The sequence below is a fragment of the Mobula birostris genome, chromosome 14 (genome assembly GCF_030028105.1).
Source record: "Mobula birostris isolate sMobBir1 chromosome 14, sMobBir1.hap1, whole genome shotgun sequence".
In the NCBI taxonomy this organism is placed as follows: Eukaryota; Metazoa; Chordata; class Chondrichthyes; order Myliobatiformes; family Myliobatidae; genus Mobula; species Mobula birostris.
Window position 1 is genome coordinate 83099168 of NC_092383.1, and position 72089 is coordinate 83171256.

Consider the following 72089-nt stretch of genomic DNA (forward strand, 5'->3'; position numbering starts at 1 on the left):
ATACTGCAGCACAGAGGAGACTGCTGTTATTAATAAAGACTGCAACACACAAAAGCTTGCAGCGCAGGGGAAACAGCACATCAGTTAAAGCAGCACAAAGAAAACTGCAGAACAGAGGAATGCTGCAGCGATAGGTAGACAACAGTGCAGGAAATGGCAGCAGAGAGGGAGGTGCAGTAAAGAAAAAACTGCAGCAGAACAAACTGCATTAAAAACTGCTGCATAATAAGAAACTGTAGCACAGGGACACTGTGCATTGGGAAATTGCAGCACTGGAAGAATGCAACACAAGGACAACAAACAGAAGGGATCCCAAAGCAGAGGTAAATCTGCAGCAGAGAAGAAAGCAATTCAGAAATCATCACTCATTTGGAGTTCATACCTACAGCAGCATAGTTCAAAGGGTTAGCAGTGGCTTAATATTAAATAAAATTTGCATACATAATTATCAGTGGTATAGACAGGTTTAATGCAAGCCAGCTTTTTCCACTGGGGCTGGATGAAACTGGAACTAGAGCTCATAGGTTCAAGATGAAAGGTGAAATATTTAAAAGGAACCTGAAGGGAACTTCTTCACTCAGCGGGTGGTGTGAACTATCAGTAGAAGTGGTTTGATTTCAACATTTAAGAGAAGAATGGATAGGTACATGCATGAAAGAGATATGGAAGGCTATGGTCCAGGTGCAGGTTGATGGGACTAAGCAGGATAAAAGTTTAGACTGGGCTAGATGGGCCAGAGGGCCTTTTTCTGTGCTGCAATGTTCTTTGACTTTGACTTTATTAAGGAAGCATTCAGTGCTCCATGGTTTCTGCGTAAATTCAAATTATCTTTAACTATATTCCCTGGAGCGTAGAAGAATGAGGGGAAATTTGATAGAGGTATATAAAATTATGATGGGTATAGATAGAGTGAATGCAAGCAGGCTTTTTCCACTGAGGATAGGGGAGAAAAAACCCAGAGGACATGGGTTAAGGGTGAAGTGGGAAAAGTTTAAAGGGAACATTGGGAGGGGGGGCTTCTTCACACAGCGAGTGGTGGGAGTGTGGAATGAGCGGCCAGATGAAGTGGTAAATGCGGGCTCACTTTCAACATCTAAGAAAAACTTGGACAGGTACATGGATGAGAGGTATATGGAGCGATATGTTCCAGGTGCATGTCAGTAGGATTAGGCAGAAAAATGGTTCGGCACAGCCAAGAAGGGCCAAAAGGCCTGTTTCTGTGCTGTAATGTTCTGTGGTTCTATTGATAAGAATGAGGGGAGATCTCATTGAAACCTATCAAATATTAAAAGCCTAGATAGAGTGGACAGGGGGAGGGTATTTCCTACAGTGGGGGAGCCTAGGATCAGAGGGCATAGCCTTAGAATATAAGAGCATCCCTTTAGAACAGAGATGTGGAGGGATTTCTTTAGAAAGAAAGGTAGTGAATCCATGGAATTTAATGTCATGTACTGCTGTGGAGACCAAGTCATTGGGTGTATTTAAAGCAGGGGTTCATAAACTCTTGATTAGTAAAGGTGTCAAAGGTTATGGGGTAGAGAGGGAAGATAAATCATCTGTGATGGAATGGTGGCATAGACTCAATGCGCTGAATGGCCCAATTCAGCTCTGTTGCCGTATGGCCTTATGGTCTTATGTCTATAGAGTCTATTGATATCACTGTGTTGCTAATGGGTTGAACTGATATGAGTCCCTTTGAAAAGCTTACTGAAACAAACAGTCCACAGAGTCCACTCACAAAGAATCCTTGTGAATGCCCAAGGTCAAAGCCTGGCACAGGCAGGATAGCTCTTCCTACAGTGAGCAGAGGTCAGATAAATAACGCACCTGAGATAAATCCGAGACAATTACAACAGTATGGCTCTCCTACATGATTGTTTTGAGAATTCTCCAATGATCTCCACTTAGCACAGAGGTTGTGGTGTCAATAAAGTGGTGTCCTATCTGGGGTAGTCCATAAATGTCAGATCTTGGCCGATCTTTAGTGATACATAGTCAGTCCAAAGATGGCAGGAACACTGAGCTACAATATCCACATAAAAGATGAACAACCAAGTTTGTGATATAATAAAACAATAAATGTTGCTGGAGCTTTTACGGAAGATTAACATATTTCATAACTGCTGTAAATTTATTGTCTGCATTCGGTATTGTACATTTACTGACTTAAAGTTAAGTAAATTTATCATGGCTGAAATCAGTCTAACAAAATTTATATTCAGCTACTTAGTGAAGAGATGAAGAATTATATTGGTGAGTCTCTAAATGGAATACAGTAGCAAGGGCTCTTCATTCAGATCTTAGGTCTTACTGCCTTTGCCAAGATATACATTAGGTAGAAGTTCTCTACTGTTCGAAGAGAAACTCGTCCAGGAAGGTTCATCAGCCCCAGTTCAGTTCTCTCCCTACTAACAAACATTTAAACACAGGAGATTCTGCAGATGCTGGAAATCTAGAGTAACACACACAAAATACTGGAGCAACTCAGCAGCGGAACAGGTCACCTCTATGCGGGGGAATAAGCAATCAATCTTTCAGGCCATGACCCTTCATTAGGAATGGAAAGGAAGGGGGAAGAAACTAGAATAACACCCCCTCACTTGGTTTCACCTATCACTTACAAATTTGTATTCCTTCCCCCATCTTCTTATCCTGGCTTCTTGCCTCTTCCTTTCAGGCCTGATGAAAGGTTTCAGCCCAAAACACCAACTGTCTATGTGCCGCCTATCCTGCTGAGTTCCTCCAGCATTCTGCGTGTGTTGTCTCTGTACTACCATTTCACATCTACTGCACTTTGCCCTACATTGTAGTTTCCCTGTGAAGCCAGAATAAGAAGCTGGAGGAGGGGAAGGACTACAAGCTGAAAGGTGAGGGGTGAAGCCACGTGAGGAGTAGGGAAGGAATGATGAAATCAGAAGTATGGAGATGATAGGTGGAAAAGTTAAAGGGCTGAAGCACATTTATTTACAAAGCTTTGTCCTAACAAACTGTTTATTTAATTCATCAATTAATGAAGGTTTTGTTCATTAAAAGGAAAGGTGGCAAATGTATTGAGATGTCAGCATTCTCCAGCCTGATTCACTCGTCTCAGTCTTGACCTCCACTACCATCATCCCCCTATCTCTCCTTCCATTTTCTTGTGTGGAAATACTTGCTCCCTAAATGCATTTTATGTGATCTTAGCACAATATACTTCACTGAACAGTTACCATAGGGAATGCTGCCTTCCGGTATAACAAATGGGTTCTCTAGAAACATAGCCCTTTGTTAACTGAAGGAGAGCTGCAGAGTCAACAGCAGTGGAGAAACAACACCAAGGCAATATTTGGAGCTGGTAACCTGTAACTCCCAAGAGCTAACATTCCTCATTGGTTTAGCTAGAAGGCCAGAAACGTCAGCTGTTCATTCCCCTCCATAGACGCTGCCTGACTTGCTAAGTTCCTGCGGCATTTTGCGTCTGTTGCTCTAAACCGTGAGTTTTTTCTCTCACCCACAGACATTGCTAAAATTCTTCATTTGTAATTTCATTTAATTCAATATAAGTACGTAAAGGTCTACTTCCGGTGATGTTGAGTGCAGGGGCTAGAAAGTCTCCTCAGTCTTTGCTGATTTAGTCTTATTGATTGCTATTGGCAGGTACAATTGACAATCAATGCCCTAGAGCTGAGATGGAGAAGAAAGTCTATCAGTTTTTCTAGCAGATAACCCATTATTCATAGCTGGAATAAGGAGATTGTATAATGTCAGATATTAACAACTGTGAGAAACACATTAATTCAGAGTCAATTAAATCTTTCTACAATTCTTTAACATTAGCATTGACAAGTCAGATGTGTGTTTGCTTAGGCCCCAGCCTTGGATTACTTTCACTAAACTTTAAAATGTCCTTTAAATCACTCCTTAAACCTACCTGGTTTGGCTGAATATCCTATTTATGTTTTTATCCAAGAAGTAACTTAGGAACTTTGGTTTTGTTTTGTTTAAGTTGTTGTAGTCTGTTGACCTCATGAAACAAGCCACGGATCTGGTGATGTTCACATGGTGTACAGATGCTCAGCTGGTTGGAGTGTGCTGTGAATGGAGGTGCATGCGTAAATGTGTTAAAACTGAAGTGAATGTGGCTTCAAATCATTCAAGTTACTTCCCCTTAAAAGAGAATATTAATCCAGTGCGGTTAGTACAACGTTACAACAGTGTCAGCCACCAGAAATCAAGTCCTGCTGCTCTCTGTAAGGAGTTTGAATGTTCTCCCTGTGACCATGTGGGTTTCCTCCAGGTGCTCCGGTGTCCTCCCACATTCCAAAAATCAAAGTTCGAAGTCAAATTTATTATCAGAGTACATAAACGTCACCACATAAAAACCCTGAGACTCATTTTCCTGCGGGCATACTCAGCAAATCTATAGATGAGTAACTATAACAGGATCAATGAAAGATCAAGTAGAGTGCAGAAGACAAGAACCTGTGCAAATATAAACAATTACCAATAAATGACGAGAACGCGATAACAAGATAAAGAGGCTTAAAGTGAGATCGTTGAGATGTGTGGTTAGTAGGTTAGCTGGTCACGTGGCTCTAAATGGGTGACATGGGCTCATTGGGCCAGAAGGGCTATTACTATGCTGTATCCCGAAAATCAAATCAAATCACTGGGACTACTGTGCACCCTTATTGTTTCTCTCCAGAGTTTCTTACTTTAGGTGGTCTAATGATGATTGGTGTGGTGATGTAATTTTTTATTACAATTAATTCAAGGTGTGTGGGCTTCATAGAATGATCCAGCCCATCCCAGTTCCTGTGGAGAAGGTGGTGGAGAACTGCCTTCTTGGACCATTGCAGTCACTGAGATATGAGTCAAGCCAGGTTTATTGTCATTTAAATACATATATACATGCACACCATCAAACGAGACAACATTTCTCCGCACCAGGCTATAAAGCACAGTGGTATACATAACACATAATAACTTATGAAAGTAAGGATGAAATCTACAGATGGATTACACATAAATTGTCACGTGATCGGCAACAATGAATATATCGAGTCAAGATTTATAAACAGACAAGCATTTATTAAACCCTGATAAACAATGAAAAAAACACGAAAACCCTAACCGGAAGTAAACAGCTATGCGGCCATTCAGTAAACTGCTACTCAGTACTAGTTCTTAAAGCCATAAATGCGAAACCAGTTCTTAAAGCGATAAATTCAAACACAGTTCCTCGAATGGTAAATTTTAAAGTCCAAGACATTTACATAGTCAATTAGGAGAGACTTTCATGAAGTAACGAATTCCTCGAAGACACGACGTCACTGCCACTCCCAGCTGGATCCTGCCTTGTCCACAGGATTCACGACGACAGAAATAAAACGGTTTTAAAGGCACTGACCTTCCTCCTCCATAGAATAGATCCTGCACAGCCTTTTCTACCACTTTTAGCAGAGGCTATCTCATGCAGATCACTCTTTCTCGAATAAATTATATAATGGTTGATCCTTTCCAAACCCGTCAAACGTCTCCTTCAGGGTCCCGTCTTCACTCTCCAATGTTACTGAAAAGATACATTAACAAACCTGGCAGCGATTGGTCAAACTGCCGGCTCAGACTTCTGTACCTTACATTAGAACATAAAACTCTGTTTAAAATCAAAACTGCGTCATAATGTAAATACGCAGCGGAGCGGGGTATCTCATGGATGTTCCAACTGAAACACTAACTGCGTCACCAAGGGTCTTGCCTTTTATAGCTGTGGTGAACATATCATCACGTGACCTCACATCGGCGGGAAAATTACATCAGGTGACCTCCAAAAGGTCATTACATCATTCTCACAAGAAAGTCACAAGATCTCCATGAGGTATGTAACATAAAGAAACTATATTAGATTTAACTTTATTGTCATTGTGCCGAGTACAGATACAGAGCCAATGAAATACATTTACCATCTGACCAGAAATGCAAAGAATAGTGTTATTTACAAAATAACTGCGAATAAAAAAAGTGCTACAGCACACAAATATAAAAGTACTGAGACAGTACAATACGGATGCAATACTACTTAGTGCTGTGATGAGAGGTTCAGCGGTGTCACAGCCCCAGGGAAAAAGCTCCTCCTGTGCCTGCTGGTGCGGGAGCGGAGGCTCCTGTAGCGCCTACCGGATGGGAGGAGAGTTAAAGGTCCATGGTTAGGGTGACCTAAAGTGCATACATTAAGTTCTGTAAGGTATAGGACAGATTAACCAGTGACACTTTGAATGTAATGCAGCAGGGAGTTCAGAAACCTAATGGTTTAAGGGCAGAAACTGTTTCCCATCTAGACCGTTCATCTTTTTATGCATTGGAGTCTCCTGCCTGGTGGTAGAAAGTCAAAGAGGATGCTGGATGAATAGGTGGGATCCCTAAAAATATTAAGGGTCCCGTGTATGCAGCGCTCTTGATAAGTGTCCCCAATGGATAGTATGGAGACCCCTGTGATCCTCTCAGCCCGTATACCTGCATAGACTCACTGTAGTCTTTGAGGTGTGAGTACACCACAATGCTGTTAGAGAGGAAGTTCCGGGGATTGACCAGGGATATATTTCCAAGTTGGGATGTTTGTGGCTTGGAGAACTTCCAGTTGGTGGTGTTTCTCAGTCTTTTGCTTCCCTTGTCCTTCCAGCTGGTAAGCGTGTTGGATTTGGAAAGTGGTGCCCAAGGAGTCTGGGTGAACTCCTGAAGTTGATCCTTTAGAAGAAGAATGCTGATAATGATTAGACTTTTATTCTGTCCTTTTGATTTGTGCTCAGAGTATGTTAGTCATGAATACCTCCTCCCTTAGCTCGAGTTAGATGTGGAATTAAAACGGTTGCTTAATGTGTATGCTCCAACATGTGAAAAAGGCAATGTATTTCAAACTGAGTAATCATCTGACTAAATCCCATTAAATGTGTCATCTCACTGTGTACTGTCACAACATCTCCTAGGAAGTTTGTGCAAACCACGGCTGGTTATGTTGACACAAAGAGGTAAACTACAATAAAACAATTACAAGCATCAGGAAGCCCAGAGCACAGGGAGGAAAAGGAAGTGTGTGTGCGTGTGTGTAGATTTGCAAGGTTAAAAACAAAAATGAATAAAATATCAGATTTTAAACCAAGTCCAACAGAGAACACTTAAAAGATGAGACAGAACATTAGAAATCTCAGTCAAATACCTGCCGTCTATATTTGAGTGAGGATAAGTTATTCAACCATGGAGCCAGCTTCTCCCTGAGCACACTTCCATTGAAACCACAATATAAGGACAGTTCGGTGTTGCATCGATTAATCCTGGAGACTCCCAGCTCTCTGTGTGGAGATTATATAACCCATCCACTACCACATGAGTGTCAGTCATCTGCATTATGGCTTGTACCTACATAGCAGGTTCCCACCTAGAACTGTGATCAGTTTTATCCTAAGGAGTTGTTTAAGGTTAACTGGCAGCAATACATTCAGTTGCCACTTTATTAGATACCTTCTATACCTAATGAAGTGTGCACTGAGTGTACGTTAATTGTCTTCTGCTGTTGAAGCCCATCCACTTCAAGGTGCATGATGTTGTGCATTCAAAGATGCCTTCCTGCACACAACTGTTGTAATTCGTGGTTATTAGAGTTACTGTCACCTTCCTGCCAGCTTGAACGACTCTGGCTTTTCTCCTCTGAGTTCTGTCATTAACAAGCCATTTTTGCCCACAGAACTGCCACTCACTGGATTTTTTTTTTTTTGGTTTTCACACCTTTCTGTGTAAGCTCTAGATGCACGTGCAAGAAAATCCCAGGAGATCAGCAGTTTCTGAGGTTTTCAAACCACCCCATCTGGCACCACCAATCATTTCATGGGCAATATCACTTAGATGACATTTCTTCCCCATTCTGATGTTTGGTCTGAACAACAACTGAACCTCTTGACTAAGTCTACATGCTTTTATGCATTGAGTTGCTGCCTCGTGATTGGCTGATTATATATTTGCATTAATGAGCAGGTGTACAGGTGTACCTAATAAAGTGGCTACTGAGTGTATATTGGCCCTTGATGCCTATAAATGGCAGAAGAATCATAGGGAATTTGAAGGGCATACAGAACACAGTACAATGCAGCGCAGGAACAGGCTCTTTAACCCACATGATGTCAAATTAAAGAAATCCCTTCTGCCTACACATGATCCATTTCCCTCCATTCTCTGAATATTCTTGTTCCTTTCCACATGCCTCTAAAACACCACTGTTGGATCTGCTTTCACCACCATCCCTATCAATGCTTTCCAGGCACCCACCACACCCTACATAAAAGAAAACTTACTCCACATATCACTTTTAAACTTTCTCCATCTCACTTTAAAGCTATGCCCTCTAGTACTTGACATTTCTCCTATCTGCCCCTCTCACAATGTTATAACCTTTTATAGCACTCCACTGCTCCAGTGAGGACATCCCAAGTGGAATTCTCCTTATAGCTAATACTCGCCAATCGAGGCAGCAAACTGGTGAACCTCTTTTTCATCTTCTCCAAAGCCTCCATGTCATTCCTGTAAAGGAATGCACAAAATACTGCAAGTGCAGCCTAAACAAATTTTTATAAGGTTGCAAGTGACTTACTGGACTGTCAGGTCAGCGGAAAAGGTCACTGGCTGCAGTTAACCATCACTGCAGGACCTGTAGGTGCCCAAGACAAAATAGCAGGCAGGAAAAATCATTGCGGCCACTACGGACCCTGCAAACCAGTTTTTCCAAACTGCTTTCCCTTACAGAAAGTGCTATAGAGCTATTAAAATGGAAAGTTCATGCCACCTTAGAAGTTTCTTCCCCCAAGCAGTTAATCTGATCAGCCATTCTATTTACCTCACACTCTCCTCCTCTATCTATTGCCTGAATCACCGCACTGCACTGTAAACACTTTAAGCCACATTTTATGTTTCTTACATTGTAAATACATGCTGGTATTTATGTATCTATGCACATTTTATTCCGTAACCATCCTTTAACCTCCAACTTTACTTTTATATAATTCTTTATTCTTTATAATTGTTGAATGTTGTTGTTTTTCTTGCATGTCATAGCAGCACACCATGGAAAGTCCCTAATATGTGTATCTCTCTCTCTCCTCGAAGCTGTCAGAGAATTGTGCCGGAGCTAGGTTTAATTGACGTGGTTTGTGGATTGGACTGTCGGTCACATTATGATGTGCTTTCTGGTTCATGCTCGCTCCTTTTCCTGTTGCTATTTTTGGGCGGCTTTAAATTGGGATGACCTGCAGATAATGAACACTGAGCTGAACTGAATGTGGACTCTTTCATTTTTGTATTTTCTCTCGTTCTTTTTTGTTGCGGGTTGCACAATTTGTTTGTTTGTGTATTGGGCTTTCTTTGTTTCATGGCTGAATGTGGAGAAATGAATCTTAGGGTTGTATGCTGCATACAGACTTTGATAATCAATGTATTTTGAATCCTTTGACATATATGGTGAATAAAGTTGATCCTTGATCCTTGATGACTCTTATAAGCTGCAGGACCACAAGGAATAAGAAGATGAGGGAATGCGAGCAATAAGATTGCTCTGTTATGAACTGGAAAAGTCCAGATGGGCCAAGAGGACTTTCTTTGTGTTGTGACGTGTAAGTCAGGAATACGAAACCTAATCTGATTTCAGGAAGTGCTCTGCCATTTAGTGCAGTGCTCTGATCCAAGTCCTGCTCCGCGTTATGGTTCAAGTTTGCCGATGACACCACAGAAGCTCAGATGGCAATGGCGCTTTCAATGTACAGCAACAAAAGAGGCTGCAGAGGGCCTCATGTTCGGCTGGCTCCACCATGGACGCAAGCTTTCCAGCTATCGAAGACATCTTCAAGAGGCAGTGGCTCAAGAAGGCAGCATCTATCTTTAAGGACACTCATCGTCCCGAACATACTCTCTTCTCATTTTGACCATCAAGGAGGAGGTAGAGGAACCTGAGGACGCACACTCAATGTTTCAGACTAAACTTCCTCCCTTCCATTATCAGATTACCGAACTGTCCATGAATCCATCTACACTACTTTGCTATTTCTCATCTGTGCTATTTTTTTCATAATTTACAGTAACGTTTTAAGGATTGCATTTCACTGCTGCTACAAAACAGAAAATTTCATGACATCTGTCAGTGATAATAAGCCTGATTCTAATTCTGAACCCAACCCAAACCTGTCCTGGCTACTATCAATTGAAACTTGCTGGAGCCTGAAGCCAACTCAGCCCAAACACAATTAACAGGGCCAGTGCGGTGACACAGCTAGTGAAGCTGCTGCCTCGTGGGGCCTGCATTGTGGATTCAGTCCTGATCTCCTGTATGTAGAGCTTCCATGTTATCCCTGTGGCTTTGATACTGAACCCAGGACTCGCCAATGACTCAAGGGTTCAAAGGTTCAATTTAATGTCAGAGAAATGTATACAATATACATCCTGAAATGATTTTTTTTTCCACAAACATCCACAAAAACAGAGAAGTGCCCCAAAGAATGAGCTACGGTTAAATGTGAGAACCTTGAAGTACCCCCCCAGCTCCCCCCTCCTGCACGTAAGCAGCAGCAAGCAACAATCCCCCCTCCCCAGCAAAAAAAAAAGCAAACATCGCACTCAAGCGTGAGCAAAACAATAGCAAAGACACAGATTTGCAGTTACCCCAAAGACTTCGCGTTTCACACCGGCATTCGACGTGCCACAGGCTCCCTCTCTCTCTAATAAGGGAGAGGGAGGTGCCTCCATTTTCCCAGCGAGTGGGGAGACATGACAAACAACTTGCTGATCTACGATGTTAAAAGTCCGTTATGTCGCTTTTTTCGAGCTCTGTGCCTGAAGATCGCAAAGATCTTGGGTATTCGGGCACACAGCAGAAGATTCTCCAACTCCCCCGACAACATACGGGTCTCCTGCCTTGACACCGACCCTCGATCTGCCCGTCACCAGAGCCACGAGATCTCAGGCTTCCAAGTACGAGCCAGACTCTCAGGCTAAACCCTTGGTGTGCCGAACAACGGCCAGTCCTGAAACCCCAAGAACGGGTCCCATTCCCGCAACAAACCAAAGTCAGCGTGTAACTCCAGGTCAGGTCTTCAAAGGAACCCTGAAAGGGAAAAATAAAGATATTGAAGATGGAAAAGAGCTGTTTCTGAAGATGCGAGCAAAGGAGTCGACGTTTTGTGCCATCTTAACCCCTCCTCTGCCTCCAGACTCCAGACTTGCCGTTGATGGCTCCTCACACTCCAGGCATACCTAGGGGAACACAGGCCCTGCCACACAGACCGCCAACCCTGAGACCTGCCAGCTGGGGGGGGGGGGGGGGGGCACTTGTTGACCTGGAGGTGGGGTGGAGCACAATCTCCTGTTCTTGCAGCTTTTCATCCACATCCATCCACTTCCTCTTCCATTTCTGTGTGCCGGAAACAGTCAAGAAGAAAGGCCGCAAATCAGGCAGCACCTTTGGATGGATAACTTCCTTATCCCGAGACTCCTGGGAATCCGGAACTCACTGCCACCTGGAATAGTTAAGGCATCAAATCTTCAAAGCATCAATAAAAAGTTAAATCAGCAAAAGGGGAATGGGAAAAGTACTAATGAGAAGTAGTAGATATTGTATGGATGATACTTGTGGCAACAATAACCCTTTCCCTCTTGCTGCTTTTCTGCTCTAGATAATGCTTCAATCAACAATCTCACAAGCTTTTTACATCAGTAGACACAAGGCCTTTAAATTTAGTATCTTTTTTGTACCAACTTTCACTATTAATAAGTGCTCAGTTTTACAAGATTCACTGGTCATGTAATCCACTCAGGAAAAGAAAATGATTCCCTCACATCTGTTCCTGTACAACCTCCGTGCTGCCTTGTCAATTCTTGTTCATTACGAGTGACAATCAGAGGAAGGCACTGGAAAGTCATTACATTTCCTGCAGCCGTCAGTTGCTATTGGATTCTGCTGCCAATAATTGCATTGTATTTTTGCTGAATTGTTGCGCTTTGCTGTCCTCCTACTTGGAATTTAAGCTATTGATCTTGCTCCACGATCATGAGTAGTCAGTTTAAATCCCAGAATGAATTAGCTCAGGAAAATATAAAGCTAACCCGATTGAAGTCTTTAAGATTAATATAATGTTTTGATCAGGGAAATTGAAAGCTTATACATTTGTTGGTCCAGGGTAGAGATTCACAAGCATTAGATTTTCCCGAATCCAAACAATTTCTAGCCATGTCGAAATACTTTTGCAATTGATGTCAGGCATGCAAGCAATGCATCTCACTCCCACGCCTGATGTAGAGTTTTGTCCCAAAACATTGACAATTCCTTTGCTCCCCTAGTTCCTCTAGCACAGGAGTTCCCAACCTTTTTTATGCCATGGACCAATACCATTAAGAAAGGGGTTCATGGACCCCCGGTTGGGAACCCCTGCTCTAGCAGATTATTTGACACTAACTATGTGGCTCATCCATGAGAACCACTCCCACTCCAACAAATATAATTGGACCATCAATGCGGGGAATCTTGGCACGGGAGATCGAACATAATTCATGCGCGTTCAACATGAGTTCCTTCACCAGGAGAATGTGAAAGCCCAATGAAATCAGCAAGGCCACAGCATCTTCTACTCCATGCACACACCTATCCCATCAAACATTTCCAGTCCCACGTGCAAAGAAAACTCTAAGTTTCCCTTTTCAGCCACCTCGGAATCCAAAGAAGCAGAGTGGGAACAAATTGTCACTAACCTGTGCTTAGCCACACGGTCATAAATGTAGAGCACAGAGCTAAGCACACAGCTTTGTGGTGCACTTGTGCAGATGGAAATGGTGGAGGAGATGTTGATACCAATCTGAACTGATGGGGGTCTAGAAGTGTGGAAATTGAGGATCCAATTGCACAAGGAGGTATTAATGCCAAATTCTTAAAGCTTATTGACTGGCTTTGAGGGTATGATGGTATTGAATGCCGAGCTGTAGTCAATAAGGAGAATCTTGATATATGCATTTTTGCTGTCCAGGTGTTCCAGATTTGAGTGAAGGGCCAATGTACATCTGCTGTGGAACTGTTGCTCCGGTAGGCAAATTGGGGTGGATCCAAGTCACTTCTCTTCACCAACCTCTCAAAGCACTTCATCACTGTGGATGTAAGTGCTACTGGATGATAGTCATTGAGGCAGCTCACCACAGTCTTCTTAGGCAACGATATAATTGCAGCCTGGTTGAAGCAGGGGGTGGGTACCTCACATTTCCGAAGCGAGAGCTTAAAGACCTCAGTAAACTCCAGCCAGTTGATCAGCGCAGGTCTTTGGTACTGGGCCAGGTACCTCGTCTGGGCCGGATATTTTTCGTGGGCTCACCCTCCTGCAGGCTGCTTGTATGCCAGCCTCAGAGACAGAAATCCCAGGATCATGGGGGCCTGTGGGAGTTTGTGATGGTTCCGCTGTGGCTTGATGGTCAAATTGAGCATAAAGGGCATTAAGATCATGTGGAAGTGAAGCAGGTAGCAAAGAAGACATTCACATGTTTACCTTCATCAGTCAGGATGATGAGTATAAGAGTAAGGAAGCCAAGTTGTAGCTGCGTGGAGTTTAAGGCATACAGATAAAGGGTCTCGGCCTGAAACGTCGACTGCACCTCTTCCTACAGATGCTGCCTGGCCTGCTGCGTTCACCAGCAACTTTGATGTGTGTTGCTTGAAATTCCAGCATCTGCAGAATTCCTGTTGTTTGTTGTTGAAGGCATACAGTGTATTTGGAATTTGTGTACAGTTCCGGTCATTCATTACAGGTTGGATCGAAACATAGGAGACGAACCTGAGGGGTTCAGCCCACTACTGCCTGGATTAGAGAATATAAATGATAAGGAGAAATCATACAATCTTAGATTTTTGTGTTTTAGGGTGTCAGGAGTTGAGGGGAGACTTGACAGGGGTTTATAACATTCAGAGAGGCAGAATCAGTCCTTATCCCAGAGTGGAAATGTCAAATACGAGAGAGCATAGGTTTGAGCTAGGAGAATGCACAGGGTAAGCTTGTTACAGACATGGTGGTAGATGCCTGGAATGTACTGCTAGTGATGGTGGTGGAAACAGACACAATAGTGGCATTTAAGAGGTCTTTCGACAGGCATATGCACTACAGAAAATCGACAGATATGGACTTTGTACAGGCAGATAGGATGAGTTTAACAGGTCGCCACAGACTTTGTGGGCCGAATGGCCTATTCCTTTGCTATGTTATCAATGCATAGCTGTTGTACAGGTCTGCCAAATGTTTCGCCTATCGTCATTGTAGTATCAGTGTAACTAGACGGAAAAAAGGGCATCACTTAGATGCATTTCTGTACTGAGGAATCAAACCTATTTCATATTGATTTTTCCAGCCATTGAAGGATCAGGCTCTGCACTTCCTTGAGCGTGTGTCAACCTTGCCAGTGTCGGCCAATGGCCAAGAATGAGAGGTGAAGGCAAAGCAGAAAGACAGATTACAAACCCATTACAGTGAACAGAGCTGGGTTTCTTTTTTCATTATTTTTACAGTCTGTCACACAGAAAGAGGTCATGAACATGTGTGACTTGATAGAACAGAAGACAATGACTGTGGAAAGACTGAAGGGAGGAAAATAATTCTGTCAAGAGCTCACTGAGATGACTCAGCTAACTGCAAGGATACTGCTCAGAGTTTAGTATTTCAACATTGCCTAATATCCTGTAATGCATTTGAATTAATTCTCTGGCCTTGCTGTCTTAATTAACATGCATCACACAGACACTTCCTGGCTATTTGACAAGGAGTCTGGTTTCTGTACATAGTCATACCTGATGAAAGACAATTTAAGGACAAAGAGAGAGAGAGGTTTTCCATCCAATGATGATTAATGGGAAGAGTCATTGGATGCTAAATGCTGCTTGAGCCAGGTTGTCTTGGCCAATCACAGGAGTAATTTCTACTACCATGGTAACCAGAGTGACAGGAGCATTTGAGCAACTGTGCTGTAGTTCTGATGAAGGAGGAATACCCGCCGTCCACACTCAGCATTCTGTGAAGTGCGTTTTTGTGAGTACCTTCATTAAGGCCTCACACATCAGCTGCTGAGCAAGGCCCAAAGCCTTAGCAGCTCTGAGGCATGAGGCCGAAACCATACAGCTTCTGCCAGATAATGTTAGTAAACTAAACTCTAAAACTATAGATAACCATGCACAAATAAGAACAACATTATTGATTGTTGTGTAATTTGGTGACTTGTACACTTCAGAAAAATATTCTTTCAGATAGAATCGTATATAAAATGATACCGAGAGACAGTATTCATGTTTGTAGGCACCCATCAGCTTCAAGGATCAGCCATAAAAAATTCAAAGATTCAAATACATTTATTATCAAAGTATGTATGCACATACTTTTTCCCCACAGTTAGCCCCAAAACAAAGAGAACCATGGAGCCCACTCAAAGAAAAATATCAATCACCCCCACACCCCACGCACAAAAAAAAATCACAAAAACTGCATTAAGTGACAGGTGAAAAATACAGAATAGATAAAACACGAAATTGAAAGAGTCCAGGCATATTCAGTTCACTTCAGCTCACTAGTGGGAATTTCTGCGAATTGGTGGGTGGGGGGAGGAACGGGGCTTCTCTTGCTGTTATTGTTTTTGTTGCTGTGGTTCTTTTGTCGTTGTTATTGTTAGTGGTGCTCTCCAAACATAGTGAACATGCTATGTTGCCGCTACAAGGCATGGTGGCACTTTCAGACTGTCCCAGCACATCCTTGGGTGAGATTGGTTGTTAACGCAAATGACACATTTCATTGTACGTTTCGATGTACACATGATATCCGAGTAAATGAATGATTTTCTACGGGAGACCGCCCCCCCCCCCCCAGGGAAATTCAACAACATTCTTCGCCCTCTACTGTTCCCATTCTTACCCAGTTGTAAGACAGTGCATCACATTACATGGTCAGAATTAGCCCCATCAACCTCAATTGAGCAAACACAAAAAACCATAGAAACCATAGAAACTACAGCACAGAAACAGGCCTTTTGGCCCTTCTTGGCTGTGCCGAACCATTTTCTGCCTAGTCCCACTGACCTGCACACGGACCATATCCCTCCATACACCTCCCATCCATGTATCTGTCCAATTTATTCTTAAATGTTAAAAAAGAACCCGCATTTACCACCTCATCTGGCAGCTCGTTCCATATTCCCACCACTCTCTGTGTGAAGAAGCCCCCCCCAATGTTCCCTTTAAACTTTTCCCCCCTCACCCTTAACCCATGTCCTCTTTTTTTTCTCCCCTTGTCTCAGTGGAAAAAGCCTGCTTGCATTCACTCTATCTATACCCATCATAATTTCATATACCTCTATCAAATCTCCCCTCATTCTTCTACACTCCAGGGAATAAAGTCCTAACCTTTTCAACCTTTCTCTGTAACTGAGTTTCTCAAGTCCAGGCAACATCCTTGTAAACCTCCTCTGCACTCTTTCAACCTTATTTATATCCTTCCTGTAATTTGGTGAACAAAACTGAACACAATACTCCAGATTCGGCCTCACCAATGCCTTATACAACCTCATCATAACATTCCAGCTCTTATACTCAATACTTCGATTAATAAAGGCCAATGTACCAAAAGCTCTCTTTACGACCTTATCTACCTGTGACGCCACTTTTAGGGAATTTTGTATCTGTATTCCCAGATCCCTCTGTTGCACTGCACTCCTCAGTGCCTTACCATTAACCCTATATGTTCTACCTTGGTTTGTCCTTCCAACGTGCAATACCTCACACTTGTCAGTATTAAACTCCATCTGCCATTTTTCAGCCCATTTTTCCAGCTGGTCCAAGTCCCTCTGCAGGCTCTGAAAACCTTCCTCACTGTCTATTACACTTCCAATCTTTGTATCATCAGCAAATTTGCAAATCCAACAAGATCGATCCTTTGCTCCTCCTCAGTCATTTCACAAAAAAAAATGTCTGACCATTCAGCAAAGGTTTCCCAACCCCTCCTTGGGTTTTCCAATGCCCCTTCATTCTCTGCATATTCATGCGCCTCTCTTAAATGCTTCTATCGTATTGGGCTCCACCACCACCCCTGGCTGCACATAAGAGAAACCCACCACTCTCCGTAAAAAAAACCTGCCTTCCTTTAAACTTAACTCCTCTCACATTAAATGCATGTTCTCTCGGATTACTGCAGGGAAAGAAAGATTTGCACTTTCATTCTGCCTTTCAAACCTTCATTCAGAATGTCCCCAAGTGCCCTAGGGTCAGAGAGGCATTTCTATATCAGTATGGAGGTCGTTTCTTGTATCCGACAATGTTGGAAACCCGTGCAGGAGAGTTTGTAAAGTGGACAAGCCATTGCACGAGGGTAGTTCCACTCCCTCAACCTTGGAAGTCCAGATCCAGTGGTACAAACACCTATAACAAACTGGGGTCTTCCTTGTTTGCAGTGGATGGCCATGATGCCTTCTGTACCTTGTCATGCCCTTCGCTCTCCACAGAACATTGCAAAACTGCCTTCCAGATAAAGGGTCTCGGCCCGAAACGTCGACTGTACTCTTTTCCACAGATGCTGCCTGGCCTGCTGAGTTCCTCCAGCATTTTGTGTGTGTTGGTATGAATTTCCAGCATCTGCTGATTTTCTTGTGTTTGCCTTCCTGGCTATTGGATATCCTCTGAGATCTTGTCTGCCCAGTCCACCAGAGCTGACTTTGCGTGCTAGGACAGACATGTCCCTGTCACACTGGGGTATGAGGCCACCCCCAGCTACCCTTCAACAGGTTTAGCCGGTGTCGAAGCAGTGTACCGGGGCGTGGCCGCTGTTGCATGCAAACAGCTGTTGGAACCACAGGTGAGAGCCACGTGTCCAGTGGGGCCCAAAGGTGAGTGAGCTGCCCAGAATGGACACAACAAGCCCCTTCACCAGAGTTGTTACCCCCGCCCCCCGGAAACTCCATTCACCCCTCTTGATCAGTAGTTTATATCAAGATATGGACAAAAAAGGCTGTCAATTTGCACACAGGAAGCACAAGAGACTCTGCAGGTGCTGGAAATCTGCAACAACACACAAGTGCTGGAGGACCTCAGCAGGTCAGGCAATATCAATAGAGGGAAATAAGCAGTCAACATTTTGGCCTAAGACCCTTCATCATTCCACAGATGCTTCAGTTTCCACGTCCCAAAGGCACGCTCATTGGTCATTCAGTTAGCAGGCAGCTTACTGTGTTGGTGGATATTTAAAATTTGTGGAAAATTAGGGATTGATATGAACATTGGGAGAAGGGATAACATGGAAATCAGTACAGGCATCCTCTACATTCAGAAATTCACGCTCACAGAATTCCACAAATCACTCTCCAAGAATCTGAGATGCAGAATAAAATTCACTCTCACAAAATTGATGTGAAGTAACACTCCATTTCAATTCATCTTGTAATTCTTGCCTTTGCCTTTAGAGAATAACAATATGACCTGTTTCCTTGGCACACCCCCACCCCCACCCCCCACCTTGTAGTCACCTGTAGGGGAAAGAGATTGCTTTGTGAACTGGCGTTGTCTAAACCTTATTCTTTACTCTGAGGAAGTACTATAGCTTTAGTCCAGAAGTGCCCAAGAGATAAATCTTCAATTCCCACTGACTTCAGGGTGATTCTAGAGGACTGGCAACATTAAGACAGAGCAGAATTAGAAGAAATATTGCCAGGCTTTTACTAATTATCTGACGGCTAAACCCAGTAGATGGACTGCAGTTCATTGTGTCAGAGAACGCCAATAATGTTGGCAAGAGTAGGAGTTACATGCCAGCATGTTATAAATCACTGTCTGGACTTCAGCTAGAACCGTGAGGCAAATTCTGGGCCCCACAGTGCATCAAGCTCTTGAACAGGAGATACATCCTTACTTGTTCATAAAGAATATAGTTGTCTTCCTTGTAACAGAAAAGATTAGTGTTTTTTTTTCAGTCTGTGGCTTAGGGATTACTGATTTGTTTAAAGCTATGTTTCAATTTTAAACATCTTCAGATTGCAGCCAGATGGAAAGTACTGGAGGCAGATAAAGTCAAGATGGTGCTTAGTTGCGATTCCTTTGCTTGCATCTTCGGAAACAGCTCTATTTCTACCTTTAATATCTGTTTTTTACCCTTTCAAGGGGTGGGGGTTCTTTTGACGACCCTGACCTGAAGTTACACTCTGACTTCAGTTCTTTGCAGGAACGCGACCCGCCCTCAGGGCCTCACGACCGTCCGCTTTTTGATATCCCATGTACACAGCCTGGAAGATGAGCGCGCATTCAGGGTTCTAGGATTTTGGCTCTGGGGACGTGTTGAGCTGGGGAGGGATGGGCTTTGAGGTTCTAATGTTTTAACTGTTATTCATTCTTTGGGGCACTCTGTTTCCATGGTTGTCTGAAAAGAAAAGAATTTTAGGATATACATTGTATACATTTCTCTGGCATTATATGTACCTATTGAACAAATTCGAACTTTGAACTTCAATTGAAGATAGCACTGTCAGTGATCATCAAATGATCATAGCTCTATACTCCTGTACCTCAACATTAGAGTGTAAGATAAGATAGATTTATAAATGTTGAGGCTTTATAAGGCTGCATCTAGCATATTGTAAGAAGATTTGAGCCCCATATCTGAAAAAGGATGTGCTGGCATTCGACAAAATCCAGAGAAGGTTCACAATAATCATCCTGAGAATGGAAGGGTTAATATATGAGGAGCATTTGATGGCTCTGGACCTGTACTCACTGGAGCTTAGAAGAATGAAGGGGGTTCTTCTTGAAACCTTATTAGCCCTCAACCCTCAGGCTCTTGAACCAATGGAGATAACTTCAGTCAGCTTCACTTGCCCCATCATTGAAATGTTCCTACAACCTATGGACTCACTTTCAAGGACTCTTCATCTCAAGTCCTCAATATTTAATGTTTATTTATTTATTATTATTATTTATATTTTACTTGCACAGTTTGTTGTCTTTTTCACACTGGTTGACAGCCCAAGTTGGAGCAGTCTTTCATTAAACAACACACATAAAAGTTGCTGGTGAACACAGCAGGCCAGGCAGCATCTCTAGGAAGAGGTGCTGCCTGGCCTGCTGCGTTCACCAGCAACTTTGGTGTGTGTTGCTTGAATTTCCAGCATCTGCAGAATTCCTGTTGTTTGCAGTCTTTCATTAATTCTGTTATGGTTAGAATTCTATGGAGTAATATTTCCATGTTCTTTCCTCAAGAACTGTTGAGTATGCCCACAAGAAAATGAATCTCAGGGTTATATATGGTGACATATTATGTACTTTGATATCAAATTTACTTTGAACTTTGAAACCCAGGAATATTGAAAGGCCTAGATATAGTGGATGGGGAAAGGATGTTTCCAGTCGTGTAAGAGTCTAGGACCAGAGGGCACAGCCTCAGAATGGAGATGAGGAGGAATTTCTTTCGCCAGATGGTGGTGAATCTGTAGAATTCTTTGCCACAGAAGGCTGTGGAGGCCAAGTCACTGGATATATTTATAGTGGAGGTTGATAAGTTCTTGTTTAGAAAGGGCCTCAAAAGTTACAAGGAGAAGGTACAAGAGTGGTATTGGGAGTGACGATAGATCAGTCCCGATGGATCAGTCCCGATGGATCAGTCCCGATGGAATGGTGTAGCAGGTTTGATCGGCTGAATAGCCTAATTTTGCTCCTATGTCTTATGGTTTTATGGAATGCACCGCCCAGGAGTGGTGGAAGAAGATATGATAGCAGTGTTTCAGAGGTGTGTAGGCAGGCACATGAACAGCCAGAGGATGGAGAGTTATGGATCAGATGCAGGCAGATGGGAACATCTTCATTTGGTGTCGAGGCCGGCTGAAGGGCCTGCCCCTGTGCTCTACTGTTCCATGATCTTGGATTTCCGGTGAATTTACAGAGCATAACACAATCAACCAGAACGAATGGGGAAAGAAATCTCCTGGACCTGGCACACATCCCACAGGGTGTCAAAGGTTACGGGGAGAAGGCAGCAGAATGATGTTGAGAGGGATAATAAATCAGCCATGATCAAATGGCAGAGAAGACCTGATGGGCTGAATGGCCTAATGCTACTCCTATGTCTTATGGTCTTATTACATTATCATCCAACTTGCTGATGGTAGATTCTTCAGACTGACAAAAAGGAGTAATATTTCCATGTTCTTTCCCCAAGAATATCCTGTAAAACAGGGTTCATCCACAATTCTGATCAGTATCCTACCTTATGCTAATTGATGGACAAAGGAAAGTTAGTAGTTGTTGCTTACTCTGATTTTCGAAAGGCCTAGTACATGAGGCTGCTAAACAAGGCAGGAGCCTATAGTATTATCAGGAAGATACTAGCATGGATTGGGTGGTGGGGGTGGAGATAAGTCTCTACCAAAGGAGGTGTAAGGCACTCCTTCTCTCTGCTAACCTACAGGTCACCCTTGAGCAAAATGTAGCCTCCTCCAACACCCCCCCCCCCACCAATCAGGATCACATGAAACCATGGGAGCAGGTGGTGGATGGTCATTCAAACAGCTGGTATATGTCGCAAATTCTGGTTATGCAACCACAGATGCCAGACAAACAGTCTCTGAAGAGTATTGACAATGACTGGGGTCACCAATCTTGTAAAGGCACTGTCCAGAAGAAGGAAATGCCAAGTCACTTTTGAAGAAAAATTTGCCAAGAACAATCATGGGAATAAGACCATGATCATCTACGTCATAGCACATAACAATAATGTCATACGACACCGCATATGATGATGATGTCATACAACATGGCCCATAATGATGATGTCATATGACATGACACATGATGATGATGATAATGATGATGATGATGACAACGACTAGCATGGATAGAAGATTGAGAAGCAAAGACTGAGAATAAAGAAGGCCTATTCTGGTTCAGCTGGTGACTAGTGGCAGTCGGTGTTAGGTCCGCTACTTTTCACACTACAGTATATGTTATGATCTGGCTGATAGAATTGATGGCTTTGCGACCAAGTTTATGGATAATACCAAAAAAGGTGGCTGGGCATGGAGTGTTGGAGCATAGAACAGTATAACAAAGTACAGGACCTTCAGCCTCCAATGTGATGCTGACTGTTTAGCCTCCTCCAAGGTTAATCTAACCCTTTCTTCTCACATAGACCTCCATTTCCACTCATCCATGTGACTATCTAAGAGTTTTTTAATTGTCTACCACCACACAGTATATGCATGCGCTTACCACTATTTGTATAAAATACCTACTTCTGACATCCCCCCAGTCACCTTAAATGCATGTGCTCTTGTATTAGCCATTGACGCCCTGGGGAAATGACTCTATGGTGAGTGTTGAGGAAGCAGAGAACCTACAGAAGGACTTGGATAGGTTGGGAATATGGCAATGTGGTGTACGGACTTGAAGACCTGAGGTACAGGGAACGATTGAATAGGTGAGGACTTTATTCTTTGGAGTGTAGGAGAAAAGGGGGAGATTTTATAGTGGTATACAAAATTAGTATTCTCGGAAGGTTAATTTGTAGGTTGAGTCATTCATGAGGAAGGCAAATGCAATCTTAGCATTCATTCTGAGAGGACTAGTATATAAAAACAAGGATGTAATGTTGAGGCTTTGTAAGGCACGTAAGGCCTCACTCGGAGTTTTGTGAGCAGCTTTGGGCCTCTTATCTAAGAACTGATGTGCGACATTGGAGAGGGTTCAGAGGAGATTCACATGAGTGATTCTGGGAATTACAGGGTTACTATATGAGGACTGATTGATGGCTCTGGGCTGGTATTTACTGGAATTCAGAAGAATGAGGGGGGATCTCATTGAAACCTTCCGAATGTTGAAAGGCCTCAAGAGAGTGGATGTGGAGAGGATGTTCACTATGGTGGAGGAGTCTAGGACCAGAGGGCACAGTCTCAGAATAGAGAGACGTCCATTTAGAATGGAGATGAAGAGGAATTTCTTTAGCCAGGTAGTGCTGAATCAGTGGAATTCATTGCCACAGCCAGCTGTGGAGGTCAAGTCATTGTGTATATTTAAGGCAGAGGTTGATTGGTTCTTGATTAGTCAGGACATGAAGGGATACAGGAAGATGGCAGGGAATCGGGGTTCAGGGCTGAGATTACACGAGTGGTTTTAAAGACATAGAGCACGCTGCCAGAGGAATTGGTTGAGGCAGGTACAATATTAACTTAGAAGTGCTAGGCAAGCACATGGATAATCCTGATGAAGGATCTCAGCCCGAAATGTCAACTGTTTATTCATTTCCATAGATGCTGCCTGACCTGCTGAGTTGCCCCAGCATTTTGTGTGTGTTGATCTGGAGAGGAAAGGTTTGTAAGTCTGTTGTGTGTTCAATATTTAAGTAACCTCATGTATATTTTGGTTGATGAGGCATTCTTGTTCGTTTACATAATTCATTATGAATTATATGCATAAATACATGAATTGCATACGTCTTCATGCTACCACATGATAAGTATGCACCGCATTAAAAGTAAACATGAAGTTAGACTCACATTTGGACTCCTGTGTCTTCCTTTGACTTAGTTTAATGTTTTGAAGTTACAAAACATACCAAAGACAATGGGCCAAATGCTGGCGAATGGGACTAGTCTGGATGGAGCAATTAGGCTGAAGGCCCTCTCACTATGCTATCTGACTCTATGACTCGATTAAGTGATGGAATCACAGTTCCAGACTTCCATGTCGCTTCAACTGTGCTAAAAACCAAGACTAACTCCATGTAAGTTCCCCACTGTTCGAGATAATTCATCATGAGAGTCCACATTCTGCAACAGCAAGAAGAAACAAGGGTGATAGTGTACAATTGATTCTTGCTTTTGTTCGGCCAGACAAGACATCAACACCACTCTGTTTCCTTTCATCTCTGCCTCTATCTTGGACAAGTCCAACCATGGTTCGTCTGCTGAATTTATTTTGACAAGGTATAGAAAAATAAATACTTCAGTGATCTCATTCATCCAATCGGCATTTTAACAAAGGTGATAAATGTTCCATGTTGTTCCAAATTTTAAGTTCCTCACCTTTTCAGATGATCAAATCCTAACATAACATTTTCTTTGCGTTTAACTATTATATCTAAATTACTAGCTGTCAGCCAAATAATCAGCAATCCCTAAGTTACTTTTCCTAATTTAATTGCCAAATCTATAGGAATTAAAGAAAACCATCTCTTTATTACCCGTGCCTCTCATCTCATTTATATCAAAGAGTGCGGCCACAAAATACTGCACAAAGACGTTTTCATTTTGGGCTGTCTTAAAGAGAAGGGATCATTTTGACCCTAGTTTTAGATCCAAGAAACACAGAACCTGAATACATTTTCAGGCACTTCAGAGAACTGGGTTATCTTTTAACTCCTGACAAATGCATAAGTACAGCACACGACATGGCTTGACAAGGTCAACAAAGGAATTTATTTTGAAGATACGGATTGAAATATGTTGACTGAATGAAAAAATTGGAAGCTTTGCATGCATGTACTCAGTGGCCATTTTATTGGGTACCTCCTGTACCTAATAAAGTGGCCACTTAGGTATGTCTGTGGTCTTCTACTGCTGTAGCCCATCCACATCAAGGTTCAATGCATTCAGAGAGGTTCTTCTGCACACTACTGTTGTAACACGGGGTTACTTGAGTTACTGTCACCGCTCTGTCAACTTGAACCAATCTGGCCATTCTCATTAACAAGGTGTTTTCACCCACTGCATTTCAGCTCAATGAGTGATATTTGTTTTACGCATCATTCTCTGTAAACTTTACAGACTGCTGTGCATGAAAATCCCAGCAGTTTCTGAGATACACAAAGCACCCCATCTGGTGCCAACAATTATTCCATGGTTGAAGTCACTTAGGTAACACTTCTTCCCCATTCTGATGTTTGGTCTGGACAACAACTGAACCTTGTGACTATGTCAGCATGCTTTCATGCATTGAGCTGCTGACACATGATTGACTGATTGGATATTTGTATCAATGAGCAGGTTCACAGTTGTAGCTAATAAAGTGGCCACTGAGTATATTTTAAATAGTTTACCCCATTGACAGGTAAGTTTCAGAATGAGACAGGATATTATCGCTTGAATTGTTAATGTATCCTGATGACTTTGGATCTGCCTGCTGAATTAATTGAAGTTTTAATGGAAATTGTACTTTATTTTAATGAATGAGGAACAATGTACTGTAGAGTTTATGTTTCTGAATTAGTAATACTCGAGGCCAAGATTAATAATTCAGTAGAATAAAAGTTCAAATCCCAGGCAAGCAGTTTGAGAATTTGAATTTAGCTTAGAGAACTCTGGAAGTGAAGAGCTTGGATCCATAAAAGTGACCACAAAACTGTTGGAATAACATAAAATAAAGCTCGTTGAATTCGTTCATATTCTCTTAGGGTCTTGGTGAATCCAATGAGCATTTTATGCCTTTCCAACAGATTCTTGTTCCTAGAGTCTTCATTAATCAACTATTCTAATTTCTTTACTCAGTGGTTGAGTGTCAGGGTGATTTATTTTGAGGCGGCTCGATTTCCTGTATTTTCTGCTTTCTTCAATACTAAACCACAGGCACTAAATGCAGCAAGGGGAAGATAGAGGAGTTCTGATGAGAAGTGATTGGCCTAAAATATTAGTTCTGTTCCTCTCCATTAGATGCTGCCTGCCCTGCTGAGTGTTTCCTAAACTCAAGGCAGAAAGACAGCGGCTATATTTCATTAGGAGTTTGAGGAGATTTGTTTTGTCACCTAAAATACTCGCAAATTTCTACATAAGTTTCTAAAAGGCTGCATCGCTGTCTCGTATGGGGTGAGAGCTATTGCCCAGGATTGAAGTAAGCTGCAGATAGTGGTAAAATTAGCCAGCTCCACTGTGGGCACTAGCCTCCGTGGTATCCAAAACATCTTCAAGGAGCAGTGCAAGAAGGAGGCATCTATCATTAAGGACCCCCACCACCCAGGACATGCTCTCTTCTCATTGTTACCATCAGGAAGGAGGTACAGAAGCCTGAAGGCACAGGCTCAACGATTCAGGAACAGCTTCTTCCACTCTGCCATCCAATTTCTGAATGGACATTGAACCCATGAACACTACCTCACTACTTCTTTTGTTTCTGTTTTTGCACTACTTAATTAATTTAACTATTTAATGTATACTGTATATACTAACTGTAATTCACAATCTTTCATTTTTCTATATTGTTATGTACTGCATTATACTGCTGTCACAATGTTAACAAATTTCATGACATATGCAGGTGATATTAAAGCTGATTCTGATTCCGAACTTTCTGATTTTATTTCAGATTTCCAGTGTCCACCTGTTTTGTTTTTCATAGGATCAAGAAGCTTACGAAATTAAGAAGATGGGTGAGTTTTGCGTGAGTATTCCAGAAGAGAACATCTGCACAGCCGACTTATGAAGCAAAGGGCAAGAAAATCTTCTGGAAGGATGGGCTGGGTGGAATCAGATTTGGGTAAAGACACGGAGAAGGCAGAATTGCATTATAACCAACATTCAGTTCAACCGAAATCATGTCATTAAAAGGGTTCTGAATGACAAAGGACACACCAGTCTTTTTAATCCTTTCATGCCTCCAATTTCTTCCCCACCCATTTACTGTTCTATTCCTGTCCTCGCTCATACTCTGTGTAGTTCAAGAAAATAAAGCTGCGATTACACAGAAAAGCATGTCAGGCTCTGCAGCTGTCTTTCAGAAGTCAATAAGAATTTATTTTCCTAGACTAAGAAGTGGTCACTTTAAATGTTACTATATTGGAAATAAAACCATTAGCTATATGAGCTGCCTGCTTGTAGCCTGCAGAGCTAACTCAGACAATGGCATTGTAATCACTCTCTTTTGCTTGAGACAGAAAACGCATTTTAATAATCTAAATTTCATTCATCTAAAATCTCTCTTCCAGATTAAAGGTTATGCAGGGTGCTCCCTGTGCCAGGCTCTCACAATCCTTTCTCTTCATACCTTTTTCCACTATTTCTTTGAGCTTTCACTTATTTCTGGTATGGATTTTGCCTCCTTTTGATTTCCTCTACCGATTCCCCTCTTCCGGCAGTAGGCGGATTCCTGTGGAGGCAGAGAGAAAAGGACAAAGAAATTCACTCACATGGCTTAGGTTTGTTTTATGCCCTTCAGTCGAAAGAAAAGATTAAAGATAAATATTAGCTTTTGAAAACCCCTTTTGCTGGGCGTCTATGGAAATGAGGCTCATTATCCCCTCACTAACAGCCACTGGATTCCATGGAGAGAACCCACTTTTCTCTGGCTTCGTACATCTAGGGAGTATATCATTTTGTTCCTGCCAAGTTCATAGGGTTGGGATGTCTCGCCTACCCAGAACCCGGATTGTGTGAATGCTGTGTGATTTACTGCCCTGCAATAGCCAGTCAGCATGACATAACAGATCGCACACTGCATACAATCGTAAAGTATATTTGTGAACATTAACTTAACCAAAGACTTAGCAAGGAAAAAACAGTCAAGTGTGCACGGGTTGGAGCTCAAGTCTTCCAAAAGTCATATTCACTGATCCTCGTCAGGCCTCCGCGCCTGGGCACCATCGAATCACGTTTCCCCACTGGATCGAAACCTACAACAGGTTCTCTCCAGCGTCTTCCCTGTTCATCCCTCCCCAAGCAAAGACAAAGACCCGCCACCACTGTCAGTCACAAAACTGCTCCCCCAGCCTTCTCTAGAACCTTCTCCCTGTTCCACTCTCCCGATTGGATGGCCCACATTCCTAGGTAACCCAAACGCTGCTTCCACAGACCGACCATTACATGAAATACCCTGCAAGGTTCGCAGTAAAACCTCTACCAGGGTGTTACATTGTATTTGCCACACTTGCTTCAAAACATCGAAACATACAGTGAAGGACGTCATTTTGCATCAACAGCCAACAAAATACAAAAATGTGCTGGGACAGCCCATGGAGTGTCAACACACTTCTGGTACTTACATAGCCCGGCCGCAACTCGCCAACCCTAACTGCATGTCTATGGAATGGTAGAGGTAACTGGAGCACTCTGAGCACTCACAGTCATGGGAAGGATGTTCAAACTCCTTACGGGCAGTGGCAGGAATCAAAATCCAATCAATGATCGGAGGCACTATAAAGCAATTGCATTAGCCGTTATGCTACTGTGCCCCCCTTGTACAAAATTAACCACGTTTACAGTATTATGCTTATGTATGAGAATGCGGAATTCACTCAGCAAATCCCATATGTGAAACGCATGTGCAAAGCATCCATTAATGTCAATTGTAGTACATTTTGGAAGCACAATGAGTATCTAGACCAGAAATCTATGGCACTTACCAACTGGGCAATGAACATAAGAACATAAGAAGTAGGAGCAGGACCAGTCCATCTGGCCCGTTGAGCCTGCTCCACCATTCAGTAAGATCTGACCATGGACTTATCTGCACCTGCCTGCCTTTTCCCCATAACCCTTAATTCCCCTACTATGCAAAAATCTATCCAACCTTGTCTTAAATACATTTACTGAGGTATCCTCCACTGTTTCATTGGGCAGAGAATTCCACAGATTCACCACTCTTTGGGAAAAGCAGATCCTCCTCATCTCCCTCCTAAACTTACTCCCCCAAATTTTGAGGCTACCTTATGTAGCTATGGCTACACAAATGGTAGTGAATGTCTCAGTTCTTACTACATCCGCTGTGGGTATTATTTTTTATATTTTTATTTAGAGATTCAGCATTGTAGCAGGCTCTCCTGTGCTACAAGCCTACATTGCCCTACTTACTTACCTGGCCATTGATAAACTCCCATCTCCTTTTTCCTCTGAAATTGATGGTATGGTTGGAGTTCATCAATGCTTCTGCAATCCATTGCATCCTCTGTACAGGGGATTGGCCTATACAGTTTCAAGAGAACCCTCTTGGCTGGAATTATCCATTTCCACTTCACACAACTGATGGACTTTGAGAAGCCCAATTATACCCATGTGACTAATAAGCTACTAACTCATACATCTTTGGCAAGTGGGAGGAAACCTGGGCACCTGGAGGAAACTGGCACGGTCATGGGGCATACGTACAAAATCCTTACAGACTGGGGCAGGAACTGAACCCCGGTCGCTGATGCTGTGATGGCATTATGCGAACCAGTACACTACCGTTTCACCACCCCCCATGCCGCTGTGCTGTCCCCCATACTACGATGCTCCCTCCGCCCCAATTTGCCAATGGACCAGAACTCCATGGCTTGTGCATATATTTCTACACTCTCTAGAAGTGGGCTCTAACCGAGTTTTGTGTGGGTTCACAAAGGAGTATCCAACCCTCTGCAACCCAGATGTAAAGATTGACCTAACTTTTCATTTGTAGAAGAAAATGTCCCAGATCCTCCTATTCAAAGTAATTTATGGTCACATCAATGCTCTGAAAAGCAATGTTGCAGACAATTCAACCGAAGACATTCTCTATACAATCTGCTTTGTTACAGGATTATTTTGTGACCTCTCTGGAGACTAAATGTTATGGCTCAGCTTGAGCAGTCTGATTGCAACTAGACCTGCACTTTAAAGCAGTTTAAATACTTCATTCAAATGAGAAAAGGTAACTTCAGGGATCCAGGTGACATCATCGATAGCGACACAGTCCAATATTGCAAGGATATGGAATTAATTATAGAAATAACTGCATGATTAAAGATCCAGTAACCAGTTCAGCAATAACTACTGTACTTTCGGCCAAGGGGCTGAGATTGAAGATAATCGACAAAAGGACTAAAGGGAAGAATGAGGTGTTGTGTTCAGGAATGCAATGTTTCTTGCACGTGTGCCTTATCTGAAAGGATGATGCATGTGGGTTCAAATGGGCATCAGAAAAATACCAGAAGGCAGAAAGTTTGCAAGGCTATGCAAAATGAGCAGAAGACATGGGCTGGTTAGATAACTCTTTCAAGTTAGCTGAACTTCTTCCTTCTTCATGGTTCCACCGTTCTATGGCACTGGTTGTTAGTCCCTGTTTTCAGTTTTCCTGTGCAATATTATCCACAAAAGTATTTTCTTGATCTCCCTTCACAATGTCTTCCCAGCTTACAAACACCCAATTTATGCACAGGGGTACACACAGCTGGGCATTTGGGAGATCAGTGGAATGGGGTTGCCATGTGGAAACTCGGTTCACAGCCACTGCAGAGAGTAGTGGACTTTGCCCAGTACGTCACATACACATCCCTCCCCATCGGGAAGTATCTAATGAAGCCTACAAAAATCCCCACCATGGCATCTTCTCACTGCCACCTTTGGGCAGGAGGGATAGAAGCCGAAGTCCCACACCACCACGATCAAGAACAGCCATTTGGTTGTTGAACCACCTGGCAAAATCCTCATCACTCTTATGGCCATTTTGATCACTCAGCACTACAATGAACTTTTTAAAAATCGTGTTCTTTCTTGGAAAACATTTTGTAATTCATGTCGAATTTATGTTGTCTTGTGAACACTACTTACACAATATAGTGCCATTTGCTCGTGAAGCTGCTGCAAGTGGATTTGATGTTACTCTGTGCAGCTGACAATAAAATCGACTTTGACTTTGTCTTGTGAACTGCTTGGATGACTGCTCTGGGGATGACCCATTTTATAAAGTGGCTTTTTAATGTTCTTCTCTGCTTTTCTGTCCTTGCTCGCTGTGGAGAAACACTCAGCTATTCAAGGGCACGTTAAAAATTTAAAAGCCTAAAAGATGTCCAAGTGGAACTTTGCTTTAATGCACAATTCCGTCCCAAGGCAAAATCTTTATATAAATATTGAGACGTAGCAAACTGCTGACGTCGCAACTTGGAGCGACAAACAATCTGCTGGAGGAGCTCAGTGGGCGGAGACGCAGCTGTGGTGGGGGGGGAACGAAAACGTTGATGTTTCAGTTTGAAAACGTGCATCGGAACTGGGAGTGGAAGATTATAAAGGAGGGGAGCGGTGTGACAGGAGACTGAGGGGGTTGATAGACTGAGGAGGGGTGGAGGTTGATGGCAAGCAGTGGAGGGGAAAGATGGACTGAAAAGAGGGAGGTGGAGGCCGAGAAGTAAACGGGGAGCATGGAGAGGAGGGGAGGATGAAGGTTGGAGACAGCTGTTGGAGGGAGATAAGAAAGAACACAAAGGCTTCCAGTGCTAAAATTTGTTAAGTAAAGGAGATGATAATAGAACTATTAAAGGAGGGGAGAGTGTTAGGTGTGCCTCGGCCTCCAGCTCCACCCTTCCTCTTCCCTATCTGACCTGACCAGCCCATCAGCCTTCACCCCTCGCGGGTCAACCAGTCTTCTCAGATTCCTGTCCCTCCAATCTTCCTCTCCTTTTTGCATTGCACATCTCTCTTCCCCACTCTCATCCCTGACCCAAAACATGGACAATTCCTTTCCTGACCACAAATGCTGCCCAACCCAATGAGTTCCTCCGGCAGATTGTTTGGTGTTTGCATGGTTATTCCATGATGGTGAAAGTGCCCAAGTTATTTATTCTGTCATGCTCTGCTGAACTCAGGCACAAATATTCCTACCAGCCTTAAGAGTAAGTTTCAATCATTGACAGAGGTAAAATCATAACAGACATCGAAACAGGCAGGGAATGGAAGGATATAGTCCATTTGCTCTTCAAGGTGGTAATGAGGTCATCACAGACAACCTGGTCCTAACCCTCCCTCGGGCTGCTTTATACTAGCAATCTTTCCTCTTCCTTGGCTGGTATGGCAAGGGAGCAGTGAGCATTATGTTACTACAGCACCAGCGATCAGTTATTGGGGTTCAAAGCGTCGTAGATGAGAGAGTCCCCCACAAAATCATTCAGCGTCTTCCACAGCCAGAAGTCCTGGGTGAACCATGAGACCCACAAACTGCTGAGGGCCAATTTAGAGGCATTCAAGTCTGCCGACCAAGAAAGTTACAAAAGGTCCAGGTACGATCTCCGGAAAGCAATATCACGGGCAGAGTGGGAATTCTGAATAAAACTTGAGTCAATGAAAGATGCCAGATAGCTGTGGCAGGATTTGAAGGCTGTCACCTCTTACAAAGGGAAACCAAGCGACACAGGTAACAACATGGCTTCACATCCAGGTGAGCTCAATGCCTTCTATGCTCACTTTGACCATCAGAATATGAAGGAATCATCATGAACTCCCACAGCCCCCGATAGTCCTGTGATTTCAGTCTCTGAGGCCGACACGTAAGCATCCTTTAGGAAGCTGAACCCACGGAAAACATCCAGCCCAGATGGAGTACCTGACCGAGTACTAAACACCTGTGCTGATCCGCTGTCTGGAATGCTCACTGAGATCTTAAACCTCTGGCTTTGGCAGTCTGAGGTACCACCTACTTCAAACAAGCTTCACTTATACCGGGGCCCAAGAAGAATGCGACAACCTGCATCAATGACTATGATCCAGTATCACTTACACCCACGGTGATGAAATGTTTTGAGAGGTTGGTGATGAAACATATAAACCCCTACCTGAGAAGTGACTTAGATCCACTCCAGTTTGCTTACCAGAGCAACAGGTCCTCAGCAGCTGCCATTTCGTTGGCTCTTCACTCAAATCTGCAACATCGGGACACCAAAGCTGGATACATTAGGATGACATTTACTGACCACAGTTCAGTTTCAATGTCACCATCCCCTCAAAAATAATCAATAAGCTTCAAGACCTTGGCCTCAATACCTCCTTGTACAATTGGATCTTCAATTTGCTCACTTGCAGGCCCCAATCAGTTCAGATTGGCAGCAACTTCTCCTCACAATCTCCATCAGCACAGGTGCACCACAAGGCTGTGTGCTTAGCCCCCTGCTCTACTCACTTTACAGTTACGACTGTGTGGCTAAGCACAATTCCAGTGCCATATTCAAGTTTGCTGATAGGCTGTCATAGGTTCAGCATATAGGAAGAAGACTGAAAATCTGGCTGAGTGGTGCCATAACAACAACTCTCACTCAATGTCAGCAAGCCCAAGGAGATGATTATTGACTTTAGGTGGAGGGAACTGAAAGTCCATGAACCAATCCTCATCAGAGGATCAGAGGTGGAGAAAGTCAGCAACTTTAAATTCCTTGGTGCTATCATTTCAGAGGATCTGTCGTGGACCAAAAACATACGTGCAATTATGAAGAAAGTATGGCAGCGTCTTTACTTCCTTAGGAGTTTACGAAGATTCGGCATGATATCTAAAATTTTGACAAACTGCTACAGTGGTGCGGTGGAGAGTATACTGACTGGTTGCATCACAGCCTGGTATGAAAACATCAGTGCCCTTGAATGGAAAATCCTACAAAATGTAGTGGATGTGGTCCAGTCCATCACAGGTAAAACCCCTCCCCACTATTCAACACATCCACACGAAGCATTGTCGCAGGAAAGTAGCATCCATCATCAGGGACCACCACCACTTATGTCATGCTCTCTTCTCCCTGTTGCCATCAGAAATAAGGCACAGGAGCCACAGGACTCACACCACCAAGTTCAGGAACAGTTATTGCCCCTCAGCCACCAGGCTCTTGAACCGAAAGGGATAACTTCACTCAACTTCACTTGCCCCATCACTGAACTGTTCCCACAACATATGAACTAATTTTCAAGGACTTTTCATCGCATGTTCTTATATCGCACTTGGAGTATTGTTAACAGATTTGGGCCTCATATCTCACAAAGGATGTGTTGTCATTGGAGAGAGTCCAGAGAAGGTTCACGAGGATGTTTCCAGGAACGAAGGGATTAACATATGAGGAGTGTTTGGCAGCTTTAGGCTTGTACTCACTGGATGCGGGGGGATCTCATTGAAACCTACTAAATGCTGAAAGGCCTAGATAGGGTGCATGTGGAGGGAATGTTTCCTATAGTGGGAGTATCCAGAACAAGAGGGCACAGCCTCAAAATTGAGAGGCGACCCTTTAGAACAGAGGTAAGTAAATCTGTGGAAGGCTCTGCCACAGACTTTGGTGGAGGTCAAGTCTGTGGGTATATTTAAGGCAGAAGTTGATAATTTCCTGTTCGGTAAGGGCATCAAAGGATATGGCGAGAAGGCAGGTGTATGGGGTTGAGAGGGATCCAGGATCAGACGTGATGGAATGACGGAGCAGACTTGATGGGTGGAATGGCCTAATTCTGCTCCTATGTCTTATGGTTTTATATTTATTGCTTATTTATTTATTTATGCTATTATTATTATCTCTTTTTTTTCTTTCTTTTTGTATTTGCACAGTTTGTTGTCTTTGACACATTGGTTGAATGCCATGCTGGGGCGGGCTTTCATTGATGCTATTATTGTTACTGAATATACCTGCAAGAAAATTAATCTCAGGGTTGTATACGGTAACATCTTTGTACTTTGATAATAAACGTTACTTTGAACTTTGATCTCCCACCGCTGTCTCAGGAATTTGCACTTTCTTCCTGTAGGCAGGTGATTTCCTCTGTGTGATCTGGTTTCCTCCCACATTCTAAAGACATACAGGTTAGGGTTAGTAATTTGTGGGCATGCTATCATAGCACTAGAAGCATGACGACATTTTTGGGCTGCCCCCAGCACGTATTCAGACTGTGTCGGTCATTGACGACCACATGCTTGGATGCCATGTGACAAATAACAAAAATCTTCAAATCTTTAAATCCTGATGCAGGGTCCTGAGCTGAAACTCAGACGCCTCTAGCACTGAGCTCTTCCAGCATTCTGTTTCTTTGTTATCTAATTGAGAACTATTGCAGTTCTGCTGTGGTCAGTTGTTATTTGCCGTTAATATTGAAGCAGAATAACATTAGCAACAATCTGACTTAGTCCCAAGATTTCACTAGCAGTTTATTAGCTTCACGACAATCAGAATTTTGATAGCTCGGCACTTATTAAGATTAGCTTTATTTGTCTCATATATATCGAAGCATACAGTGAAATGTGTCATTTACATCAAATCAAATCAGCAAGAATTGTGCTGGAGGCAGCCACAAATGTTGCCATACTTCAAGTGCCAACATAGCATGCTCATGATTTACTATTCCTAACCCCAACCGCATGTCTTTGGAAGGCGGGAGGAAAGCAGAGCACTTGGAAAACCCACGTGGTCAGAGGGAGAATATACAAACTCCTTCGAACCCTGACTGGCGATCACTGGAGCTGCAAAGGCACTGGGGTAGCACAGCAGTTAGCATGATGCTTTTACGTCGTGGGATGTCGGAGTTCAAAGTTCAATCCCAGTGTCCTCTGTAACGGAGTTTGTATGTCCTCCCGGTGGAATGTCTGGGTGCTCCAGCCTCCTCCCACAGTCCAAAGACATATTGGTTAATAGATTAATTGGTCATTGTAAATTGTCCTGTGAATAGGCTCGGGTTAAGCTGGTGAGTTGCTGGTGGCTTGGCTTGAAGGCCTAGGAGGGCTTACTCCATGCTGTATCTCAAAACAAATAAATAAACAATTGCACTAATCACTATGCTTTTGCATCACCCACGCGCTGTTGCTAACGGTATACATTTGCAAGAAGTTCCTCCTGTTCAATCCTAACCCTTTTAGGATAAACAGAACATGGGTCTAATCAGGATGCTTCCTCCATAGAGAGCGTATCTTCTGAGGATAGGTTGAGCGAGCTCGGGCTTTTCCCTTTGGAGCGAAGGAAGATGAAAGGTGACTTGGTAGAGGTGTACAAGATGTTAAGAGGCATAGATAGAGTGGATAGCCAGAGATTTTTTCCCCAGGGAAGAAATGGCTAATATGAGGAGGATATAATTTTAAAGCAATTGCAGGTAAGTATAAAGGAGATGTCAGAGTTAAATTGTTTACATAGAGAGTGGTGGGTACGTGGAACGCCGTGCCAGAGGTGGTCGAAGAGGCAGATACTTTGGGGACATTTAAGAAACTCAGATTAGCACATAGATGATAAAAAATGAAGGGCTATGTAGGAGGGAAAAGTTAGGTTGATGTCGGAGTAGGTTAAAAGGTCAGCACAATATCATGGGCTGTAGTATTCTACGTTTATGTTCTATCTTGATCTTCCCCAATTCTGGCCTCCTTTGCATCTCCAATTATAATGGCTCCTTCACTGCTCATTGCACCTCTGCTGCCAGTCCATAACATCTGGGCTCTGGTCATTTCATATTTCCTCAAATTTCTTTATCATCTAGACAAAGACCATTCAACCCATCACGTCTATGCTGGCTCTTAGCACAGATGTGTGGCACGGTAGTGTAGTGGTTAGTGTAATGCTTTGCAGCACCAGCAATCAGCGATCGGGGTTCAATTCCTGCTGCTTTCTGTAATGAGTTTGCACACTGTCCCTGTGACCAAGTGGATTTCCTTTGGGTGCTTCCATTTCCTCCCTCACTGCAAAAGGCATAGAGGTTAGGTTTAGTAAATCGTGGGCATGATATGATGGTACAACTCTTGTACATATTCAGACTGTGGTGGTCGTTCACACAAAATAATGCATATGACTGTATGTGTAGGTTTCACAAATAAAATGACGTGAGGCATTTTATGCTTAAGAAAACCGTAACAACTCATTTATTGTACTCCAAGCACTGAACACAAAGCGCCGTAACCGAACTTCACATAATTATATCATCATGTCACACCAGCCTCTTAAAGTGAACCTCAACTCGATGTTGACGGTTGTAAATTATGTACCTTTCCATCAATTACATTACCCTACATATGTTTCACCATTTCAATATACATGTGATAAATAGTGCCAATCTCTTTAAAGCTAAACTCTCTCTTTAATTTCATTCCCACACATGTTTGCCTGTCCCTCATTCTTTCTCATACTGTCCTCTTTGATGAAGCTTTAGTCAAAGATTCAAATATTTATTGTCAAAGTATGCATGCAATATACAACCCTCACTAATTTTTATAAATGCACTGTAGAAAGCATTCTTCCAGGGTGCATCACAACCTGGTATGGAAGTTGTCTTGTCCAAGACAGGAAGAAGCCGCAGAAGATCATGAACACAGCCCAGCACATCACACAAACCAATCTTCCGTCCTTGAACTCACTTTACACCTCACGCTGTCGGAGCAGTGTTGCCAGGATAATCAAGGACACAACCCATCCAGCCAATACACTTTTCATCCCTATTCCCTCCGGGAGAAGGCTCAGGAGCTTGAAGACTCATATGGCCAGATTTGGGAACAGCTTCTTTCCAACTGTGATAAGACTGCTGAACGGATCCTGACCCAGATCTAGGCCGTACCCTTCAAATATTCAGACCTGCCTATCAGTTTTTTTGCACTACCTTACTTTCCCTTTTCTGTTTTCTATTTATAATTTATAATTTAAATTCTTAATATTTACTATCGATTTGTACTCCAGGGAGCGCAAAGTGCAGCATCAAATATCGCTGTGATGATTGTACGCTCTAGTATCAATTGTTTGGCAACAATAAAGTAAATTTGTCTTCCCCACAGATAGTCATGAAGTAAAACAAAGCCATAGAACCAACCCGTTCAAAGAAAAACTTCAAACACCTCCTCTCCCCAGGTGCAAAAAGCATATTTTGATTTTATGTTTTATCTTCTACATTTTCGTTCTGACTTTTGTTGCCATTTGCACAATTTCCTCAATTCTCATGTCCTCTTACATACACTAAGAATGAGAAACGAAGGTGGGAGCTTGCTATGATAACATAGAAAACTGCTAAGAGGCTAGAAGGGAAACTAAGTTAACAAGCTACCTCATTTGACATGCAGGCCCTGGGAAAACTTGATCTCTGGCAACCAGCAGAATGAATTCCCAGGAGGGGAGCAGCTAAAGTAATATGATATTTTTTCTTTACCAGCGAGAATGATTTTATTGATATTTCTCATCAATACAATTGGGCAGGCCTGAGGAAAACATGTCTTCCAGGTTATTTAGCTTATTTCAGTGGTAAATTCAAGTATGGATTTGCTACAGGAACGCAGCTGTTTTTGCTGTTTGGTAATGAACAGCAAACTGCTCCTCTGAGAGGGATCAATGTTGGATGGAGCCTAACGTCTCCTTAACACCTCACAGCAAATGCACACGCCTGGGTAGGATTCAGCTCAGTTACCAAAGAATTCTAATTCCTGTTAAATGTCACTGGTGTACGTACACTCCAACCAACTCTTCGGGCCTGTGTGAAGCATCAGAGATCATCAGGCTCCAAGGTTTTTAGCGCACCTGAATTGGTTAATTGTTGTTTAACGAGAGCCAATAATCATTTAGAATTCCTTGTAATTTCCCCGAGCGACTCGCTCTTTGTAATGCGGTCTCCGGGTGCTTTCTGCTAAGCTCATTTTTGATAGACTTGGGGATTCAGTGTTGCTTGAATTATTTAAGCAGACACCTGATTAGTGCTAATCGCGGGGTCCTAGTTTTGAGAATGTAACTTCTCGTGGTGCGGCTTGGCCAAGCCACCGATGTTCTTTTGGAACTGTTATGATTAAACTCTCATCGCTGTCTGTCTTTCCTTCGTACTTGTGTGCCGATATTACCAGTGCACCTCGTGACAAGATAAATTGATCTGATATCAGATTCAGGGTTTATTTATTCATTTAGTTAGAGATACAGCACAGAAAAGGCCCATCCAGCCCAACGAAACGCATGGCCCAGCAACCCACCTATTTAAAACTAGCCCAGTCACAAGGCAATTTGCAATGAACAATTAAGCTACTAACCAGTACGTCTTTAGACTGTGGGAGGAAAACAGGGCACCTGGAGGAAACCTATGTGTTTCATGGGGAGGCGTACAAATTCCTTAGGGATAGAGCCAGAACTGCACTCTGAACTCCAGAGCACCCCAAGCTACAACAGCAGTGCACTAACTACAATGCTACCGCAGGGCCCTGGTGTTGATATCTATCACCTTAATACAGGCTTGTATTAGTTTTGAGAAGACATTTCCTATGCACTCACGACTGTGCGGCCATAGTCTGCTCTAACTCCATCTAGAAGCTCACAGCATTGTGGCTCATATCATAAGGAATAGCAAGTCGGAGAATAGAAAGGAGATAAGACAACCCAGTGGTAGGAAATCAAGCCAACAACCTTTCTCTCAATGTCAGCAGAAAAAAAGGAAGTGCAGTGGAGTACACAACCCTGTACGAGTCAGTGGTACTGAGATGGTTGAGATTTTCAATTTCCTGCGTGTAAATATCTCCAAAGCTATATAGCTAATGATAGCTATTAGTCCTACACCAGTCACAAGGACCATGACCAAGAAAGCACACCAGCTCCTCTACACTCTCAGAATGCTAAGAAATTCGACATGGCCACATTGGGCTTCACTAACTTTTATCGACGCACCGGAGAGAGCATTCTGTCCAAATGCATCGCAACTTGGCATGGGAACTGTTCTGCCCAAGACCATGATGACTTGCAAGAGATTTGTGCGTACAGCCCATTCCATCATGAAAATCAGCTTTCCCTCCATTAGCTCTACCTACACTGCCGAGAACGTGGCCAAAATAATAAAAGATCGTTCCCGTCCTGGTCATTCACTCTACTCCTACCACTGGGCAAGAAAGCTTGAAAACATGAACCACCAGGTGAAAGGAAAACTTTTGTCTTACTGTTGAATGGACCTCTAGTATAACCTCTTGATCCCTCCATCCATCTCTTCATGACTCTTGCAGTTTATTTCTTGTAGCCTGGAGAAAAATAGACATGCAGGACAACAAATATTTTTTTGAGTCTTTAATTCCTTTATCTTTTTTAGATGTTTTAATGCAGAAAGAGGGTTTCAAAATGAAAACAACAAAATGAATTTAAAAGAAAATCACAGGTCCTGCTGTTACAAACTCAGTTTAATTTCAGTCCACCCCCTTGTTACATATGCTGTATGAAAATAAGAAAAATAAAATATACAAAATCAATATGGGAGTGGCAATTCTGAAAAAAAAATACAAACAATGTTAGAATCCCACCAATCCTGTACCTTATACACAACATCAAAGATATGAATAAGTACATCCCGTCTTAACTAAAAGGTGTACTCACTTTGGCACACACATGCTTACCTTCAAAACACGTATAGGCTAGATCCTGAAAGGAGTTCTCCTCACTCACACTATGTAAACAGAGATTAACACATTGACATTACTCCGTATCATTCACATTCAGTCAGGAAACAATATAAAGAAAGACAACAATAAACTTGTACATAAACTTTTACAACATTTGTATATTTTACAATATTTTGCCTTGGAGTTTAGATCACTAAAAACCTACTAGGCTGATAAGGAACTTCACACAACCATGCTATCCAGCTATACTTTACTTGTGAAAATCTAAAGTATCCACATGTAAAACATGTCAAATTACCGATATTCTCGATTTACAACAAGTGTAAACAAATTTACATAGATATTATTCACCATTCCTCACCATACGACTAGCATTCGACGTCCTTTCTAGAACCTTACAACTTTTCTTTCTAATCCACATGTGCTTAATGATGTCACCATTTTCTCTTAAAGGCACAGGCAGCAATTTTACCATTACTAGGGTGAACATGTAAGTGCACTTTAACAATAAAAAATTATATTCAGTGGTCGCCTGGCTACATTTTTATTTACCCCCACTGAACTTTCTTTGTAACTCAGAAGCTAGCACTGTCATCTGCATTCTGCTTTTGTTTTTCCTTTCATACTACCTCAACATACTTAGTTTAGGAATGATTTGTATGGATGCTGTGTAAAACAATGATTTTCACTCTACCTCAATACATGTAGCAAAAATAAAAGTAACCGTTCAATGGAATCACTGACCCAAGCTTGGATCAAATCTGAAAGGGATCAATGTCAGATTTTGCTTTAAAAGTGCTGCTGTGAAGTACCTTGGAATATTTTGCTGCATTGAAGCTTTTTTATAGATGCAGGTTATTGTTGTTACTTGTTTCTTCACTGAGAGATTAATGGATCCTTAAGAGAGTTAAGGGAAAATTCAAGACATGCTGAGAAAGGCACGGGACAACTGAATCATGAACAGGAAAGAGTAATGCACCATCAAATGAATGCATTGCGAAGTAGGTCCGAGTATGTCACAAATCTATGTGGCTCTAGCTATTGGGTTAAGATTCCGCCATGTCCACAGTAATGGTGAGTGGCATTGCCTTACAACTTCATGCACATTATATACCAGCGGTATTAAACTTTCACAGTCACCATCTTTTGGGTTACTGGTTAAGCTGAGTCCCAATGGCCCTTCAAGACTGATGTGGAAATCCCTGATGATTACCCAGAATACCGATCAATACCTGCATTCAACAAACGTCACTAACAAACCAATCACCTGTTCTTTAACACAGTCCTCTGCATTTTGTGGAAGTTTACTAAGAGTACAATATCTGCCTCACAACCCCCACCCCAGCTCTTTTTTACCCAGAAAAGTTTTAAAAAAGTGCAGAAGTTGGAATTCTGAAATAAAAATAAAAGTGGCAGGAAATTCATAGAAGGTCAGGCAGCATCTAGGTAACAGAAACAGAGTCAAGTCAAACTTGAATCCAAGTTATACATAAAGGTGCCAGAAAAAGGCCAGTAAAAGCATAAAGGATCCCACACACCCTGCTTATGCACTGTCTGTCTCACCTCCATCAGGGTGGAGGCTATGCTGCATCTACACCAGGACCAACAGACTCCAAGGCAGTTCCTTTCCCCAAGCACTAGGGCTGGCCAGCACCTCCACCCACTAACCCATCCCACCACTACCATTTTATTATTTTCTGTCAGAATCACCTTATGTACAGACACTCCTGTACCTAGCATCACTTTATGGACAAAAACCAATCTATGTATAGAAGTTATTTTAAGTATTTATATTTATTGTGTTGTTCTTATGGTGTTGGCGCATGGCCAAGTGGTTAAGTCGTTCATCTAGTGATTTGAAGGTCGCTAGTTCAAGCCTTGAGTAAGGCACTTAACCACACATTGCTCTGCGACGACACCGGTGCCAAGCTGTATGGGTCCTAATGCCCTTCCCTTGGACAACATTGGTGTCGTGGAGAGGGGAGACTTGCAGCATGGGCAACTGCTGGTCTTCCATACAACCTTGCCCAGGCCTGAGCCATGGAAACTTTCCAAGGTGCAAATCCATGGTCTCATGAGACTAACGGATGCCTATTAAGTTGTACTTATATGATATGTTCTTTATCTTGTTGTGTTTCTTTTTGTGCTGCATCAGATCCGAAGTAACAATTATTTAATTTTCCTTTACACTTGTGTACTGGAAATGACATTAAGCAATTTTGAATCTTGAATCTTGAATCTTAGTGGGGTTTATTGTCATATACAGAAGGTGCATGCATGCACAGGTGCAGTGAAACACATGCAGCAACATCACAGGCATATTGCATCAGATAAACATCATTCACAAGATAAATATCAGTTATACAAGAAAGAACACAATTAGAACAAAAAAAAACAAAGTTGTTTCTGTCCAAAGTGGTCAGAGAGATCAAAGTGCTGATATACCGAGGTTGTAATTAGGGTTATGCTGGTTGGTTAAAGGGAAGGAGTTGTGTTTGAACCTAGTGGTATGAAACTTCAGTCTTCTGTATCTCCCCTCCAATGGTGGTATTAAGAAGACAGCATGACCTGGATGGAGGGAAACTTTGATGGTAGATGTTGCCTACAAAAGGCAGCCCATAGTCCAGGTACTTTTGGTGGTGGTCCTTGACTATATTTCCTCCCAGCCTGATTCTTATAAGGACTCCATTCTTGTTCTTTCTTTCTTTTGTACCACCTTCTTTGTTATCCCAGTACTTCCTTTTCCCAAAACCATGGTTTTCTCTCTAGCATAGCGGACAGGGCCCTCAGCAATGTCTGTTCCATTTCCTGTACTTCTCCTGTCACCCCGACCAAGGAACGTATTCCCCTTAATTCATTTCCCAGCACTTAATACACTCAGTGCAGTTCTGACTAATTTCTTTATGATCCCATTAGCAAGTATATACGTCTTCACTTTTACTCCTCTTTCAGCAATATTCCCTCCTCAATTTACTGGCTCACTCTATTATCTTCTTCAACACTCATACCCAGTCTGTCTGTGAGGGTGACCCTGAGCTTCCAGCTCTACATCATATTAATTCTTTACTCTAGGGTAAACTTTAAGTTGTTGGGAGGGAAGTATCGGGGGTATACGTCAGAGACAGTTTTCCTTTTACAGAGAGTGGTGGGTGTATGAACCACACTTCCAGGGGTAACAATAAAGATACATTAGGGACATTTAAAAGATTCTTAGAAGGGCACATGGATAAAAAATGGAGGGTTGTGTGGAGGGAAGGATTGGATTGACCTTGGAGTAGGTCAAAGGGTTGGTACAACATCATGGGCTGATAGGCCTTTACTATGCTGGACTTGTTCTACGTCCTCCATCCCCTCCCACTCTGATCTCTCTATCTCTGTTCTCTTTCTTTTTTCCAATGAAGCTCAATATTAACTCAAAAAAGAACACTTCACCTTATACATAGACATGTCATAACCCTAAGGAGTCAATATTGAATTCAATAATTTCAGATGATCAGCTCTTTCAGTTTGTATCTGAATTGGTTGGTTCCGATTAAAGGTCTTTGACCTGTCAGATGCTATTTAACAAATATGGATGAGAAGCAGGCCCTTCAGACCACAGTATCTGTGCCAAACATGATACTGAATTAAACTAAATCTTTTCTGCCTGTACATGATCCATACCTCTCCATTTCCTGCATATTCATTGACCTATATATTTGGTTAGGTTGAGTTGTTCTCCTATCTTGGCAATCCATTTGTAAACATTTCATCACCATACAAGGAGGCATAATCAGTGCACTGTTCACTTGTGGTGTGTCTCCTGAATGCTTGGCCTTTATATTCTTAAAAATCAGCTGAGTGTTTGTCATTTTGGAAACATTATGGGAACAACTCAATCCAACCATCAACCACCTGAGCCACACATTTTTGCAGTTATTTCCAACTAGTATACCTGTCTCTTGAAGCATATTCCAGTCATCTATTAACCTCTGGGTAAAAAAACATGCCTCACACATCCCCTTTAAACTTCAACCTTCACATCTTAAATGCATGACTTTGAGTACTTGATATTTCTATCTTGGGAAAATAACTCTGATTATCTAACTTAGCTATCCCTTTCATAATCATATAAACTTCTATCAGATATCCCAACAAACTCTGACACTCCAAAGGGTCTGAGAGTGAAAATGATCAGTCACGATGAAATAACGGAGCAGACTCAATGGGCCAAATGGCCTAATTCTGCTCCTATATCTTATGGTCTTATGGTCTAAAATAATCCAAGAATATCCAACCTCTCCTTCTACTCATATCATCTAATCCAGGCAGCTTCCAAAAAAAAGTCTAGCATTCTCCTTTATTTCCGATTTCCAGGAAGTGCCGTTTATTTGTATCTCACAGTTCAAGCATTTTTTTCTCTCTCAGATCGACTTTTATTAATTTCCTTTTATTTATGTCCCCTGCAGACACATCGGCTACAATAAACAAGCTTGTGACATGCCTTCCCAACTGTACCAACACTCATGTCATTCCTTCTCTCTTAGTCACTGCCTTATCACCACTTCTCTACAAAATAAAAAAGCTTTTCTTTCTACACAAGAAATTCCAGTCCAGGTGAATGAACTTGAACTGAAATGCTGACTCTCCATTTCCCTCCACAGGTACTGCCTGCTCACCGAGTGCCTCCAGCATCTTCTTTGTTGCTGAACACAGAACTTAAACAGTACAACACAGAACAGGCCTACAGTGGTGTGCTGACCTTTTAACCTCTTCCAAGATCAATCTAATGCTTCCCTCCCAAATAGCTCTCCATTTTTCTTTCATCCATGTGCCTATCTAAGAGTCGTTTAAGTGTCTGAAAATATGCCTCTACCATCACTCCTGGCAGCACGTTCCACTCTCTGTGTCAGAAATCCTACCTCTGACTTTCCTCCAATCACCTTAAAATTTCCTTCCTGGGAGAAAGGTGCTGGCAGTCCACTCCATCTATGTCTCTTATCACCTGATAAATCTCTATCAGATGACTTCTTATCCTCCTTCACTCCAAGGAGAGAGAGCTCATTCAATCTTGCTCTCTAATTTAGGCAGTATCTGGTGAATCTCCTCTGCATCCTTTCTAAAGCTTCAACAGCCTGCCTGCAATAAGGTGACCAGAACTGAAGATGATGCTCCAAGTGTGGACTAACCAGGATTTTATAGAACTGGAACATTACCTCATGATTCTTGAACCCAACCCATTGACTAATCAAAATTTTAATGTTTTAATATAAAATATTAAAATGTATATATTATCTCTCCATTTTTGCTCTTTCCTTCACAAGATGGACATCCAAACCACTCTTCATTGGCTATGTGAGGCCATAGAAAATTATCCCATTCCCAACTGATCCCACTTCACCCATCCCAGAACAAGCCCATCCAACAATATCAACTATTTCAATCAGCTTACTTACTTATTTACTGCCCATTATACCACTGCCGCTTACGGCAGTAATGAAAGACCTCCCTCTCGGTCTGTCCTTGGCCATCTTCTCTATTGTGCCCCAGGTGTGGTTCAGGGTGCTCATTTCTCCCTTTTTCAGTACAGCACGAAGTTGGCTTTGGTCTCCCACATTTCCTCTGCCATTCAGGGGTCCATTGAAGTGCTTGCCTTGATGATGGAGTTGACGTCTCTTCTCATCACGTGCCGAAACCACCTCCAAGGTTTCCTCACAATTGTGGCCATGTCCTGTTGATGACATAATCATCAAGGATGTGGTCGGGGATCTTTCTTGACCAGAAAATACAGAGGATCTTCCAGAGGCTCATGGTGTGGAATGACAACAGATTGACAAGATTGCTCTAGGACCTGTACAAGAGTACGGACAGAACACAGCTCTTCAATCAGCAGATGCACTGAAATACCTGGAGAGGACTATGGGTTTCTGGCAACAGAAACCTCCAGATGTGTTGGCACTGGGTAAGGATAGACAGAGACCAAGTTAGTTAACTAGAGTCACCTGGGAGGACCAAAGGCTTGGGAAATAATATTGTTATGAAGAAATAAAACAGAAGGTTAATGTTCCTCCTGCAACAATTCTCAGCTTTTTTAGTTTAGCAGAAGCCTTTACCTTCTTTAATAGCTTTTGTTTATTTATATAACAACCTGCTATGATTTCAAGTCATGCACCATTTTTCAATTCAATTTTCTCTGACTCATCCAATTTTCATGGTGATAAAGGGAGATCTTACCTGTTGAACCGGCACATTATGCATTAGCCAGTATCCACACACAATTGAGCACTTTATGTAAAGTCTTCTGCTGTGTCGAGTTACAGTGGGAAAAATTGCGCTCATATTTCTTCAGCAGGCTTGCAGAGCAGTAATATATTTATTGTTCAACAGGGAAAGCATCTTCACGCAGCTAACACATCTGTCCTTGTCCTGTTTATTTTCGCTTGAATGATCCAGAACTGTTGTCACGGACAGCACTGAACCAGCCAACCCTGCGAGCTGCTACGGAGCAAGGAGAAGTAGTCCCCTCCACTTTTCTTTTCCTTTCAGAGGTAACTCTGCATTCTTTTGGCATCAGTATACAGGCATCCAGAGGACAGACCAATGCTTCATGCTCAAAGGCCAGTGATGTGGACATGGGAGCAAAGGATATCTATGGTTGTCAGGTTATACCAGGTCAGTGCATATCCATGCCAGAAAGGCACACAAGGGCCGGTGCGTCGGTGAGTTCAGAGTTCAAGGCATTGGGCTCCCATCATTGGCTCAACCGGAGGCCTGCAGGTTAAACACAAGTCTGGAAATTGTGGCCCAATGTCTGAAACCTGCCCTAGTGGAGGATTGTGTGTGTGTGTGTGTGTGTGTGTGTGTGTGTGTGTGTGTGTGTGTGTGTGTGTGTGTGTGTGTGTGTGTGTGTGTGTGTGTGTGTGTGTAAGTGAGGGACAGGGAGGGAGAGTGGGAGAGTGGAGATGGGCTTGTTATATTGTTCTTTTGATGCTTGCTGTGCTCTGTGTTGTTCTGCCGAGCATTGTGGGCATGCTATGTTGGCACTGGAAGACGTAGGGACACTTGTGGGCAGCCCCCAGCACATCCTGAGGTTGTGTTTGGTTGTTAATACAGTTCTCTGTACATTTTAATGTACCTGTGACAAATAAATCTGAATTTGATTCAGCTGTGGCCTAGTTGATCACCTCAGCTTCAGAAAATTGCAGGGTCATGACCAATTAGGAAACTTGAGTGCTCTGGGCGAACAGGCTGCGTGATGCAGTACCAACGTCTGCCTGTCCGTGCCAGCCATGCTAAAGGACCCCATGCACGTACTTTGAAGCATTAGCTTGGGGCGGCATGGTAACATCCCGGTGAGTATAATGGTGCTTAGCATACAGTGCCAGTAATCAGAGACTGGAGCTTGAATCCCAGAGTTTGTACCTTCTCCCCATGACCCTGCTCTGACTCAGTTTGTTCCAAAGCCACTGTAGTCCTGATCACATACAGAGAGTTTTGATCACATACAGAGAGAATTTGCAGAGAATGGAAATCCTCTCTGGTGATCCGAGCAATTTTCATCTGCCCACCAATATCTAGAACAGATTATTTGGCCATCAAAGGATTTTTGTATGTAGGTGTTTGGTATATGCAATTTGGTTTATTCATTATTAATGTGTAGCAAAATTCTTGAGGTCTTAAAAAAACAGAATATTAATGCTGTTTCATTTAAATCTTTTATGTAAATGAACATGGGAATCTTCTCAGGTCTGATCGAAAATTAATGGAAGTTCTTTGGGTTCCTTGGGACTTTGGGTGAAAGTCTGACTGATTGCAGATGGAAAGGCTTAGCTCTGCTACTGGAGCTGTCTGTGCAAAGCCACAGGTGCATAGACCATGGTCTGTTGGTCAACCAAATGCCACTCAATCTTAATCTCCACAGTGGCAAGGGTTGGGCAGAATATAGATCCCATTTTGTTCTAATTCAGTCAAAACTCACCATCTCCAGTTCTGACCCTCTTGCAGGTGATAATAGCATGCATTTTGCATTCTTCCCAGCACAGTCCTGTTACCTCACAGCCTTCAATCACTTCCTCTATTTTCATGCTTGTTCAGCCTAGCTGATTCCTCCAGCTGTTAATTATAACAATTTAATTTACAATTTGGGCTCAGAGAAGCAAGCCACTAACAGGCACAAGAGGCACTCACATTAACCTTGGACCAACAAAAGCCAGAAAAGGCATTTGAACATGAGAGCAAACATGCATTATCACAGTCTGGAAAATCTCATTTCCTCTTAACTCTCTGATAAAGACAGCACCTGGTGCTTTATTGAATTCTGAAGGCCAGAACTTGCTGCTCCAGAAGAGACCAACAAAATAGCTGATGAACTTTGCTGAACTGTTCTATGCCTTTACAAACAGCTAGCATGGATTCATGGGCTGAATGGTCTCTATTTGTAACACTGCTATATGAGGTGAGTTGATCTGAAAACAGTCAAAAATTGTGGAATTTTGCATTGAATATTTGTAAATAAATCTGAAAAATTCCATCCCCCCACTTTGGCCTTTTATTTCTTCTCACCTATTTATTTGTTCCCCCTTGCTCCCTCCTCCCCTTTCCCTTTCTCCTGTGGTCCACTCTCCTCTCCTATCAGAGTCTTTCTTTTCCAGGCCTCAACCTTTCCCACCCACCCGGCTTCACTTATCACCTTTCAGATAGCCTCCTTCCCCTCAACCCACCTTTTAATTCAGATATCTCTCCTGAAGAAGGGTCTCAGCCTGAAACAGCAATAGTTGATGCTGCCCGACCTGCTGTGTTCCTCCAGCATTTGTGTGTGTGTGTTGCTCTGGATTTCCAGTATCTGCTGAACTTCTTGTGTTTGTGATTTACATCAGATGAAGTTTGAACCTGTCCGGTCATCTACCAAGATCATGGTGCATTTGATCCATGGTTCAGTTCCAGTTTCCTGCTTGATCTCCATAACCCCTCATTTCCTCATTGACTAAAAACCAATTCACCCAGGCTTTTAATAAAGACAATGTTGTCAGCAAATTCTGGAGTAGGAGTTCCAAGCAGGCAGGAAGAATGCAGTTTGATGACCCCCAAGGTTCACAAATTGGTGAGACCACAGTTCAAGGCCTGGTGTTTGGGGTCTCTTCATCAGGGAGTCTGGAGTTAATTTAATCCAAGGATAGAATCCCAAGGGATGAATTGGAAGTTCAGAAATTGAGGCTCATTGCCTGGAGCCCCGTGACTACAAATCTCTGCAAGTCCACTGGGTAGTTGAAGGACCAACATCTACACGTCCATATCTGCTGCAGAGGAGTCAATCTATCTTCGGGTTAGAGGGCTATGTATCCTGATGTATGCAAGAGAGAGAAGGAGCTTGCTTTGCTGTTGTTGTTTGGTTGCTTGTTGTGTTCTGTGTTGTTCTGCTGAGCATTGTGTGCATGCTATGTTGGTGCCGGAATGTGAGCTGCCCTTCACATAGTGGTTACTCTCTCATTAGATCTGGTCTACTCCAAATCAATTTCAATTACTTGGCATAGATACAGCAGGTTTCTGACAGAGGAAATGTGGAAGCCAGTAGAATTTAGAAGTGATGGAAATTAGGACAGCAAACCATGGCACAGCGGTGCAGCAGTTAGTGCTGCTGCTTACAGCTCTGACCATTGGGCCTTGATCCCAACCTAAGGTGCTACCTGTGTAGAGTTTGTACCTTCTCCCTGTGACTGCAGGTGCTTCGACCAGATGATCTAGTTTCCTTCCACATCTCAAATATGAAGCAATTGTCCCTTGTGTAGGTGGTGGGCAGGAGAATCAGAGGGTACAGATGGCCATACGCAAGATAATAGATTGTAGAGAAATGAACTGGGGAATGGTTATGATAAGGAAGTCCCAAGAGATACCATAGATTTGTTGGGCCGATTGGATTCCTTCTATAAGCTCTGAGAATCTAGAAAAGATGCACTTGCCAAATCAAAAAGCAAATTACTTATTTTTAGCCAACATGCATATGATGTATTGGAATGCTTTAGGATTAACATGATCCAACATTATCATACTGCAGAACAACTGATGTATAAGTATTTTTGTATTTTCTATTTTTAATTGACATAACATTCAGTCTTGAAATGTTACATAAAATGCAATTATTTACCAGTCCTTCCTCTTCCTTTCAGAGGGAAACAATCATGGTGTGAACGATAATTTTAGAATCTAAAACCCAATTGTTGCGGGTCTCTGTGGGATTAGGCAGGTGGAGGAAAGCGGTTCTTAATCTTAAAGGGGGAAGCAACCAATCTCTCAGAAGTCATCCGCTTTTCTTTTGCATTGGCTGCGTAGGAAATTAGATTCAACTTTACCCAAAGAGATTTCTATGTAACTGATGGAGTTGGCTCCTTTGTTTTAAGGTATGATCTTGCCCTCTCCGAGCGCGCTCAAGGCTCAGACATTAGTCATCGTGAATTGGCTCGTCCCCTACCCTTGAGACAAGGTTTGTCAAGTCCGTCAAGAGATTCCCTCAGCTGAGACCACCTGACTTTGTGCATCTCTGCCTTAAGAACAGAGCAGTATTGTAGGACCTATTGCACTGCCTATTGTTCTGTACATAAGGGCTCACAGCAGCAATTAGATATGACAACTTGTAGAGGAGCCTCAATCCCTTAAGATAATGGGAAAAGACTTACAGTATGTGTGTGCTTTTCATCACTCTCTTCAGATATTTTTTATTGTGGGAGTGCCAGTGAGCCTGCCCCTCTTCTGTAGGCACCCCATGAGTATCTGGAGAAGACAAAAGCTCAAATCACAGTCAAAGTAAAATGTGTTATCGAAGGACGTACATGCTACCAAATACTGCCTTGAGGTTTATTTTCTTGCAGGCATTTGCTGGAAAATTAAGAAATAACATAAATTTATGAAAAAAACTTATATGTAAAAAAAAGACTGAGAGACAACCAAAGTGCTAAAGAAGAGAAATTGTGCAGATACGAAAGTAATACTGAGAACATGAGTTGTAAAGAGTCCTTGAAAGTGAGTCTATAAGTGGTAAAATCAGTTCAGAGCTGAGGCGAGTGAAGTTAACATGTCAGTTTCAGGAGCCTGATGGTTGTAGGATAATAACAAGATATAATACATGACTATAGACATGTATGTGTCTGAGTATCTTTCTGTGTGAATGTATGGTTAAATGATGCATGAGAGTGTCTAGTGTGTGACTTTACTGATGTAGAACTTCACAGACCTAAAACCGCACCTCAAAGTTCTAATTTATTATCTAAGTACTGTATGTATACCATACAGAACCTTGATGTTCACCTTCTTGCAGGCACTCACAAAACCAAACAAAAATAGAATCCTCAAAAAAACCACACCCAACAAAGACCGACAAATATCCAACGTGCAAAAGAGGACAAGTCGTACAAATAGAAGAAAACAGTAAACAAATAACACATAGAATGTGAAGTGCATAGTCCCCGAATGTGAGTCCACAACTGCGGAGTCAGTTTAGCACTGGGGTGAGTGTCTGGATGAGTATTTGTTTTCCTTTTCTTTTGTTTCTCTACTAACCCCATATTTAAGTATAAAATCTTAATCGTTTAACCGCCCATTGTGGTCTGAATGTTACTTTGGGATACTGATGTTACACAGGGGACACAACACGCAGCATCCACCTAAACAAGAGTGCTATAGTTTGGTCAGGGAGGGAGTGCCACCCCTGAGATCATGCCACTAGATGCAACGAGTCTTAAAAAATCAGTCAAAATAGTGGGGTGGAGTGAGGTGGGAGGGAGCCTCACTCACTTCATTCTGTACAGGACATGAAGATGCTGCTGCGTTTTCTTGACCAAAGGAAGATCAAGAAAGGGGCTGGACAAAATCGTCTGTAAAGCACATTCCTAGAAACTCGGTGCTCCTAACTCTCTCCATGGTGGAGCCATGCATGTGCAGTGAGGACTGCCAGTCTGCACCTTCCTAAAGTCCACTATCATCTCTTTGGCCTTTTCCATAGAACATGGAAAATCTACAGCACATTACAGGCCATTCGGCCCACAATGTTGTGCTGCCCATGTGACCTACTCTAGAAACCGTCTAGAATTTCCCTACCACATGGCCCCCCCATTCTTCTAAACTCCATGTACCTACCTAAGAGTCTCATAAAAGACCCTATTGTTTCCAGTTGGAGCTGTTTTCCATGTTGAGACTCAAGTTGTTGTGCTCATACCATTCTACCAGCTGACCTTCTTGCTTTCTGTACGCCGTCTTGTTGTCACTGTTTATGAGGGCAATCACATTTGTATCATCAGCAAACTTGATGAGTTGGTTTGAAATGGATCCAGCAATGCAGTCATGCATCAGTGAGAAAAGGTCGAGTAATAAAATGGTGAAGCATGTGTTCTTCAGAAGTGACAGAACTGGTCGAGTTTAAAAAAAGGAAGTAAATGGAGAAATTCATAGGTTCATTAACAGTGAGTACTGGGTGATAGTAATCATAAATAAAATAAAAGAGCAGAAATAGCTGGCTACATTGGAAAGATAGATGCATTCAATTCTACAAGAGATAACTGGATTTTGTATACTGAGCAAATTGAGCAGTATTTTAAAGCAAGTGGAATAGCCAATGGGAATTGAGTGTCAGTTTGCTGAGTGTATTTGCTTTAAAGATATACAGTTTGTTTCTAAGTTTAACTGCTCCAACCAAACCAGCCAAAATAAGCTTTGTTCATATCATGAAAGTAATGCATGGACGTTTAGAACCAAAGCCATTGTTGATTGCAGAACACTTTAGGATTCATAACTGGAATCAAAAGGAAGGGGAGTCCATTTCAGTGTATGTGGCTGAATTAAAGAGATTGTCTGAGCATTGTCAGTTCAGTAATGGGCTTCATGCTGCACTGAAAGATTGTTTCATTTGTAGAATCTTACAAGAAAGCACTCAAAAATGCCTCCTAACTGAAGCATAACTTATCCGGACATTAGAGGTTTTGAGACGAGGGGATTTCACTCAGGTCTGCTGCCTCAGTAGAAAAGGCAGTGGCAGGTCACTACAGTGAAAAAGAGCTTTGACCGGTGACCAATTTGTGTTTGGGATTGATTAGCAAGAACAAATTAAAGGAGCAGGGACAAGAGCAGTGGCCATCGTCTGAGTGACAGAGTCAAAGTGGTAACTTTGAGGCTTTAGCTCTTTGAGACTTCAATGAAAAGAGGCTTCAGACAGAGAAAACAAAGAAAAGTTCTACATTAGGTTTTTTTATCCTTCCCTTCTTTATAATTGCTCTCCCAGGACTTCTCCTTGAGAAGTATCAAAGACATCAAAGGATTCACAATTGGAGGCCATAATATGAATAACATCAGATATGCTGATGACATCATACTAATAGCTGACTCAGAAACAAAACTTCAAGAACTACTCTCTATAGTGGCAGCGGAAAGTAAACGCAGAGGCCCTCAATCAACACCAAGAAGACAGAAAGCATGGTCAACTCCAGAAAGACAAACTTCCCACAATGTGTGATCAAGATCGGAAATACAAACATCAAACAAGTCAACAAATTCAAATATCTTAGCAGCCTAATAACAAGTAATGGCAGGTGCGACACATATATCAAATACAGAACAGCAATGGCGAAAGAAGCTTTCCAAAAAATTAAGACAATATTAACAGACAGAAAGATGAGTACGCACACTAAAAACAGAATACTGCAGTGCTACATTTTTTCTATCCTGACTTATGGAAGTGAATGCTGGACCAGCAATGGAAAAGAGACTAGAAGCAGCTGAATTATGGTTCTACAGGAGAATGTTAAAAATATCATGGACCACACACACATCAAATGAAGAAGTTCTCAGAAGAGCCCAAGCAGTTCGATCACTCATACCAACAATAAGAGAAAGACAACTCAAATTCCTAAGACACATCATACGGAAAGATGAACTAGAAACCTCATACTCTCTGGAAAGATTGAGGAGAGTAAACCTAAAGGAAGAGCTCGGCTTACGTACATCAAAAGCATAGCCAGGTGGCTACACATCGAGGAAATGGAAGTCATCCAAAAAACGAAGGATAGATCTATATGGAAAACCATGGCCACCAAAGTCTGCATCGGATATGGTACCTAGACAGGACAGTACAGATGCCAGGCACGATAGTTGAATGCTCTTGTTGTGGGAAGGCCGGGAGATTTCCAGTGTTCCTGATTACTTCAACTGTGAGAAGTGCATCCAGCTGCAGCTGTAGCAATAGAGGCAAGTTACATTTAGAATTTACTTTTAAAAAAGCAGTTGAAATAGCTATATCAAAGGAAACAGTAGATAGAGATGAAATTGAGTTGCAGTCAGGAACGAAAGTGAGCGCGAACAAAACTGCAACATCTAAACAGAAACCAGCGTGGCCAAACAAGTTGTGTTACCACTGTGGCAGGGGCTCACATACAACAGACCAATGCAGCTTTAAAACCGCAATTTGCAGAAAATGCAACAAAGAAGGAAACATACAAAAATAAATGGACTGCACATAGAATAGAAAAAGATAAAAATTCAAGAGTTGCAGTGTGAAGTGGCTTTCAAAAAGGTAAAGGAAATGGTGACGTCAGACACTGTACTCCCGCATTATGATCCACATTGTCCAGAGCAGCTTGCCTCTGACTCCTCACATTATGGTATAGGTGCAGTCATGTCAGGCCACATGTTATTAGTGAAGGAAGTGAATGCCTTTGCATCACATTCCCTTGTTGCTGCAGAGAAAAAATTTGCGCACAGATTGCTAGAGAGGCCTTGAGTCAGGTTTGAAGTGTAAAATGTTTCAACAGTAGTTGTATGGGAGAGAGTTTACCCTCGTTACTGAAAATCAACCACAAGTGCCCATTTTCAATCCATCCACTAACAGCAGCAGCACCATATGGAGATGGGCTCTGTTTCTTTGAGAATACAATTACAAGATTGAATTCAAGAAGACGACTAATTATGGAAATGCTGATAGATTGTCCTATTTACCTCTAGAAAAGTGAATACTTGAAAAATTTACAAAAGAGCACACTCCCCTTAACATATTCTTCCTAATGCAAAGTCTCCCTATTTCAGCAGAGTTGATCAAAAGAGAAACCAGAAAAGACCGCACACTGTCTCAGGTCTACATGGCTGTAATGTGCAGCAGGAGCTCCAGTTCCCCCATTTTTGTCAGCACCGGGGTGAATTTGCCCTTGACAAAGAATGCCTTATGAGGGGATTGAGAGTTGTTGCACCATCCAAGCTGAGAGCTCGTGTTGGAGATGCTACAAGCTGGTCATCTAGGCATAGTCAAAATGAAAACACTGGGATGAAGCTTTGTTTGGTGGTCTAGGATAATTCAGCAGATCAAGCAGATCGCCGTGCACTGTTCAGGATGTCAACATGCCCTGCATTGCCCTAGCAGAGGAATCATGTGGATTTTCTACAAATTTCTTAGTATTGATAGATGCATCTATGAAGTGGCCAGAAGACTTTTCAATAGGCTTCACTACAGTCTTGCACAATGTTGATGTGTCAGTAATAATGGACTGTGGTTTCAGTCATTCATAAAAATAACTGAACTAAGACATATTACATCTGCACCATACCAACCAGCTACAAATGGATTGGCAGAAAGGTTTGTCCACAATCGAAAGAACACCATGCAAGCAATGTCAGCACAACACACCACTCTAACACTAAACCAGAAGCTCGCCAATTTCCTCCTTTCATATCGTAATGCAGCACACCCCACAACCAACAACTGACCAGCTATTCTGTTCCTGGGTCGCCCCTTGCATTTACGCTTGTCTCTCCTCAAACCCAATCTCAGAAGGACTATTCAGGACAAACAGCTGAGACAAATTGAAGGATTTTCAAACAAGGAGGTTCAAAGTTTCACTCCTGGACAAGCCATCCTGGCACAGGACTACGGAGGTGATCAAAAGTGGGTACTCAGAAAGGTGAAGGACAGAACTGCACTACTCTCCTACACAGTGGATATTGCATCTGATGTCATCTGGAGATGACACATTGATCAGTTGAGGAGAGGAGAGTCAATTGTTAGAGAAAAAAGGTGGCCAGAGCTATCAGAGTCACTTCCTGCAGTCCCAGAGTCAACTCCTACAAACCGCCACAGAGGAGGCCCCAGACCTGAGGTTGTTTCACACCCACAAGTCTCAACCAGCAAGCATAGTGACCCCCCCCCCCACCCCACTGCTGTTAGGAAAGAAGTTATCCCACAAAAATAAGAAAGACTCCACAGAAAATAAATCTTTTGGCCTGAATAGGACAATTTAAAATTTACTACACTGTGAATATCCATGCAGTACAGAAGTTGCATTACATCGTACACTGTGTACATAGTTGATATGCATTCTGTATTGAGTTGGAGTTTATAGCTAAGCAGGAGGAGTGTTGTGTATTTAATATTTGAGTAATATTGTAAATATGTTCTTGATTAAGCATTCTTTGTTGATTTAAATAATTCAATATGTGTTATATGTAAAAATACGTCAATGGCGCGCATTATCACACCACCATGTCATGCATATGCACTATGCTTAAAGTAAAAACGAAGTACAGAAGTTATTTCCTGGCTCTGCATGTTTTCTTTTAATCTGTTTTATGCTTTGGAAGTACAAATCATACCACTCATATAGATGTTGTAATAGCGGTGATGTCCTCAGTACACTTCCCTTTGTAGCCAGTCACAGATCTCGCGTATTCATTGATCACTCAGATGTCATTTCTTCCCCATTCTGATGTTTGGTCTGAATAAAAACTGAACCTCTTGTCCATGTCTGTATGCTTTTATGCATTGAGTTGCTGCCACATGATTGGCTGTTTACATATAGCATAAATAAGCAAATGTATAGGTGTACTTAACAAAGTGGTTACTGAGGGTGTGTGTGTGTGTGTGTGTATGTGTGTGCACATGCATACCCTGTGAGTGTTTATAGGACCACTGTCTGCTATCCTATTCACATTTCAACATAATGATGTGATTGCATTGAGAGTACCATTGTGTGTTTTCTTTCTAAACTACTGAGATCTCTCTGGCGGTAGATACGCATCATTTTGGCCCAACAATGGTGAAGGAGTATCATAATCAGTATGGTGCATGGCATGAAGGGATTCTTGGGGGAAGTAGGGGAGACTTCCAAATTATATGATGCCTTTAACATAGGAAAACACCTCAAAGCCCTTCAATGTGATGCAATTAAAAATTAATTACAAAGCTAACAAGAACACATGGAGAACATGTCTATGTAGGTTCTCAGTCAACATGTAAAACAGGCCTTGTGTGTCACACTGGAGATCAGTAAAACTTTTAGACAATTGCTAAGATGATAAACTGAAAACAAATATACAGATTTGGAAAAGTTGCTTATTTGGTCTTTTTTTCCTTTTTACATAATTCCTTGATTTTGTTTTTATTTTGTTTTAAAAAGTATTTACTTCAAAACTCATACTGCTTGCTCTTAACTCTTACCCTTCCAAGCATCTCTGCATCTCAGATTACCCAAACTTCACAAAAGATAGTGCATTGCTCCTTGCAATTGATCTGAACCCTATAGTTTGCCAGTTGTGAGCAAAGTTACTGGAAAAGAGGGAAATGAATATCAGTCTGACTGAGTGGGTTGTAGGTGGGAAGCCTCTTGTGACGAAGCCAGCACAGACATGTCTAGGTCTGCCGGAAACCTTGGTGCCTCATGAAAGCTGAAGCGTACTTTAATTAGGATAATCAGAGGCTCACAATGCAGAGGATGTGGAACAATCACTGTGATGGACTCATTGCATGGCACAGAACACTCCTCAGGGTGAACATGAAGCAAGTCATCGCACTGAGATTATGACCTTCAAAGTAAAAATATTTCATGGAACATAGAACATAGAATATTTCCCTGCAATTAACATCCCCATTCTTTGCTCAAACTCTGCCATTAGAGTTAAAGACAGTCTAGCCTTGCAAAGTAACTGAACTGAGTAGCAATTTATTAGATTGCATGTCTATTTAACTGAGACTTTGGAAATTCTTTTAGAGCGGGTCATACAGATGAATATATCAGGTCTTCTGCCATTGTGAAATCCTTATAAATGTCTTGTACTGTTCTCGTGAGTACCTCATTCATAATTCTCATAGCTTGCCTTCTGTGAATAGAAGCATGTTTCCATGACCCCTGTTCATTGTGTTCCATCCAACCTACTCAAACAAACTCAACATTTAACGAAAATAATGATTATGTTCTCAATAGATTTAGCCCTTTCCTTGACGATGCTGGTAACCCAGGTAAGAACTAGATAATGGGCTGCATGATTTTGTCACTGGAAGTTTAGGAAGCCAACACAAACCTCACGATGCAAGGCTCATTGTTAAAAAAAAGATTCCACAAAAAGAAATTCTCCCAGATTCAATGAGTTTCCATGGTTATGAAGCAACTAGAGCTGTCATAGGAGATCTGGATAAAACAATAGAAAAGAATAAAGTGTTTTACTAGATGATTTTGTTCTCAAAAATAGTGCCTCCAAATTCTTGTGGCATACATTTCAGGCTTTGGGAATTTGGTGCTGAAATTTTTCATTTGTCTAAATGTGTATGCCTACATTCTGTTTGTGTGTATGCATGTTTATGCAAATACATTTAAAAATTAACTTTATTTTTCACATGCAAGTCAATTCATTGAAACATAAAGTGAGAAGTGTCCTTTACGTCAGTAACCTGTGCAGACCGAGGATGTACTGGAGGGCATGGGGGTGTCCACAAATGTCCCTGTGCTTCCACCAGCATAGTACGCTGACAACTCACTATCCCTAATCCCTAAGTCTTTGGACTGTGGGAGGGAACCAGAACACTCAGAGGAAACCCTCAAGGTCATGGGGGGGGGGCACATACAAATTCCTTACAGACAGTGGTGGAAATTGAACGCCTATCTTAATGCTGTAAAGAGTTACGCGAACTGCTGCCCTTCCGTCATCCCTGTGGGTGTGTGTGCGCTCCCTTCAAAATTAGGTGTGAGTGTGCACTGATTAATTTTAATGTCCATTCTGATGATTTTCCAAACTTTTTCATGAATGAAAGCCCCACTGGTTGACACTAAACTCTGGATGACATCACAGGTCCATTCAAATAAAAAGAAGCCAAATAACTGCAGATGCCAAAAATCTGAAATAAAAACTGAATATTCCCAGCATTTTTTGCTTTTTTAAAAATTTTCATTTCAGGAACTACCAGCAGAGCAAGGATAATACCATGCGAAGAATTTATTAACTTTTACTTTCTTTAACTCAATTACCTTAATATTATTCAAGGTAGTGCAGTGATAAGCACAACAGTTTACAGTACAGTTGATCCAGGTTGAATTCCTGCCACTGTCACTATGGAGTTTGTACATTCTCCCTGTGGGTTTCTTCCGGATGTTCCAGTTTCCTCCCACAGTCCAAAGATATACCGATTGGTAGGATAATTGGTCGCTGTAAAGCATCCCGTGATTAGGCTGGGGTTAAACTGGGGGATTGCTGGGCAGCATGGCTCCAAGGGCCAGAACAGTGTACTCCACGCTATATGTCAATAATAATAATAATTACTATTTTTATTTAAACCTCCAACCCCTGTAACTTTTGTACCCTTCTAACTTCTCCTCCAGGGGTATTTATCCACAAGATTAATTATGTTCAATACAATGACTGAGGGATCAAAGAATATATTCACAAAATTATTAGCTGCCAAAGGAAATTTAACTTGAAGAGATGATTGTGCAGAATTGTTTCCATGGTGTTATATTCCTGTCTCTAGATACACAACCTGACAAGACGCAATCTACCCACAGTCAATTCCTATGTGCATACTTAGTACTTGAGTTAGTAAAGCACACACACACACACATGCACACGCACACGCACACACACGAACAGAAGCAGTGAAGGCTACAGGAAGATTCAACTGAGATGTTCAAAATTATGAACTGTACTTAAAAAGAAATCTCAATCCTGTCAATACTTTATTAATGTGTATATCTTCATATTTCTTGTTCCATCCTTGTAAATTTTCCATACAAATTTACCAGAGAGGCAAGATCAGATTTAGTATCCCTGGCTTAAATGACTTTTATTTGTTGTTTTACAACTGCAATACAGTGCAAAGACATAAAATTACCATAAGCTACTAAAATAGATAAAGAAGGCAAAATAGGCTGACTAGAAATGTACATGATACAATAAGCATGGTCCAACCAAAGTTTAATGCTGTGTAGCATAACTTCGTAACTTTTCAATTCTTTCCCTCTAAAAGTAAGCCCTTATGAACTTGTTTCAACTCCAGGATCCACAGCCAGACTGGGTATTGGCACACAAAACCCTGCCCTGAGCCCTGAGCTAGCTTGCTCAGTTGCCTTTGTTGTCCTTCCATATTGGTTTTTCTCTAAAGGCTTTGTGTTCCAAATATTCCTTTTAAAAGGAGAATTGGCAGATTAGACTGAATTTGTCAGGGCTTGAAAGAACTCATAGCCAAGTATTTTTGCCTTCTTTGCAATGATCACCTTCATTAAGTTCCCGTTCCCTGAAACATTCTATGGTACCACCTCATTCTTCACTATTGAATTCCCCAATATACTATCCTCAATGTACCCTTAACATTGCACGACTGCACTCTAATAGTCTGCATTTTCCTGGTGCCTATGGTACATACCTCATTGAACAAGTATGGTCTTGGGAAATCTTTAATGTGCCACTCTGTCACGTTAATATTTCATTTCATTACAACACAGGCCATATATTTTCTCTAATATGCCTAGCTTTTGATACTGCCTGCAGCCTTCTTGGACATTTTCTTGAAAACGATCCTATGTTATAACAACTGATACATTTACTGCAAGCAGAGGTCTGCATTTGCATAGCATCTTTCACAACCGCAGGATATCCCAAGCGTTCTACAATACTCTTTGAGTTATGTGGCGGAATGGTAACATGGCGGTTAGCTGAGAACTGTTACAGCACCTGCGACATGGGTTCAATTCACGCTGCTGCTGTAAGGAGTTTGTACGTTCTCCCCAAGTCTGCATGCATTTTCTCCGTCTGCTCCAGTTTCCTCCCACACTCCAAAGACGGATGGTTTAGTAGGTTAATTGGTCATATTTGTGTAATTGGGCAGCACAGCCTCATTGGGCTAGTTACTCCATATAAAATAAAAATAAATAGTCATTGCATAATGTTGCAAACTTTATAATCCTGAACAATCAGGAATATGGCCTCTGCTTAATATCTGACCGAACAGGATTCAAATAAATCAGCTCTTAATGAGTGCTTGATAATTATTCTTTTCCAAAACATTGTCAAAAATAAATTTAACAGAAGATCACTTCTTTGCCATTTTCAAGGCTTCATGAAATCACATCTACCTAGGAACCAGAATCAAGGTTTCTTTGCACACAGAAAATTAAGAAAAATATTATTATTCTATATTTTGTTTCATTGGTGCAAACATGGTCATTAACTAAACACTACAAGCATGTGAAACTTCAACCCCAAAGCGGTCTGGTAGAATGATAACATTGAAACAAACAAGCAAAAATTATCTTCATCCTTGAAAAACTGAACAAGCAATTAGGCTCATATTGTGTATACATTTTTCTCCTTCATGGTTCTTTCTTTTCCTTCCCAGATGACACTGACTCATGCTGGAGAGTCTACACATATTGACAGTCCTGACTGACAGGTTCCAAGGAACTGTCAGCCGTAACCACACCAATATTGGAAGGGCAGGTTCGTCTGCAAAGTCATGGCTTTGTCCAACTGCTTTCAGTCTTCAATTCTCATGCAGTGAAAGTTTCCATCTCTTTGCAGCCAGGTGTACACTCAGTGGCCACTTTATTAGGTACCTGCTCATTAATGCACCTATCTAATCAACCAATCACGTGGCAGCAACTCAATACATAAAATTATGCAAACATGGTCAAGAGGTTCAGTTGTTATTCAGATCAAACATTAGAATGGGAAAGAAATGTGACCTTGACTGTGGAATGATTGTTGGTGCCAGACGGGGTGGTTAGAGTATCTCCAAAGATGCTGATCTCCTGGGATTTTCACACATAAGAGTCTCTGGAGTTTATAGAGAATGGTGCAAAAAATGAAGAGCATCCAGAGAATGGCAGTTCTGTGGGCGAAAATGCCTTGTTCGTGAGAGAAGTCAGAGGAGAATGGCCAGAAGGGTTCAAACTAACGGAAAGGTGACAGTAACTCAAATAACCACAAACTACAACAGCGGTGGTCAGAAGAGCATCTCTGAACACACAAGACATCGAATCTTGAAGTGGATAGTGCTACAGCTGCAGAGGTCCATGAACATACATTCAGTGGCACTTTATTGTCTAATAAAATGGCTACTAAGTTTATAAGACCATAAGACTTAAGAGCCATTGGGTCTGCTCCGCTATCCTATCATGAATGATTTATTATCCCTCTTAACCCTATCTTTCTGATGTCACTTTTGACAACCTTACTTTTTAAGAACCTATCGATCTTCACTTCAAAGAAACTAATGACTTGGCCACCTTGGTCATCTGTGGCCATGAACTCCACAGATTCAACACCCTCTACCCAAAGGAATTCCTCCTTATCTCTGTTCTAAAGGGACGTCTTTCTACTCTGTGGTTGTGCCTTCTGGTTCTAGACTCCCCCAATACAGGAAACATTCTCTCCATGTCCACTCTGTGTAGGCCTTTCAATATTTGATAGGTTTCAATGAGATCCACCCTTCATTCTTCTAAACTCTGTTTCGTCCTTAATAAAGAGCTGAACAAGGGATGCCTTTGTGTATAACTAGACTTAGAATAGGCCAGTCTATAAACACCTCCAGGTACATTAGTTACCCTATCTAGGTATTCAGTTACTTCATGGGCATTAAGATTGTCTTGAATCCACTTTTCTTTCTCTTTCCATCTTCATTGAAAGCATCTTATAAAGGGAATTTCCATTGAAAAAATTAATACAAATCAAGGCAAAGTTTCACAAGGACATAAATGCCAGTGTATAAATAAAATGTGATAAAAATTATTGTACTGTTCTATATTAAATGTAATAATCTAAATTAACTACCACTACATTTGGTTGCCAAGCAACCCTGGAGGCCTACATCACAAAAGCATTGTACAGCAGAGGTATCCTGCGCATCTGAAGGTCAGCATAATGAGTGAAAGATATTGTTGTGTGTTAAGTTCATGGTGAAATCAAGTGTGTCTTCTTTGTGTTTAAGATTCGTGTTTCCAGTGTTGCTTGTTGTCACCACTCCCTGAAAGCTATGGATAGAATTCTCCGTTGGAAGGAGTCAAAAGGATACAGTTATGTCCATAGCTAAGGTGTAGCCTCTGGATTTCTGTTTCTGTTAAGAGGAAGTGTTTATTGTGCTACTCATTGAGTTATCCATAGAAAATGTACTATAAACTGTCAACATGTGGACATGCAAATTCACCCCATTACAGGGTAGTATTTCCTCCCCCTGTCACCCGCTCCATTCATCTCCTTCCCCAGCTGCACTTGGCTCTGAATTTCCAAAATCAGGTTGTTTAAATAAGGTATGCAAGTACCCACAGACATACTTTGCCACAACTACCCAAGGCTAGAATGTTAATCACAGTTATAGTGTCATACAGCACAGAAACAGGCCCTTGTGCCCATCATGTTCGGGCTGAGCATTGTGACCATTTGTACCAATCTCATCTATCAGTACTTGGTCTGCCATCTTATTATATCCTGGCAATTCAAGTGTCCCTCTATATACTTTTCGTATGTTGTGGAAGTACCTGCCTCCACCACCCAATTAGGAAGTGTGATCCAGATTCCAGTCCTTTTCTAGGTGAAAAATTTTCTCCTCCGATCCCCTCTAGAATGCTTACCCTTTACTGTAAATCGATGCTCTCTAGAGTTATACACGTCTGCCTTGGGTATTACAAACTTCCACCCCCCTCCCCCTCAGCTGGTCTCACCTAATACCCCCACCCTTCTTAATCTGGCTTCTGCCCCCATCCTTTCCAGTCCTGATGAAGGGTCTCGGCCCAACACGTCGACTGCTAATTCCCCTCCATAGATGCTGCCTGACTTGTTGAGTTCCTTCAGTCTTTTATTCTGATTTGTTCAAGCTTTCCAGCATCTGCAAAATCACTTGTGTTTATGGTTAAGAAGTATTCATTTAAGCAATATATTCTAGGCTATTTTGGTCCTTGATGGACACTATTTTTTCACTGATTGCCCTTTTGTCCTTAAGGGATTTTCCTTAACACATGAGATACCGCAGATGCTGGAAATCCAGAGCAGTACACACAAAGTGCTGGAGGAACCCAGCAGATCCAGCAGCATCCACACAAAGGAACAAACAGGCAATGTTTCTGGCCCAGACCCTTCATTCGGACCCCTTGCACTCTTTGCAAAAACACTTGTACCCCCTCTTTACCCTCTTATTTTCTTTTTTTAAATACCCTTTGCTTACTTTTTTGGTAGTATATACTCCTGAAGATTTTATCTGTTTTCTGTACAGTACAGCTGCCATATGCTTTCTCTTTAAGCATATAACCCTTAATATGCTTTGACATCCAGGGTTTCTTGGACTTGCTGACATGATCAATCACTCCTATGGTAGCATGCTGGCCCTGAAATCTCAATATATTGCTCTTCAACGTGTTGTTCAGCTTTTACTGCGTACACGTATATGCTGTTTCATCACCTCTGAGATGCAAATGGAGCTGAAGACTGTGCAATCAGCAAACATGATATTATGAATGGGAGGAAGGTTATTAATGAAGCTGTAGGTGGTTGTGTATAGGACACTTCCTTGAGAACAATGATAGTAATGTTTCAGACCAAAGATGATTGACCGCTTAACTATCCCAGCTTTCTTCCTTCGGTTTGAACTGTGGCACAGTGGATACAAACACAAGACATTCTGCAGATGCTGGAAATCCAGAGCAATGTGTGAAATCTTGATGTAACTCAGCAGGTCAGGCAGCATCTATGGAGGGGAATGAACAGTCGATATTTTGGGCTGAGGCGTCGACTGTTTATTCCCCTCCATAGGTGCTGCCTTCCCTGCTGAGTTCCTCCAGCATTTTGAGTGAGGCACAGTAGGTATTGTAGCCAGCACACAGGTCCTGTGATCCAGCTTGATACTGACCTCTGGTGCCCTTTGGAAGGAGTTTCCATGTTCTCCTTGTGACCTGAAGATCTCAAGATTGTTTAATGTCATTTCCAGTACGCAAGTGTAGAGGAGAATGAAGTTATTGTTACTCTGGATCTGATGCAGAACAAATAAACACAATAAGGTAAGGTGTGTGTGTGTGTTTGTGAGCTTCCTCCTACGAGTGCTCCAGCTCCCTTGCACATCCCAAATCGTGCTTCATTTGATCAATTAGCTACTGTAAATTACCTGCAGTATGGGAGAGTGGTGGTAGAATTCTGACATGTTGGACAGAAGAGCAGAACAGATTTTTATTGATTCTATGGACCAATTGACATATTTCTGTGCACGGAATAGTAACAGGCCCTTCAAGTGCACCTCATCATGCCTATCAATTCTAATCCCACTTGCCTACGTTAATTCTGTATCCCTCTTTGTACTGCTCATTCAGGTACCTGTCAAGATGCTTCGTAAATATTAAATATTATTACTATTCTTGCCTGCACCACCCCCTCCAGCAATGCATTCCGGATACCAACTACCTTTGAGTGAAATATGTACCTCTCAGATCTAAACCTCCTTCCTCACACCTTAAACCTATGCTCAGAATCAAACTCTGGCCATCTACCCTATCTATGCCTCTTGTAATTTTCTATACCTGTTTCATGTCACATCTCAGCCTCTTTCACTTCCCCAGCCTGTTCAATCTCTCTTGATAACTTAAGTCCTTCAATGTCGGTAATATCTTTGTGAACCTTATCGCAGGAAATTGTTATCATCATCATCCTCATTATGTGCCATGTCGCATGATGTGGGTGGTCATGATCTTTGACCGCAATTGTCCTTGGTAATTTTTCTGCAGAAGTGGCTTGCCATTGCTTTCTTCTGGGCAGTGTCTTCACAAGACGGGTGACTCCAACTATTATCAATATTCTTCAGAGATTGTCTGCCTGGGGTCAGTGGTCACAGAACCAGGAATTGTGATATGCACCAACTGCTCATACAACCCTCTGACACATTGGCTTCACATTGACCCCGATAGGGGGGGGCAAAGCAGGTGTTACACCTTCCCCAATGGTGACCTGCAGGCTAGCGGAGGGAAGAAGTATCTTACACCTCTTTTGGTACAGACATATCTCCACCCCACCACCCAAGGTAATTATAACATATGATAATGACCAGGTATGGGTAGTGTAGCGGTTGTCATAACACTTTACAGCATCAACGATTGATTGGAAGTTCAGGTTCAATTCCTGTCGCTGTCTGTAAGGAGTTTGTCCTGTGACTGTGTGGCTTTCTCCAGTGCTTCAGTTTACTCCCACAATCCAAAGACGTATGCGTTAGGGAGTTGTGGGCATACTGGAAGCATGATAATACATACAGGCTGCCCCCAGCACACTGCATTTGTTGGTCATTGGCGCAAATGGTGCGCGACACTGTATGCTTCAATGTTCCGATGCACATGTGACAAATAAAGCTAATCTTTAATCTTTGCAGATCTTTAAATTAGTGGACAGCATTTGGCATCTGTCTTTTTGAGTCCAACGTTGTTTCAAACAAATGCTACATTGAGGTCGAATGCTCCATTAAGGTTGTGAAGTGGCTAAACAACCTAGATATAGTAAAAGCGATGTCACTCCCACCTCATTGGTGCAATTCTGACTTTTGTTCAAGCTTGGACCCAGATTTGATAAGGTCTGGAACCAAGGTCTCCTGAAAGAATCTGAACTGAGCATCATGTTTCTGAATAAAGATAGCAATTACTAGTTTGGAACTAGTTCACTGCTTTCTGTTGAACTAAGGGTCTGTGTGGACTTCAATTCAGAATGCTATTTGCTTGCATTTACTGTTTTCGTGATTTTTTTTTCTCTCTGCGCATTGGGTGTTTCACGGGCTTCTATTTTAAATAGGTTCTTTGGGGCTTCTTTGTTTCATGGCATTGGACCATGGTTAATCCCCTGACTTGAAGAGCAATGGAAGAGTGGCAGATGTTCTGAGCAACAGAGCTACAGATTACAGCGGAATACCACTCTGCTATTAATGGCCACACTTGAGCTGCTAGACCTACTCTGAATCAATCCAATTTACTACTGCAGTAGCACCATGGAATATGATACGGGCTGTTCTCAGTACAACATATACTCCGTGGCCAAAGGGTATACATATACACCTGCTCCTTCATGCAAATCTCTCATGCCTGCTTCGCTGCCACTGCTACTGTGCGATCGAGAATCTCCGGAGACGAAGGCCCCAAATCCTCGGCTTTGCCTATTGCCTGTTTCCGGGGCCGGGGTCGAAGCGCTCAGCAGAGATGGTGCTTGCCGCTCAGTGTTGCAGATATGGTTGGAGGCTCGGAGTTTTCAGACGGACTCGGAGTCGGACTCTGGTCGGGTGTTTCCAGTATGCTGCATGAGCAAGTTGGTGGCACTGGAGGTTCACTGTCTATGTGAGATGATGGGACTTTCGAGAGACTTTTGAGACTTTTACCGTGCCATGGTCTATTCTTATCAAATTACGGTATTGTTTTGCACTGTTGTAACCATATGTCATAATTATGTGGTTTTTGTTAGTTTTTAAGTCGGTTTGTCATGTGTTTCCGTGATATCATTCTGGAGGAACATTGTATCATTTCTTAATGCATGCATTACTAAATTGACAATAAAAGAGGACTGTGTGTCCTCATAATCTAATCTAATAGTCTAATCAGCTTCATTTTCTTCATTATGTGCTGAGTTTATGATGTGGATGATCATGGTCTCCATGATTGTTCTTGGCAAGTTATTCTACAGAAGCGGTTTGCCATTGTCTCCTTCTGGGCAGTGTTTTTACAAGATGAGTGACCCCCAATCATTATCACTACTGTTCAGAGATTGTCTGCCTGGCATCAGTGGTCACTTAACTAGGACTTGCGATGTGCACCAGCTACTATTACGACCATCCACCACCTGCTTCCATGGCTTCATGTGACCCTGATCGGGGGAGCTAAGCAGCTGCTACACCTTGCCCAGGAGGGACCTGCCAGCAAGCAGAGGAAAGGAGCCCCCTACACCTCCTTTGGTAGTTACGTATCTCCACCCCGCCACCCCTCATGGTTCAAAAAGTTCTCCAATGTGAACATTCCTCAGTATGATAAAAGCTATGTGAAAAGAGGATGGAGTTAAGATTCAAGATTCAAGTTTATTTACCATGAGTACATCGAACCACACAGTTCGTGTTAACAACCAACCCAAGGGTGTACTGGGGGTGACCGGCAAGTGTCGCCACACATTTCAGTGCCAAAATAGTTTGCTGACAATGGAAGATGGATATAGAACAGGAAAGCATTTTCCACGAACATCCGTACATATAGAATATCGTAATCCAAATGAGATGTTCACATCAGTGGAGAGAAGAACAACTCTGTGTTAAAATCATCTGGCAACATGGAGATCACAGCATAATGATTGGTGGTTAATTCAGCTGGGCTGGTTGGATCACTAGAAAATCCTCTTCCAATGAGAAATACAGAGGATACACATGGTTCCCTTCCTTTATCAGGCAAAGCTCATAGCAATGAAGTGAAGTATTGTCCAGTAAGGGAAGGGAAGGGTGCAGAGAAAATGATGTCTGATTGCTGGAACCAACTAAGATTTCATAACCTTTCCGTTACCAAGAGAGTGAAGGGCTTGTCGAGTTTCCCACTACTTGGAGGGGATTATGTGAACAGCACTCATGCTCTTAAGGGGAAATTAATCAAGCACAGGAAGAGGGAAGCAATGCTGATAGGATAAGATGAAGAGTGGCAGGAGGAGGTTTGTGGGTAGAGTTAATCCTTGCTCAAGGCTGAGGGGCTGGAATGGTCTGAAACCCTGCTGCAAATTCTGCCTGTAAATTCAGTCAAGTAGAATCACAATTAAAAAGAAGCAAATCCTAAACTCAGTGCTTTGCTTTAAGGGTCCCTGCTGTGCCCAGGTTTTCAATGTGAGGCTCATATTATGGACAAAACAAAAGAAGAACAATTTTCCCAGGGATCGTTTTCACTGTAGTTGTGCATTTTAATGAGTCTCCAATCATCAAGAACACGGCTTACTTTCTCACTTTAAATTACAAATGCAAAATCATACACTTATCTTCCTGTACAGAAGTCTAACAAAAATCTGCCCTCATAAGTCCATTTTTAATAGACGTCATATTCCCACTTTGATTTTCCACTTTATGAGACAGAGGCACTAAGGTTATTAAAGCTTGAAGTTAATTTTCATCAGAAACAAACCAAATTTTCCCATTGCGAAGAGGTTAATATTTGGGGGATATGGAGTTAGAGTGGTAGATAGAAAGAGATGGGAGTTGAGGGGAACTATGTTTAATGAAATTAATTTCTTTAGCCAGAGGCTGGTAAACCTGAGGAACTCATTGCTATGGACAGCTGTGGAGGCCAAGTCATTGTATACATTTAAAGTGGATGTTGATATGTTCTTGGTTAGAAAAGGGCTTCAAAGGTTATGGGGAGAAGGCAAGATAATAGGGTTGAGAGTGATAGTAAATCAACAGACTCGATTGGACCAATAGCCTAATTCTACTCCTATGGTGTTAAAAAACCATTGGTGTCTAAAAATCCATGTTTGATACAGTGGCAGAAATGAAACTCCTCATCACATTTAAAGAGTACCTGGATGAGTTCCAAGTGCAGTAAAGAACTACAGGCCAAGAGTTGGGTAGAGGGAGATGTTATATCAGCATGAACAAAATAGGCTGAAAGGCCTTCTTCTGTGCCATAAATTTCCATGATTGCATAATTTGGGCAAGTCTTTTGGATATTGAGGGAATCAAGGGATATGGGATACTTGTATGAAAATAAGACCATAAGACCATAAGACAAAGGAGCAGAAGTAGGCCATTCGGCCCATCGAGTCTGCTCCGCCATTTTATCATGAGCTGATCCATTTTATCCTATTTAGTCCCACTGCCCCGCCTTCTCACCATAACCTTTGATGCCCTGGCTACTCAGATACCTATCAATCTCTGCCTTAAAGACACCCAATGACTTGGCCTCCACTGCTGCCCATGGCAACAAATTCCGTAGATTCACCACCCTCTGACTAAAAAAATTTTTTCGCATTTCTGTTCTGAAAGGGCGCCCTTCAATCCTGAAGTCATGCCCTCTCGTACTAGACTCCCCCATCATGGGAAACAACTTTGCCACATCCACTCTGTCCATGCCTTTTAACATTCGAAATGTTTCTATGAGGTCTCCCCTCATTCTTCTAAACTCCAAGGAATACAGTCCAAGAGCGGACAAACATTCCTCATATGTTAACCCTCTCATTCCCGGAATCATTCTAGTGAATCTTCTCTGTACCCTCTCCAACGTCAGCACATCCTTTCTTAAATAAGGAGACCAAAACTGCCCACAGTACTCCAAGTGAGGTCTCACCAGCGCCTTATAGAGCCTCAACATCACATCCCTGCTCCTATACTCTATTCCTCTAGAAATGAATGCCAACATTGCATTTGCCTTCTTCACTACCGACTCAACCTGGAGGTTAACTTTAAGGGAATCCTGTACGAGGACTCCCAAGTCCCATTGCATCTCAGAACTTTGAATTCTTTCCCCACTTAAATAATAGTCTGCCCATTTACTTTTTCTGCCAAAGTGCATAACCATACACTTTCCAACATTGTACTTCATTTGCCACTTCTCTGCCCATTCTTCCAATCTATCCAAGTCTCTCTGCAGACTCTCCGTTTCCTCAGCACTACCGGCCCCTCCACCTATCTTCGTATCGTCAGCAAACTTAGCCACAAAGCCCTCTATTCCATAATCCAAATCGTTGATGTACAATGTAAAAAGAAGCGGCCCCAACACTGATCCCTGTGGAACAACACTGGTAACCGGCAGCCAACCAGAATAGGATCCCTTTATTCCCACTCTCTGTTTCCTGCTAATCAGCCAACGCTCTATCCACGTATGTAACTTTCCTGTAATTCCATGGGCTCTTATCTTGTTAAGCAGCCTCATGTGTGGCACCTTATCAAAGGCCTTCTGAAAATCCAAATATACAACATCCACTGCATCTCCCTTGTCTAGCCTACAGGTAATTTCCTCAAAAAATTGTAATAGGTTTGTCAGGCAGGATTTTCCTTTAAGGAATCCATGCTGAGTTCTGCCTATCTTGTCATATGCCTCCATGTACTCTGTAACCTCATCCTTGGCAATCGACTCCAACAACTTCCCAACCACCGACGTCAAGCTAACAGGTCTATAATTTCCTTTTTGCTTCCTTGCCCCCTTCTTAAATAGCGGAGTGACATTTGCAATCTTCCAGTCCTCCGGAACCATGCCAGAATCTATCGACTTTTGAAAGATCATCGCTAATGCCTCTGCAATCTCCACAGCTACTTCCTTCAGAACACGAGGGTGCATTCCATCTGGTCCAGGAGATTTATCGACCTTTAGCCTATTCAGCTTCCTGAGTACTTTCTCTATCGTAATTGTGACCGCGCACACTTCTCTTCCCTGCCACCCTTGAGTGTCCGGTATACTGCTGATGTCTTCCTCAGTGAAGACTGATGCAAAATACTTGTTCAGTTCCTCTGCCATCTCCTCATCTCCCATTACAATTTCTCCAGTATCATTTTCTATCGGTCCTATATCTACTCTCACCTGTCTTTTACTCTTTATATACTTGAAAAAACTTTTAGTATCCTCTTTGATATTATTTGTTAGCTTCCTTTCATAGTTAATCTTTTCTCTCTTAATGACCTTCTTGGTTTCCTTTTGTAAGGTTTTAAAGACTTCCCAATCCTCTGTCTTCCCACTAATTTTTGCTTCCTTGTATGCCCTCTCTTTAGCTTTAACTTTGGCTTTGACTTCTCTTGTCAACCACAGTTGCATCCTTTTTCCACTCGAAAATTTCTTTTTTGGAATATACCTGTCTTGCACATTCCTCATTTCTCGCA